General features: G+C 41.8%; 1 protein-coding gene across 2 annotated transcripts; it reads right to left on the bottom strand.

The window, feature by feature from the left end:
- Positions 1-8,025: 8,025 nt before the first annotated feature.
- On the bottom strand, positions 8,026-59,955 carry LOC139378781 (6-phosphofructo-2-kinase/fructose-2,6-bisphosphatase-like). 2 transcript variants are annotated; one of them, XM_071121277.1, is made up of 14 exons: positions 59,716-59,955; positions 59,180-59,305; positions 47,741-47,837; positions 47,509-47,575; positions 46,128-46,202; positions 25,815-25,871; positions 25,434-25,555; positions 25,019-25,226; positions 21,868-22,014; positions 21,649-21,753; positions 13,950-14,079; positions 13,672-13,734; positions 13,486-13,550; positions 8,026-13,168 (listed from the first exon to the last, which is right to left on the bottom strand). In XM_071121277.1, the coding sequence occupies exons 1-14, from the start codon at positions 59,804-59,806 to the stop codon at positions 13,109-13,111; spliced, it is 1,413 nt and encodes a 470-aa protein (XP_070977378.1). In that variant the 5' UTR covers positions 59,807-59,955; the 3' UTR covers positions 8,026-13,108. The 2 variants fall into 2 exon arrangements, with proteins under 2 accessions (XP_070977378.1, XP_070977379.1); XM_071121278.1 differs by lacking the exons at positions 59,180-59,305; positions 59,716-59,955 and adding an exon at positions 48,590-50,271.
- Between the last annotated feature and the right edge of the window lie 12,134 nt (positions 59,956-72,089).

A 72,089-nucleotide genomic window follows, 5' to 3' on the forward strand; every position in this document is an offset into this window, starting at 1 on the left:
TCCGTTATTCACTTTCTTGTCCTCTTTGTGTCCTCCATCCGCTTTCATTGGATTTCTCAAGATACTAAAGTGCCCCATTGTGACATCATCACTTCCAACTGACATTCTCTGTAAGTGAAATCAAGCTACCTTTGACACAAATCAGCTAATAACTCCACTTTGCAACCACTTAGACAAAACATTTCAAGTTCCCCAGCTTCGTCTACTTCTCTGCTACTCAAATCGGGAGTTTGGAGAAGAAATGATATTCACATCAAAAGTTACAGCAGTTTAAGTAAGAGCACCAAGATCATTTTCTGTAACATTTTGGCAAACAGTGTCCATTTTGACCAATAAGTCAACAAGTTAGACAAAAAGTCAGAGTGTATGGGATATTCGTCTACTTCTCTGCTATTCATAGCTGTGTGCAGAATCAAAATATTCCATACGGAACTTACGGTACAGCTGTTTTTGTAACTGCATTACCACGTGTTTTTCAAACTTCCACAAACAACGTTCGTTTTGACCACTTTCGGAACGTTTTTGAGGAAAAAAGTCCGGCAAGCTAAAATCTTCCCCTGCTTCTCTGCTCTTCAGAGACTAAGTCGGATTTCAAATCGGTGCAACCAATCTGTAACTATAGCCGTTTTCGGAACCCATCGCCTCTCTTTCAAGTGTCTGTAAATCATGTCAGCAGCAAGGCAATTCATTACTTTCCAAAACAACTATCGTTTTGACCACTAAACAAACAGTTTGACAAACATAGTTTGGCTTAAAATCTTACTCCACTTCTCTGCTTCTCAAAGGCGGAAACGCTTTTTAAATTGGGTCTACCGTTCTCGTGGGAGAGCGATTTAATTAACCCCTCACCTGCTCTTCACTAACAGCTCTCTGTGTAAATACTGATATTCCAAAACGATACCGTTGGCTAGGATACTCGCAGACGCTGCAGGTCCAAAATCATGAGGAGACACTCCTCCTACACCGTTAAGCTAGAAATGCCGTTCCAATATCAACAATTCCGCAACTGTCGCGATCGAGTTGTTTGCATAGAATTTTTGATATCTGTTATACTTGTTCCGTTATTCACTTTCTTGTCCTCTTTTTGTCCTCCATCCGCTTTCATTGGATTTCTCAAGATACTAAAGTGCCCCATTGTGACATCATCACTTCCAACTGACATTCTCTGTAAGTGAAATCAAGCTACCTTTGACACAAATCAGCTAATAACTCCACTTTGCAACCACTTAGAAAAAACATTTCAAGTTCCCCAGCTTCGTCTACTTCTCTGCTACTCAAATCGGGAGTTTGGAGAAGAAATGATATTCACATCAAAAGTTACAGCAGTTTAAGTAAGAGCACCAAGATCATTTTCTGTAACATTTTGGCAAACAGTGTCCATTTTGACCAATAAGTCAACAAGTTAGACAAAAAGTCAGAGTGTATGGGATATTCGTCTACTTCTCTGCTATTCATAGCTGTGTGCAGAATCAAAATATTCCATACGGAACTTACGGTACAGCTGTTTTTGTAACTGCATTACCACGTGTTTTTCAAACTTCCACAAACAACGTTCGTTTTGACCACTTTCGGAACGTTTTTGAGGAAAAAAGTCCGACAAGCTAAAATCTTCCCCTGCTTCTCTGCTCTTCAGAGACTAAGTCGGATTTCAAATCGGTGCAACCAATCTGTAACTATAGCCGTTTTCGTAACCCATCGCCTCTCTTTCAAGTGTCTGTAAATCATGTCAGCAGCAAGGCAATTCGTTACTTTCCAAAACAACTATCGTTTTGACCACTAAACAAACAGTTTGACAAACATAGTTTGGCTTAAAATCTTACTCCACTTCTCTGCTTCTCAAAGGCGGAAACGCTTTTAAATTGGGTCTACCGTTCTCGTGGGAGAGCGATTTAATTAACCCCTCACCTGCTCTTCACTAACAGCTCTCTGTGTAAATACTGATATTCCAAAACGATACCGTTGGCTAGGATACTCGCAGACGCTGCAGGTCCAAAATCATGAGGAGACACTCCTCCTACACCGTTAAGCTAGAAATGCCGTTCCAATATCAACAATTCCGCAACTGTCGCGATCGAGTTGTTTGCATAGAATTTTTGATATCTGTTATACTTGTTCCGTTATTCACTTTCTTGTCCTCTTTTTGTCCTCCATCCGCTTTCATTGGATTTCTCAAGATACTAAAGTGCCCCATTGTGACATCATCACTTCCAACTGACATTCTCTGTAAGTGAAATCAAGCTACCTTTGACACAAATCAGCTAATAACTCCACTTTGCAACCACTTAGAAAAAACATTTCAAGTTCCCCAGCTTCGTCTACTTCTCTGCTACTCAAATCGGGAGTTTGGAGAAGAAATGATATTCACATCAAAAGTTACAGCAGTTTAAGTAAGAGCACCAAGATCATTTTCTGTAACATTTTGGCAAACAGTGTCCATTTTGACCAATAAGTCAACAAGTTAGACAAAAAGTCAGAGTGTATGGGATATTCGTCTACTTCTCTGCTATTCATAGCTGTGTGCAGAATCAAAATATTCCATACGGAACTTACGGTACAGCTGTTTTTGTAACTGCATTACCACGTGTTTTTCAAACTTCCACAAACAACGTTCGTTTTGACCACTTTCGGAACGTTTTTGAGGAAAAAAGTCCGACAAGCTAAAATCTTCCCCTGCTTCTCTGCTCTTCAGAGACTAAGTCGGATTTCAAATCGGTGCAACCAATCTGTAACTATAGCCGTTTTCGTAACCCATCGCCTCTCTTTCAAGTGTCTGTAAATCATGTCAGCAGCAAGGCAATTCGTTACTTTCCAAAACAACTATCGTTTTGACCACTAAACAAACAGTTTGACAAACATAGTTTGGCTTAAAATCTTACTCCACTTCTCTGCTTCTCAAAGGCGGAAACGCTTTTTAAATTGGGTCTACCGTTCTCGTGGGAGAGCGATTTAATTAACCCCTCACCTGCTCTTCACTAACAGCTCTCTGTGTCAATACTGATATTCCAAAACGATACCGTTGGCTAGGATACTCGCAGACGCTGCAGGGCCAAAATCATGAGGAGACACTCCTCCTACACCGTTAAGCTAGAAATGCCGTTCCAATATCAACAATTCCGCAACTGTCGCGATCGAGTTGTTTGCATAGAATTTTTGATATCTGTTATACTTGTTCCGTTATTCACTTTCTTGTCCTCTTTGTGTCCTCCATCCGCTTTCATTGGATTTCTCAAGATACTAAAGTGCCCCATTGTGACATCATCACTTCCAACTGACATTCTCTGTAAGTGAAATCAAGCTACCTTTGACACAAATCAGCTAATAACTCCACTTTGCAACCACTTAGACAAAACATTTCAAGTTCCCCAGCTTCGTCTACTTCTCTGCTACTCAAATCGGGAGTTTGGAGAAGAAATGATATTCACATCAAAAGTTACAGCAGTTTAAGTAAGAGCACCAAGATCATTTTCTGTAACATTTTGGCAAACAGTGTCCATTTTGACCAATACGTCAACAAGTTAGACAAAAAGTCAGAGTGTATGGGATATTCGTCTACTTCTCTGCTATTCATAGCTGTGTGCAGAATCAAAATATTCCATACGGAACTTACGGTACAGCTGTTTTTGTAACTGCATTGCCACGTGTTTTTCAAACTTCCACAAACAACGTTCTTTTTGACCACTTTCGGAACGTTTTTGAGGAAAAAAGTCCGACAAGCTAAAATCTTCCCCTGCTTCTCTACTCTTCAGAGACTAAGTCGGATTTCAAATCGGTGCAACCAATCTGTAACTATAGCCGTTTTCGTAACCCATCGCCTCTCTTTCAAGTGTCTGTAAATCATGTCAGCAGCAAGGCAATTCGTTACTTTCCAAAACAACTATTGTTTTGACCACTAAACAAACAGTTTGACAAACATAGTTTGGCTTAAAATCTTACTCCACTTCTCTGCTTCTCAAAGGCGGGTCTACCGTTCTCGTGGGAGAGCGATTTAATTAACCCCTCACCTGCTCTTCACTAACAGCTCTCTGTGTCAATACTGATATTCCAAAACGATACCGTTGGCTAGGATACTCGCAGACGCTGCAGGGCCAAAATCATGAGGAGACACTCCTCCTACACCGTTAAGCTAGAAATGCTGTTCCAATATCAACAATTCCGCAACTGTCGCGATCGAGTTGTTTGCATAGAATTTTTGATATCTGATATCTACTTCTCTGCTACTCAAATCGGGAGTTTGGAGAAGAAATGATATTCACATCAAAAGTTACAGCAGTTTAAGTAAGAGCATCAAGATCATTTTCTGTAACATTTTGGCAAACAGTGTCCATTTTGACCAATACGTCAACAAGTTAGACAAAAAGTCAGAGTTTATGGGATATTCGTCTACTTCTCTGCTATTCATAGCTGTGTGCAGAATCAAAATATTCCATACGGAACTTACGGTACAGCTGTTTTTGTAACTGCATTACCACGTGTTTTTCAAACTTCCACAAACAACGTTCGTTTTGACCACTTTCGGAACGTTTTTGAGGAAAAAAGTCAGACAAGCTAAAATTTTCCACTGCTTCACTGCTCTTCAGAGACTAAGTCGGATTTCAAATCGGTGCAATCAATCTGTAACTATAGCCGTTTTCGTAACCCATCGCCTCTCTTTCAAGTGTCTGTAAATCATGTCAGCAGCAAGGCAATTCGTTACTTTCCAAAACAACTATCGTTTTGACCACTAAACAAACAGTTTGACAAACATAGTTTGGCTTAAAATCTTACTCCACTTCTCTGCTTCTCAAAGGCGGAAACGCTTTTTAAATTGGGTCTACCGTTCTCGTGGGAGAGCGATTTAATTAACCCCTCACCTGCTCTTCACTAACAGCTCTCTGTGTCAATACTGATATTCCAAAACAATACCGTTGGCTAGGATACTCGCAGACGCTGCAGGGCCAAAATCATGAGGAGACACTCCTCCTACACCGTTAAGCTAGAAATGCTGTTCCAATATCAACAATTCCGCAACTGTCGCGATCGAGTTGTTTGCATAGAATTTTTGATATCTGATATCTACTTCTCTGCTACTCAAATCAGGAGTTTGGAGAAGAAATGATATTCACATCAAAAGTTACAGCATTTTAAGTAAGAGCACCAAGATCATTTTCTGTAACATTTTGGCAAACAGTGTCCATTTTGACCAATACGTCAACAAGTTAGACAAAAAGTCAGAGTGTATGGGATATTCGTCTACTTCTCTGCTATTCATAGCTGTGTGCAGAATCAAAATATTCCATACGGAACTTACGGTACAGCTGTTTTTGTAACTGCATTACCACGTGTTTTTCAAACTTCCACAAACAACGTTCGTTTTGACCACTTTCGGAACGTTTTTGAGGAAAAAAGTCCGACAAGCTAAAATCTTCCCCTGCTTCTCTGCTCTTCAGAGACTAAGTCGGATTTCAAATCGGTGCAACCAATCTGTAACTATAGCCGTTTTCGTAACCCATCGCCTCTCTTTCAAGTGTCTGTAAATCATGTCAGCAGCAAGGCAATTCGTTACTTTCCAAAACAACTATCGTTTTGTCCACTAAACAAACAGTTTGACAAACATAGTTTGGCTTAAAATCTTACTCCACTTCTCTGCTTCTCAAAGGCGGAAACGCTTTTTAAATTGGGTCTACCGTTCTCGTGGGAGAGCGATTTAATTAACCCCTCACCTGCTCTTCACTAACAGCTCTCTGTGTCAATACTGATATTCTCAAACGATACCGTTGGCTAGGATACTCGCAGACGCTGCAGGGCCAAAATCATGAGGAGACACTCCTCCTACACCGTTAAGCTAGAAATGCTGTTCCAATATCAACAATTCCGCAACTGTCGCGATCGAGTTGTTTGCATAGAATTTTTGATATCTGTTATACTTGTTCCGTTATTCACTTTCTTGTCCTCTTTTTGTCCTCCATCCGCTTTCATTGGATTTCTCAAGATACTAAAGTGCCCCATTGTGACATCATCACTTCCAACTGACATTCTCTGTAAGTGAAATCAAGCTACCTTTGACACAAATCAGCTAATAACTCCACTTTACAACCACTTAGACAAAACATTTCAAGTTCCCCAGCTTCGTCTACTTCTCTGCTACTCAAATCGGGAGTTTGGAGAAGAAATGATATTCACATCAAAAGTTACAGCAGTTTAAGTAAGAGCACCAAGATCATTTTCTGTAACATTTTGGCAAACAGTGTCCATTTTGACCAATACGTCAACAAGTTAGACAAAAAGTCAGTGTATGGGATATTCGTCTACTTCTCTGCTATTCATAGCTGTGTGCAGAATCAAAATATTCCATACGGAACTTACGGTACAGCTGTTTTTGTAACTGCATTACCACGTGTTTTTCAAACTTCCACAAACAACGTTCGTTTTGACCACTTTCAGAACGTTTTTGAGGAAAAAAGTCCGACAAGCTAAAATCTTCCCCTGCTTCACTGCTCTTCAGAGACTAAGTCGGATTTCAAATCGGTGCAACCAATCTGTAACTATAGCCGTTTTCGTAACCCATCGCCTCTCTTTCAAGTGTCTGTAAATCATGTCAGCAGCAAGGCAATTCGTTACTTTCCAAAACAACTATCGTTTTGACCACTAAACAAACAGTTTGACAAACATAGTTTGGCTTAAAATCTTACTCCACTTCTCTGCTTCTCAAAGGCGGAAACGCTTTTTAAATTTAATTAACCCCTCACCTGCTCTTCACTAACAGCTCTCTGTGTCAATACTGATATTCCAAAACGATACCGTTGGCTAGGATACTCGCAGACGCTGCAGGGCCAAAATCATGAGGAGACACTCCTCCTACACCGTTAAGCTAGAAATGCTGTTCCAATATCAACAATTCCGCAACTGTCGCGATCGAGTTGTTTGCATAGAATTTTTGATATCTGATATCTACTTCTCTGCTACTCAAATCGGGAGTTTGGAGAAGAAATGATATTCACATCAAAAGTTACAGCAGTTTAAGTAAGAGCACCAAGATCATTTTCTGTAACATTTTGGCAAACAGTGTCCATTTTGACCAATACGTCAACAAGTTAGACAAAATGTCAGAGTGTATGGGATATTCGTCTGCTTCTCTGCTATTCATAGCTGTGTGCAGAATCAATTTTTTTTGTTTGATGCACTCTGGATGTCCAATTTTTGCTGTGCTGTCTATTTGAGAGGAGATGAACACTGTGGACAGTTTTCAGCAATTTGCAACATTGAAATACAGAAATAACCACTTTTCCATAAACAAGCTCTAAATCATGTTTGATGCACTCTGGATGTCCGATTTTTGCTGTGCTGTTTATTCCTGACGATATGAACAATGTGGACAATTTTCAGCAAGTTGCAACATACAGAAATAACCACTTTTCCATAAACAAGATCTAACTCATGTTTGATGCACTCTGGAATAGCCTGGTTCCTCTCTAGGTTTCTTCCTAGGTTTTGGCCTTTCTAGGGAGTTTTTCCTAGCCACCGTGCTTCTACACCTGCATTGCTTGCTGTTTGGGGTTTTAGGCTGGGTTTCTGTACAGCACTTTGAGATATCAGCTGATGTACGAAGGGCTATATAAATAAATTTGAGTCCAAGTCCAATTTTTGCTGTGCTGTCTATTTGAGAGGAAATTAACACTGTGGACAGTTTTCAGCAAGGTGCAACATTGAAATACAGAAATAACCACTTTTCCATAAACAATCTCTAAATGATGTTTGATGCACTCTGGATGTTACATTTTTGCTCTGCTATCTATTTGAGAGGAAATGAACACTGTGGACAGTTTTCATCAAGTTGCAACATTGAAATACAGAAATAACCACTTTTCCATAAACAAGCTCTAAATCATGTTTGATGCACTCTGGATGTCCAATTTTTGCTGCGCTGTCTATTTGAGAGGAAATTAACACTGTGGACAGTTTTCAGCAAGTTTGAACCTTGAAATACAGAAATAACCACTTTTCCATAAACAAGCTCTAAATCATGTTTGATGCACTCTGGATGTCCAATTTTTGTTGTGCTGTTTATTCCTGACGATATTGAACACCTGTGGACAATTTTCAGCAAGTTACAACATACAGAAATAACCACTTTTCCATAAACAAGCTCTAAATCATGTTTGATGCACTCTGGATGTCCAATTTTTGCTGTGCTGTCTATTTGAGAGGAAATGAACACTGTGGACAGTTTTCAGCAAGGTGCAACATTGAAATACAGAAATAACCACTTTTCCATAAACAAGCTCTAAATCATGTTTGATGCACTCTGGATGTCCAATTTTTGTTGTGCTGTCTATTTGAGAGGAAATTAACACAGTGGACAGTTTTCAGCAAGTTGCAACAATGAAATACAGAAATAACCACTTTTCCATAAACAAGCTCTAAATCATGTTTGATGCACTCTGGATGTTCAATTTTTGCTGCGCTGTCTATTTGAGAGGAAATTAACACTGTGGACAGTTTTCAGCAAGTTTGAACCTTGAAATACAGAAATAACCACTTTTCCATAAACAAGCTCTAAATCATGTTTGATGCACTCTGGATGTCCAATTTTTGTTGTGCTGTTTATTCTTGACGATATTGAACACCTGTGGACAATTTTCAGCAAGTTACAACATACAGAAATAACCACTTTTCCATAAACAAGCTCTAAATCATGTTTGATGCACTCTGGATGTCCAATTTTTGCTGTGCTGTCTATTTGAGAGGAAATGAACACTGTGGACAGTTTTCAGCAAAGTGCAACATTGAAATACAGAAATAACCACTTTTCCATAAACAAGCTCTAAATCATGTTTGATGCACTCTGGATGTCCAATTTTTGTTGTGCTGTCTATTTGAGAGGAAATTAACACAGTGGACAGTTTTCAGCAAGTTGCAACAATGAAATACAGAAATAACCACTTTTCCATAAACAAGCTCTAAATCATGTTTGATGCACTCTGGATGTTCAATTTTTGCTGTGTTGTCTATTTGAGAGGAAATTAACACAGTGGACAGTTTTCAGCAAGTTGCAACATTGAAATATAGAAATAACCACTTTTCCATAAACAAGCTCTAAATCATGTTTGATGCACTCTGGATGTCCAATTTTTGTTGTGCTGTTTATTCCTGACGATATGAACACTGTGGACAATTTTCAGCAAGTTGCAACACACAGAAATAACCACTTTTCCATAAACAAGCTTTAAATCATGTTTGATGCACTCTGGATGTCCAATTTTTGCTGTGCTGTCTATTTGAGAGGAAATGAACACTGTTGACAGTTTTCAGCAAGTTGCAACATTGAAATACAGAAATAACCACTTTTCCATGAACAAGCTCTAAATCATGTTTGATGCACTCTGTTATTTTTACTATCTTCTACAATGTAGAATAATTGTGAAGACATCACAACTTTGAAATAACACATATGGAATCATGTAGTAAACAAATCAAAATATATTTAATATTTTAGATTCTTCAACTTTTTATTTTAGATGACAACTTTGCACACTCTTGGCATTCTCTCAACCAGCTTCACCTGCTATGCTTTTCCAACAGTCTTGATGGAGTTCCCACATATGCTGAGTACTTGTTGGCTCTTTTTCCTTCACTCTGTGGTCCAGCTCATCCCGAGCCATCTCAATTGGGTTGAGGTCGGGTGATTGTGGAGGCCATTATTCTACAATTTACAACATAGTCAAAATAAATTAAAACCCTTGAATGGGTAGGTGTTCTAAAACTTTTGACCGTAACACATTTTAGGGAAGACCCAGATGCAGATAGTGTCGAAGTAACAAACGTTTATTAATAGAACAGGGGGCAGGCAAAACGACAGGTCAGGGCAGGCAGAATGGTCAAAACCAGAAAAACTAGAAAACAGGAACTAGAAACAGACACTGGGGATAATGGGGAAGATAGGTGACACCTGGAGGTGGATGGAGACAAGCACAAAGACAAGTGACACAGATCAGGGTGTGACAGACCGGTTGTGTATTTTGATTTGTTTAACACTTTTTTGGTTACCACTTGATTTCAAATGTGTCATTTCATAGTTTTGATGTCCTCACTGTTATTCTACAATGTAGAAAATAGTAAAAATAAAGAAAAACTATTGATTGAGTAGGTGTGTCCACACTTTTGACTGGTACTGTACAGTGGGGCAAAAAAGTATTTAGTCAGCCACCAATTATGCAAGTTCTCCCACTTAAAAAGATGAGAGAGGCCTGTAATTTTCATCATAGGTACACTTCAACAATGATAGACAAAATGAGAAAAAAAATCCTGAAAATCACATTGTAGGAATTTTAATGAATTTCTTTGCAAATTATGGTGGAAAATAAGTATTTGGTCAATAACAAAAGTTTATCTCAATACTTTGTTATATACCCTTTGTTGGCAATGACAGAGGTCAAACGTTTTCTGTAAGTCTTCACAAGGTTTCCACACACTGTTGCTGGTATTTTGGCTCATTCCTCCATGCAGATCTCATCTAGAGCAGTAATGTTTTGGGGCTGTTGCTGGGCAACACGGACTTTCAACTCCCTCCAAAGATTGTCTATGGGGTTGAGATCTGGAGACTGGCTAGGCCACTACAGGACCTTAAAATGCTTCTTACGAAGCCACTCCTTCGTTGCCCGGGCGATGTGTTTGGGATCATTGTCATGCTGAAAGACCCAGCCACATTTCATCTTCAATGCCCTTGCTGATGGAAAGAGGTTTTCACTCAAAATCTCACGATACATGGCCCCATTCATTCTTTCCTTTACACGGATCAGTCGTCCTGGACCCTTTGCAGAAAAACAGCCCCAAAGCATGATGTTTCCACCCCCATGCTTCACAGTAGGTATGGGGTTATTTGAATGCAACTCAGCGTTCTTTGTCCTCCAACCACGACGGGTTGAGTTTTTACCAAAAAGTTATATTTTGGTTTCATCTGACCATATGACATTCTCCCAATCTTCTTCTGGATCATCCAAATGCTCTCTAGCAAACTTTAGATGGGCCTGGACATGTACTGGCTTAAGCAGGGGGACACGTCTGGCACTGCAGGATTTGTGTCCCTGGCGTCGTAGTGTGTTACTGATGGTAGTCTTTGTTACTTTGGTCCCAGCTCTCTGCAGGTAATTCACTAGGTCCCCCCGTGTGGTTCTGGGATTTTTGCTCACCGTTCTTGTGATCATTTTGACCCCACGGGGTGAGATCTTGCGTGGAGCCCCAGATCAAGGGAGATTATCAGTGGTCTTGTATGTCTTCCATTTCCTAATACTTGCTCCAACAGTTGATTTCTTCAAACCAAGCTTGCTTACCTATTGCAGATTCAGTCTTCCCAGCCTGGTGCAGGTCTATCATTTTATTTCTGGTGTCTTTTGACAGCTCTTTGGTCTTGGCCATAGTGGAGTTTGGAGTGTGACTGTTTGAGGTTGTGGACAGGTGTCTTTTATACTGATAACAAGTTCAAACAGGTGCCATTAATACAGGTAACGAGTAAAGAAGAAGTTACAGGTCTGTGAGAGCCAGAAATATTGCCTGTTTGTAGGTGACCAAATACTTATTTTCCACCATAATTTGCAAATAAATTAATTTAAAATCCTACAACGTGATTTTCTGGATTTTTTTTTCTCATTTTGTCTGTCATAGTTGAAGTGTACCTATGATGAAAATTACAGGCCTCTCTCATATTTTTAAGTGGGAGAACTTGCACAATTGGTGGCTGACTAAATACTTTTTTGCCCCACTGTATATACAGTACACACACACTCCGGACTCCAACATTGCTCCTCCTAATATTTATAAATTCCCTTATTTTAGATTTGTGTGTGTTGTTGTGAATTGTTTGATATTACTGCACTGTTTGAGCTGGCAACACTACACCCAAGCATTTCACTACACCCACAATAAAATCAGCTAAATATGTGTATGTGACCAACAAAATTTGATTTGATGTGAAAATCCACATCATCACATGTGACACAATTTCACATATGCAATGTCACATGTGAGTTCATGTGTTTTTTCCGTAAGGGGAGTGCTGTCCACGATGCACCATTTTAAAGGCAATTTTGCACATCCCGCGGAAATCACATTGATGGTAAACACTGCAGATTTCTAAATTAAAGGTAATCAGAAATGACCTTTACATGTCAAGCGCTCTACAACGCACCTCAGAATGAATCCCAGCCTCAATCAGTCACACCTTTTACATGGCACACCACTTGCAAACAACACACACGGACACGCATGGAAATATGGACCAGACCAGAGCGCAGAATTAAACCAGTGTATGATGATGATGGTTAGACTAGATGATTCTAACACACATGCAGACTACACGATCCTAACACATAGACAGACTAGATTATCCTGATAGACTACATCAGCGTTTCCCAAATTTGATCCTCAGGACCCCAAGGGGTGCACATTTTGTTTTTTGCCCTAACACTGATTCAAATGATCAAAGCTTGATAATTAGTTGATTATTTGAATCCGCTGTTTAGGGCAAAAACCAAAATTTGCACCCCTTGGGGTCTTGAGGACCGAGTTTGTGAAATCCTGGACAACATGATCCTAACATATATTTATTTATTTTATTTAACTAGGCAAGTCAGTTAAGAACAAATTCATATTTTCAATGACGGCCTAGGAACAGTGGGTTAACTGCCGGGGGAACGACAGATTTGTACCTTGTCAGCTCGGGGGTTTGAACTTGCAACCTTCCGGTTACTAGTCCAATGCTCTAACCACTAGGCTACCCTGCCGGTAGACACATGATCCTAACAAACAGACAGACTACATGATCCTAACACACAGACAGACAAATTATTGAATTCACTTCATTCTACTGTCACTAACAGGGTTCCACTGTGAGAGATGTTGCATTGTTTTCTAGCACCGTTTAGACAGAGAATTATAGTGTAGGGTTCATGTAGTCTGGTCCTTTAAACTCCATTTCCCAGCAGTCTCTCTTATTGCTTCACTTAAGTCTCTACGGCAATGGTGTCTCTTCATTGGTTCTCCCTGTATTGTGTCGCAATATCGTAGCTCTCCTCTCCTCCTCCAGATGTCGTCTGGGACCATCAGTCGACCCTCTCTCATCCTCTCCTCTCCTCCTCTATATGTGGTCTGGGACTGTCAGTAGTGCCTCCTCTGGTTCTCTGTCCACGTCAACATTCTGAAGACAGACGGAGAGAAAGAGAAGGTGTGATGATGTGTGTGTGTGTTTGTGTGTGTGTACCTGCAAACTACGCTTGGTGAGGTTCTGCAGGATTTTGTTCGAGGTAGGGCTTGGTGTGGGGACGTCACTGCATTGGCTCTCCTGACAACCAGAGGGGCTTAAGTATGATCCACAAATGAGATTTTCTGACAGTTCAAGGCTTTTAAGCCAGGAGTAGGTTGCTGCTAGACGCTTTTAGTACATATGAGGCGGTACGAGGGTTGGATTTGGAAATGGGAACTTTATATGTAGTGTGTGCACGTGTGTTGGCTCACCACTGGTTTGTCTCTGTGTGTGTTGACTGCTTCAATGTTGAGGAAGATGGACTCAACCTTACAACCTGAGAAAAATAATAGAGACCCCAGGACTACAGCTGATTTAGTATATCAATTAACATTATCATTGTTAAATATTTCTACTTAAATATTCATAGGGAGAGAAAGAGAGAGAAAGAGACCGACCGTAAGCAACTGGGGTGAGTTTTAGCACCGTGTGGAGAGGACACTTCAAATATGGCAACTCCGCTGGAGGGAGAGAGAGATGGGAGAAGAGTGGAGAAAGTTAAGAGGGGAGTGGAGAAAGAGGAGAGAGAGATAAGATGGGGATACAGAACTCAAACATTTCTTCTGACTGACAGATGGATAATTTCAACATTGACAGAGTTCCAAAGGTTCCCAAGCTGTGTGATAGTGGTATATGGTATAGTAGAGGCTATGGGATTGTGGTTAGACCGTCTTACCTGCACTCTTATCAAGGAAGTAAGCTAGCAGACAGCGCATGACAGCCTGGTGGCACACCACCAGAACATTCTCCTGTCTCTCTAGTTCCATGATCACCGGCTCCAGACGTTGCACCAGGTCCTCATACGACTGACACACACACACACACACACACACACACACACACACACACACACATAATATATATGAACATTGCACACACGCGCACACGATACACACATTATACATACATTATACACTACATGGCCAAAAGTATGTGGACACCTGCTTGTCTAACATCTCATTTCAAAATCATGGGCATTAATATGGAGTTGGTCCACCCTTTGCTGCTATAACAGCCTCCACTCTTTTGGGAAGGCTTTTCACTAGATGTTGGAACATTGCTGTAGTGACTTGCTTCCATTTAGCCACAAGAACATTGGTGAGGTTGGGCACTGATATTGGGCGATTGCTTTGTGCACGTGGGCATTGTCATGCTGAAACAGGAAAGGGCAATTCCAAAACTGTTGCCACAAAGTTAAAATCAAATCAAATATTATTTGTCACATACACGTGTTTAGCAGATGTTATTGGAGGTGTAGCAAAATGCTTGTGTTTGTAGCTCCAACAGTGCAGTATAATCTAACAATTACACACAAATATAAAATAAAGGACTGGAATTAAGAATGTATAAATATTTGGACGAGCAATATCAGAGTGGTATAGACTAAGATACAGTAGAATAGGATAGATACAGTATACATACATATATATATATACAGTGCCTTGCGAAAGTATTCGGCCCCCTTGAACTTTGCGACCTTTTGCCACATTTCAGGCTTCAAACATAAAGATATAAAACTTTATTTTTTTGTGAAGAATCAACAACAAGTGGGACACAATCATGAAGTGGAACGACATTTATTGTATATTTCAAACTTTTTTAACAAATCAAAAACTGAAAAATTGGGCGTGCAAAATTATTCAGCCCCCTTAAGTTAATACTTTGTAGCGCCACCTTTTGCTGCGATTACAGCTGTAAGTCGCTTGGGGTATGTCTCTATCAGTTTTGCACATCGAGAGACTGACATTTTTTCCCATGCCTCCTTGCAAAACAGCTCGAGCTCAGTGAGGTTCTCGATTGGATTCAGGTCTGGACTTTGACTTGGCCATTCTAACACCTGGATATGTTTATTTTTGAACCATTCCATTGTAGACTTTGCTTTATGTTTTGGATCATTGTCTTGTTGGAAGACAAATCTCCGTCCCAGTCTCAGGTCTTTTGCAGACTCCATCAGGTTTTCTTCCAGAATGGTCCTGTATTTGGCTTCATCCATCTTCCCATCAATTTTAACCATCTTCCCTGTCCCTGCTGAAGAAAAGCAGGCCCAAACCATGATGCTGCCACCACCATGTTTGACAGTGGGGATGATGTGTTCAGCTGTGTTGCTTTTACGCCAAACATAACGTTTTGCATTGTTGCCAAAAAGTTCAATTTTGGTTTCATCTGACCAGAGCACCTTCTTCCACATGTTTGGTGTGTCTCCCAGGTGGCTTGTGGCAAACTTTAAACGACACTTTTTATGGATATCTTTAAGAAATGGCTTTCTTCTTGCCACTCTTCCATAAAGGCCAGATTTGTGCAATATACGACTGATTGTTGTCCTATGGACAGAGTCTCCCACCTCAGCTGTAGATCTCTGCAGTTCATCCAGAGTGATCATGGGCCTCTTGGCTGCATCTCTGATCAGTCTTCTCCTTGTATGAGCTGAAAGTTTAGAGGGACGGCCAGGTCTTAGTAGATTTGCAGTGGTCTGATACTCCTTCCATTTCAATATTATCTTGCACAGTGCTCCTTGGGATGTTTAAAGCTTGGGAAATCTTTTTGTATCCAAATCCGGCTTTAAACTTCTTCACAACAGTATCTCGGACCTGCCTGGTGTGTTCCTTGTTCTTCATGATGCTCTCTGCGCTTTTAACGGACCTCTGAGACTATCACAGTGCAGGTGCATTTATACGGAGACTTGATTACACACAGGTGGATTGTATTTATCATCATTAGTCATTTAGGTCAACATTGGATCATTCAGAGATCCTCACTGAACTTCTGGAGAGAGTTTGCTGCACTGAAAGTAAAGGGGCTGAATAATTTTGCACGCCCAATTTTTCAGTTTTTGATTTGTTAAAAAAGTTTGAAATATACAATAAATGTCGTTCCACTTCATGATTGTGTCCCACTTGTTGTTGATTCTTCACAAAAAAATAAAGTTTTATATCTTTATGTTTGAAGCCTGAAATGTGGCAAAAGGTCGCAAAGTTCAAGGGGGCCGAATACTTTCGCAAGGCACTGTATATATATATATATATATATATATATGAGATAAGTAATGTAAAATATGTAAACATTATTAAAAGTGGCCAGTGATTTCAAGTCTATAGGGCAGCAGCCTCTAATGTGCTAGTGATAGCTATTTCACAGTCTGATTGCCTTGAGATAGAGACTGCAAAAACAACTTCTCGGTCCCAGCTTTGATGCACCTGTACTGACCTCGCCTTCCGGATGATAGCGATGTGAACAGGCAGTGTGGCTCAGGTGGTTGTTGTCCTTGATGATCTTTTTGGCTTTCCTGTGACATCGGGTGCTGCAGGTGTCCAGGAGGGCAGGCAGTTTGACCCCGGTGATGCGTCGGGCAGATTGCACCACCCTCTGGATAGCCCTGTGGTTGCGGGCAGTGCAGTTGCCATACCAGGCGGTGATACAGCCCGACAGGATGCTCTCAATTGTGCATCTGTAAAAGTTTGTGAGGGTTTTAGGTGCCAAGCCAAAAGAGGCACTGTTGTGCCTTCTTCACCACACTGTCTGTGTGGGTGGACCATTTCAGTTTGTCAGTGATGTGTACGCTGAGGAACTTGAAGCTTTCTACCCTCTCCACTGTGGTGCTGTTGATGTGGATAGGGGGGTGCTCCTTCTGCTGTTTCCTGAAGTCCACGATCAGCTCCTTTGTTTAGTTGGCATTGGGTGAGAGGTTTTTTTCCTGGCACCACACTCCCAGGGCCCTCACACCTCCTCCCTGTAGACTGTCTCGTCATTGTTGGTAATTAGGCATACTATTTTTGTGTCATCTGAAAACTTGATGATTGAGTTGGAGGCGTGAGTGGCCACGCAATCATGGGTGAACAGGGAGTACAGAGGGGGCATCCTTGTGGGCCCCAGTGTTGAGGATCAGCAAGTGGAGGTGTTGTTTCCTACCTTCATCACCTGGGTGCGGCCCGTCAGGATGTCCAGGACCCCGTTGCATAGGGCAGGGTTCAGACCCAGGGCCTCGAGCTAAATGATGAGCTTGGAGGGTACTATGGTGTTGAATGCTGAGCTATAGTCAATTAACAGCATTCTTACATAGGTATAATTGTCTTGTCCAGATGGGATATGGCAGTGTGCAGTGAGCCCTAAATTGCACTAGATTGCATCGTCTGTGGATCTATTGGGGCGGAAAGCAAATTGTGGGTCTAGGGTGTCAGTTAAGGTAGAGGTGATATAATCCTTGACTAGTCTCTCAAAGCACTTCATGGTAACAGATGGTCATTTAGTTCAGTCACATTTTCTTTCATACATTTTTGTCCAATTCAGGGGGGGTATTCCCTTACTTGGGTACAGGAACAATGGTGGGCATCTTTATGCATGTGGGGATAGGGAGAGACTGGGATAGGGAGAGATTGAATATGTCTGGAAACACTCCAGCCACCTGGTCTGAGCATGCTCTGAAGATGCGGCTTAAGATGCCATCTGGGCCGGCAGTCTTGCGAGGGTAAACACGTTTAAATGTGTTACTCACATTGGCCATCGAGAAGGAGAACCCACTGTCCTTGGTAGCAGGCCACGTCGTGGCACTGTGTTGTCCTCAAAGGGGGCGAAGAAGGTTTTTAGCTTGTCTGGAAGCAAGAAGTCGGTGTCCGCGACTTGGCTGTTTTTCCCTTTGTAGTTCGTGATTGTCTGTAGACCCTGCCACATACGTCTCATGTCTGAGCCGTTGAATTGCGACTCCATTTTGCCTTATGGCGGGAATAACTACACTGTTTGCGATTCGGCCATATTCCCAGTCACCTAACATGGTTAACAGAGCCATGAACACCCTCATATGAATCCAGCTCCTCCTCTCCTCTCTCTCACATAACCGAAACCCACTCCAATGCCCATCCAGTCAGCAGAGAAATAACCATGGCAACCTTAGACCTGTCAGTGGTGGGGACTCCCATCTGGTGTGCAAAATAGAGGAAGCACTGGAGTAGGAAGCCACAGCATTTAGATGGGTTCCCATCATATTTTTCCGGGAGGGACAAATGGTCATTGCTGACCTGGGTGGACTGCTGAATGGACTGGTGTGCTGGCTTGCTAGATTGACTGGTGGTAGAGTATCCTCCGCTAGCCTCTCGGATATATTTGAAACGTTGAAGACTGCGAAGAACCTCTTCCATAGCCTTCCCCAGTTGCGCCAGCTGGTTATGGTGTTGATGAAGTAGGTATCCCTGTTCGTCGACCGTCCGATTAGATGTCCTGATTTCCTACTGCTTCCATTTGTTGAGGCAGTAATCTGTTACGTAGACGCTGGGAGTCGGTGCAGGTGGTGAGTTTAAAAATAAACAAAATATGGAATAATACAAGAAACAAGAGAATACTTCCTGGGAAATAAACCTAAGTGAGTGCCAGATATAGGTGAGGTAATGAGTCCAGATGTGGCTCATCATGAGGAGCAGGTGCGCATAATGAATGATGCCAGGTGCACGTAATAATATTTGCCAGGACCGGTGGACAGTAAATCGGCGACGTTGAACACCGGAGAGGGGGAGTGGGAGTAGACGTGACAATGACGCTACAAGCTTGGCACACCTGTATTTGGGGAATTTCTCCAATTCTTCTCTGCAGATCCTCTCAAGCTCTGTCAGATTGGATGGAGAGCGTTGCTGCACAGCTATTTTCAGGTCTCTCCAGGGATGTTCGATTGGGTTCAAGTCCGGGCTCTGGCTGTGCCAATCAAGGACATTCAAAGACTTGTCCCAAAACCACTCCTGCGTTGTCTTGGCTGTGTGCTTAGGGTCCTTGTCCTGTTGGAAGGTGAACCTTCGCCCCAGCTCTTGAGCAGGTTCTCATCAAGGATCGCTCTGTACTTTGCTCCTTTCATCTTTCCCTCGATCCTGACTAGTCTCCCAGTCCCTGCCGCTGAAAATCATCCCCGTGATACTGCCACCACTAAGCTTCACTGAAGGGATGATGCCAGGTTTCCTCCAGACGTGATGCTTGGCATTCAGGTAAAATAGTTCAATCTTGGTTTCATCAGACCAGAGAATTTTGTTTCTCATGGTCTGAGAGTCTTTAGGTTCCTTTTGGCAAACTCAAAGCGAGCTCTCGTGTACCTTTTACTGAGGAGTGGCTTCCATCTAGCCACTCTACTATAAAGGCCTGATTTGTGGAACGCTGCAGAGATGGTTGTCCTTCTCGAAAGATTTCCCATCTCCACAGAGGAACTCTAGAGCTCTGTCAGACTGACCTTTAGCTTCCTGGTCACCCTGACAAAGGCCCTTCTCCCCCGATTGCTCAGTTTGGCCCGGGCGGCCAGCTCTAGTAAAAGTCTTGGTGGTTTCAAACTTCTTACGTTTAAGAATGATGGAGGCCACTGTGTTCTTGGGGACCTTCAATGCTGCAGAAATATTTTGGTACCCTTCCTCAGATCTGTGCCTCGACACAATCCTGTCTCAGATCTCTACGGACAATTCTTTCGACCTCATGGCTTGGTTTTTGCGCTGACATGCACTATCAACTGTGGGACCTTATATAGACAGGTGTGTGCCTTTCATGTCAAATCAATTGAAATTACCACAGGTAGACTCCAATCAAGTTGTAGAAAAATAAAGGATGATCAATGGAAAAAGGATGCACTTGAGCTCAATTTCTCATAGCAAAGGGTCTGAATATTTCTGTAAGTAAGGTATTTCTGTTTTTATTTGTTTTACATTTGCACATTTTTTTTTTTAGAATACAGCTGTAATGTTCCAAAATGTGGAAAAAGTCAAGTGGTCTGATTATACAGACATTATATCTACACACAATACACCCTAACCCTATGGTCACTGGTTCCAAGCACTGCACCAAGTCCTCAAACACTGACACTACACAGCCAAGTATATCCGAACAAATTATGAAAGACAAGCATTGTAATTTTGAATTCCATAAAGTGAGTGTGGAAGAGGTAAAAAAAAGGATTGTTGTCTATCAACAATGACAAGCCACCGGGTTCCTACAACTTGGTTAGAATATTACTGAGGATGATATTGCCACTCCTATTTTCCATATCTTCAATTTAAGCCGACTAGAAACTGTGCACCCTCAGGGTTAGAAGGAAGCAAAAGTCATTCCCCTACGTAAGAATAGTTAAACCCCCTTTACTAGTTTCCAACCCTTGATCGTGTTTGACCATACAAAGCTATATTACAGTAAACAAATTGACAACAGACTTTTAGGACATTCAACAAGCACAGCATTTACACAAATGACTGATGATTGGCTGAGAGAAATTGATGATAGGGGGCTGTTTTGTTAGATTTCAGCGTGGCTTTTGAAATTATCGATCATAGTCTGCTGCTGGAAAAACGTACGTTTTATGGCTTTACACCCCCAGCTATATTGTGGATAAAGAGTTACCTGTCTAACACAACACAGAGGTGTTTAACCTTTTCATGCATGAGTTCCAAATATATCTAACTGTTGCCACAGCGTGAGTTTTTTTATGTGCATGATGTTAGAATCCACTCACAGTTCCAAAATGTGATTGTGACTCAACAGAACAGTTAACACGCGCTGGCCTCAAACATAGGCTGTTTCAACTTGTCAATTTAAAAAGATTTTCTAACAACAGTTTCAATTGAGGTGTGCTCCTCATTAATTCACATGAGAAAGTAGCCTATTTCACTGCTTTGGCAACAGCTATTGGGGGATCCATAGTAAATGCAAATAGGACTGAAAAACATACATTATATACACTGAGTCTACAAATCATTAAGAATATCTGCTCTTTCCATGACATAGACTGACCAGGTGAATCCAGGGGAAAACTTTGATCCCTTATTTATTAAATCCACTCAATTAAGGGGAGGAAACAGGTTAATAATGAAGGATTTTTAAGCTTGAGGCAATTGAGACATGGAATGTGTATGTGTGCCATTCAAAGGGTGAATGTGAAAAACAAAAAACATGTCTATGAATGGGGCAAGGTGGTAGGTGCCACCGTTTGCACAGGGCAAGCATCCAATGTGGAACACTTTCATAATTAGGGCACTTTGCTTTTATTTCCAGCATTATCCACTGGTGTTGCTGCAGGTAGAATATCTCAGGAAATGTTCTTTAATTGACATAAACTGTCTCCAATCAATCAATCAATGTCTGATTGTGAATGTGTATTTTGCTGGGGATATTATTTGTGGATCAGTGATTCTACACCTTACCTTGCTCAAGCTGATCCTTTTCAATGGACTCAGGAGTTAGAGCTAAAATGTTGTCAATTAGAGTCAGTATCAACGAAACCGACAATGGAAGTTTATTGTAGCATATTCTGGAGGTAGTCCCGACTGGGAGTCAAACCTGGATCCAGCTACTGTCAAGCCAACACTTTTAACATTACTATACACAGTATACACATAGCATACAAACATTATACTCTCACTCCTCACCTCTCCCTTGGGGTAGCGGTAACGGTACTTGTTTTGGTCTCTCAGTGCAAACTCTTCTGGGTAGTGGTCTTGGATCTCCTCATAGGTCATCTCCTCACACACACCCTGACATGCAGGACAGAGAGGTTACACATACACCCCACCCCCTCCTGACAAACAGGAAAGAAGAGAGGTACACACACACACACACACACACACTAAACACACGCACACACTTACTGCGTCTATCTCGTTGAGGGCCTTCCACTGTTCGTAGGGGACTCCCAGACCCTCAGCTGTCTGGATGGTTCTCTTCATGTGGCTGGTCCACACCTTCAAATCTCTGATACACTGGCTACGTATGTACCCTCCTAGAGCACTGGCAAACTACACACACGCACGCACACACACACACACACTTTAGATCTCTGATTCACTGGTTACGCGGGCCACCCCAGACATTTTTGTTTTAACCCTAAAAGGTGAAAAATCTGTCTAGATAAAAAATCTGTCGATCTGCCCTTGAGCAAGGCACTTATTAGCTCTAATTGCTCCAGAGTCGCCAACAATTGCTGATTCATACTGTGACCCCATTCTCTAAGGGTGTCTCAGGGTGAGTGGGATATTTAAAAAACACATTTCCAGTTCACACCACACACTTTTATATTTTACACATTTGTACATGTGTGAAACAGGACAAAAATAAGCATTTTTGATTCGACGTCCTCCGGATGTTGTCAGAATTATTGTGTAAGTCTATGGAAGGGGGTGAGAAACATGAGCTTCTTCAGTTTTGTATTGAAGTCAATGTACCCAGAGGAGGACAGAAACTAGCTGTCTTCTGGCTATACAATGGTGCTACCCAACAGAGTGCTGTTGAGGCTACTGTACAGTAGAACTTCATGGCAAAACTGTTTTTTTATCAATTATTTGGTGACATGTGAATATCTTTAGTGTAGCTTTATCTAAAAAGGATACACTTAAGTGTTAATAAAACAATTGTATGAAAAGGGGATGGTCCTCCCCTTCCTCCTCTGAGGAGCCTCCACTGCTGGTTACGTGTTTGACTAATTGAATCAAGTGTGCCAGTTTAGGGTTAAACAAAAATGTGGAATGTCTGGGGGAGCCAGAGGAAAGGGTTGGGAAATCCTGTCCTAGAGCACTAACAAACCCCACCCACCCACCCACCCACCCCCACGCCCACCCACCCACCCCCAAACACACACACACACACACACACACACACACACACACACACACACACACACACACACACACACACACACACCCCCTTTAGACTTTGATACACTGGCATGTACCCTCCTAGAGCACTGGCAAACTACACACACCCCAATCTCTTAAATTGTTTCCTCCTAGGGACAGACCAGTATCCTATTTTTAAAAAATCTTAGGAGGTAGATCAGCTTGTAATTGTCTGCATCATTTCCAATTTCCCATATTTTGGGGAGTAAATATATAAATATTATATATTTATTTATATATATAAACTTTAAAAATATATATATTTTTTCCTTAATTATTTTCCCTTAACCCTACCATCCCTCCCCTATTTGGAGTAAACTAATGGACAACAATACTTACAGGCTGACTACACCACTCGTGCGTGAGCATTGCAAAATCAATTTTGAAATCAATATTGATCAATTATTGCACCCACACTGCTCGAGCGCGCCAACGAATGTCTGCGTTGCCAAGGGCTAAACTAGAAGTCAGTTCTATTTCTGAAGCGGATCGCGCTGCAAGTCTTGCCTCTCCCATCTCCTCATTGATTTATAGAAGCAGGTAGCCAACATGCCATCTCCTTATTGGTTTTACCCACGTAGGTGACTGAAGATGAATGAGGTCCGTGGCAGAAATGCACCTCATTTATGAAAGTTGCCAATCGCAATTTAAAGTCAAGAGAAAAAAAAGCCTGGAGGGATGAGAGATGACTAGAAAAGATTCAGTTGACTGTTTTATGTGTGGATTAATTTGTGGAGTAGAGGACCTTGTGCATTTCAGGTAAAATAAGAACTCATGTTTATTTCCCAGGACAAATTAGCTAGCAACAGCAATCTAGCTAAATAGGACAAATTAGCAAGCAAGTGCACGCTAAATTGCCATCAATGTTTAATGCTTTTCAACCTGTCCCCAAATTAATAGAATTGGTCCAGAGTTTGTTTCAATATTTTAACCTGCGTGTCATGATGTGTCCCCCGTGGTATGCACGATTTCACACGATGGTGCTCAAGCCGGTTTGGTTCCGGGTTAGGCTTCTACTTCCAGCTTATACATACTATAAACATTTTACGGACACAGTATATATGTTACAATAGTTATCTTTTGCTTGATTTTAGTCCCATCCTTCAGCTCCTCTCGTCTCCCATCTATTTTTGAACACCATCCAGTTTTGATTTATATTTGCCATATATTTTTCAACTGTGCTGTTTCACAAAAGTTCTGAACCTTTCTAGTCTCAAAGATTCTACTGATTCTAAATAAAATATATATTTTTTAATTATATTATTGATCGAGTGACTATGATTTTTTAAATCTGCTGCGAAGAGACAGAATCTTTGCAGAATTCGCTCCAGGTAAATGTTACAACTCTTCAGCCATTCCTGAGCCTTCGACCAAAAACAAGCCACATATGGACAGTACCAAAACAAATGATCTAATAATTCTGTCTCTTCGCAGCAAAATGATGGTGGTATCCCCCTAAAATATAACATGCCATTGGTTAATTTAAATTGAAAAACTCTTTGAATCCAGCATTGTTTTGTGTATCGGGTTCATAAACCATGTACCATGTAATCGGTACATCGAAAATGTCTTCCCAGCTATATTGCAATCTATATGGCACAGCTGTCCATTTTTTGGAAGATAAATGAAACTGGTATACTTTTTTATTTATCACAAATTTCTTTAGCTAATTTTGATCTTCAATGCAGGGCCTACAGACAAGACCCTTACTTGTATCCTACCTTTTTCCCTCCTAGAGACAGACCACTGCCCTACCTTTTTCCTCAAGGGGACCAACCCCAGTCTCCTATCTTGCTTTCTCTATCTTGCTTTCTGTGGATAGACCAGTCTCCTGTCTTGTTTCCTCCTTGGGGACAGACCCGAGTCTCTGGCCTTGTTTCCTCCTGGGAACAGATCAGTCTCCTACCCGGTTTCATCCTAGGGGCCGACCCCAGACTCCCACCTTGTTTACAGACCAGCCTCTTACCTTGTTTCCTCCTGGGGACAGACCAGAGTATCCGGCCTTGTTTCCTACTGAGGACAGACCAGTTTCCTACCCGGTTCCTCCTAGGGACCGACATCAGACTCTACCTTGTTTACAGACCAGCCTCCTACCTGGGTTCCTTCTGGGGACAGACCAGTCTCCTACCTTGTTACCGCGTGGGGACAGGCCAGAGTCTCCTCCAATGCGTCCCACAAGGTTGAGTTCACTCTCTCCGTGGCGGGTCAGGTAGATGAACCGCGGCGCTACATGTATGTTCATCAGGTAATAAACAATACGACTCTGGATGTGGTCCTGCACACGGTTCACCAGATACCTGCTGCCAACATTAAAGATCTTTATATATGACAGACTCCTAGAAGAGGGGAGAGAGAATGGGAGGGGGAGGAGGGAGAAAAATAAATGGGGCAGGGGGGGAACAGGGAGAGAGATGTTAAATCCCTTTACCCAATCCACTAGATTCCTGCTGCCTATGTTGAAGATCTTAACATACGACAAACTCTTAGTGGGGAGGAGAGAAAGAGAAGTGTCAGAGTCCTGTGTGTGTATGTGTGTTTGTTACCTGTCCTTCTCATCGTTCAGGGATATGTATGTAACTTTGTAACACTCAATCCTCTTGAGGAAGTCAGCGACCGCCTCCTCTTTATCACAACCTGCGTAGTCTGGACTGCTCAGCTTCACTTGCTATATATATATATATATATATATATATATATATATATATATATATATATATATATATATATATACACACACACACACACACACACACACACACACACACACACACACACACACACACACACACACACACACACACACACACACACACACACACACACACACACACACACACACACACACACACACACACGAGAGATCAGTACAGACAGACACACACTCACAGGTGAGATTAGTACACTTAATAGAAACAGAAACATACTTTGATATTCTCAGCAATGATCTCTGGGTCGTCACACAACGACTCTATGAAGAAGACCTGTGGAAGGAGAGAGGGAGAAAAAATTTGATTGGAGAGATGGACAATGACACACATTTCCACACAGATTAAGCTATTGATTTACACACAGCTACAGACGTGATTTTGAGCTGCTCCTTGAAAAAGCATTTCACTGTTCCTGGTGCAAAAATACTGTGCTATCCCTGAGCTCGAGTGAATTACACTACTAAGCTGCTAATGAATGTTCCATGCCAGGCCATGGAAATCGATTCTAATTGTAGTCCATGTGGGTTTTAAAACACTATGAAGCGCAGCTCTGAACAGTTGAATCTGAGAGCTGATTGATTCTCTGCTAGACACTAATAAAAGGCCCATGATATCTGGCCCTGTTCCCTCTCTGAATCGTGGCACTGGACGCATTAGCAGGATTCTTTCTCTTCACAGCTGGCTACTTGAATATTGCAGCTTTTGTTGACAATTTCAATACCTTTTGGAAACAAAACACGTTATTTAAGGAGGATGGGATCCACCCAATTAATTTGGGTTCCTGGAGCCTTTCACATGTGGCAGCTCTGAAAAAGTGACTGTAAGCTCCAAGATAATCAGTAGCTACAAGAGGGAGACCTCTGTAATTAGCCCCTACAATACTATCAACAGGCTTGTAATCTAGCTATCGTACTGCATGTGCTCATAAGCATAGAGGTGTTGTACAGTACATTCGGAAAGTATTCAGACCCCTTGACTTTTTCCATATTTTGTTACGCCTAATTCTAAAATGTATTAAATTGATTTTCCCCCTCATTAATCTACACATAATACCCATAATGACAAAGCAAAAACAGGTTTCTAGACATTTTTAAAAATACCTTAAAAATAAAACCTGAAATATTACATTTATATAACTATTGAAACCCTTTACTCGGTACTTTGTTGAAACACCTTTGGCAGCGATTACAGCCTTGAGTCTTCTTGGGTATAAGGCTACAAGCTTGGCACACCTGTATTTGGGGAATTTCTCCCATTCTTCTCTGTAGATACTGCTGCACAACTATTTTCACGTCTCCAGAGATGTTCGATGGGGTTCAAGTCCAGGCTCTGGCTGGGCCAATCAAGGACAATCAGAGACTAACCACTCCTGCTTTGTCTTGGCTGTGTGCTTAGGGTCATTGTCCTGTTGGAAGGTGAACCTTCGCCCTAGTCTGAGATCCTGAGCGCTCTGGAGCAGTTTTTCATCAAGGATCTCTCTGTACTTTGCTCCATTCAGCTTTGCCTTGATCCTGAAAAACATCCCCACGGCATGATGCTGCCACTACCACACCTTTATTTAACCAGGTAGGCTAGTTGAGAACAAGTTCTCATTTACAACTGCGACCTGGCCAAGATAAATCAAAGCAGTGTAACACAAACAACAACACAGAGTTACACATGGAATAAACAAACATACAGTCAACAACACAATATAAAAAGCCTATATACAGTGTGTGCAAATGAGGTAGGATAACGGAGGTAAGGTTATATATAGGCCATAGTGCCGAAATAATTACAATATAGCAATTAAACATTGTTGTGATAGATGTGCAGAAGATGAGAGTAGAGGTAGTGGGGTGTAAAGGAGCTAAATCAATAAAATAGATAACAGTATGGGGATGAGGTAGTTGGATGGGCTAATTTCAGGTGGGCTATGTACAGGTGCAGTGATCTGTGAGCTGATCTGACAGCTGGTGCTTAAAGCTAGTGAGGGAGATATGAGTCTCCAGCTTCAGTGATTTATACAGTTCGTTCCATTCATTGGCAGCAGATAACTGGAAAGAAAGGTGGCCGAAGGAAGAATTGGCATAGGGGGTGACCAGTGAAATATACCTGCTGGAGAGCGTGTTACGGGTGAGTGCTAATATGGTGACCAGTGAGCTGAGAGTTATAGATGACCTGGAGCCAGTGGGTGTGGCGATGAATATGAAGCGAGGCCAGCCAAAGAGAGCATACAGGTCGCAATGGTGGGTAGTATATGGGGCTTTGGTGACAAAACGATAGACCGCATCCAATTTGCTGAATAGAGTGTTGGAGGCTATTTTGTAAATGACATTGCCAAAGTCAAGGATCGGTGGGATAGTCAGTCTTACGAGGGTATGTTTGGCAGCATGAGTGAAGGAAGCTGATTCTAGATTTAATTTTGGATTGGAGATGCTTAATGTGAATCTGGAAGGAGAGTTTACAGTCTAACCAGACACCTAGGTATTTTTATTAAGTCACATATTAAGTCAGAACCGTCCAGAGTAGTGATGCTTGGCAGGCGGGCAGGTGTGGGCAGCAATCGGTTGAAGAGCATGCATTTTGTTTTACTTGTATTGAAGAGCAGTTGGAGGCCACGGATGTAGAGTTGTATTGCATTGAAGCTCGGCTAGAGGTTAGTTAACCTGTTGAATCTAGGGGACACTATTTTCATTTTTGGAAAAATAACGTTCCCAAAGTAAACAGGTTATTTTGTCAGGACAAGATGCTAGAATATGCATATAATTGACAGCTTAGGATAGAAAACACTCTAAAGTTTCCAAAACTGTAAAAATATTGTCTGTGAGTATAACAGAACTGATATTGCAGGCGAAAGCCTGAGAAAAATCCAATCAGCAAGGGACTCTTATTTAGAAAGCTCTGCGTTCCTATGCGTCCCTATCAACCAGATTCCTTTTTCTATGGCTTCCCTAAATGTGTCTAGTGTCACAATACATCATTTCAGGCTTTTATTTTGAAAAATGAGCCTGAACGACGACATTGGTCAGCTGGAGGCTCTCAGAGTGATATGTGCGTAATAGACAAATGCGACCATTGTTTCTCTCTTTCCTACTAAGAAGCCACCTGTCCCGGTTGATATATTATCAATTAGATATCTGAAGAACACCTTGAGGATTGATTATAAACAACGTTTGCCATGTTTCTGTCGATATTATGGAGCTAATTTGGAATATTTTTCGCCGTTTTCGTGACTGCAATTTCCGGGCAATTTCTCAGCCAAACGTGAAGAACAAACGGAGCTATTTTGCCTACAAAAATAATATTTTGGGAAAAAATGAACTTTGGCTATCTACCTGGGAGTCTCGTGAGTGAAAACATTCAAAGTACATCAAAGGTAAACGATTTAATTTGATTGCTTCTCTGATTTTCGTGACAAGGTTGCCTGCTGCTAGCAATGCATAATGCTATGCTAGTCTATGATAAACTTACACAAATGCTTGTCTAGCTTTGGCTGTAAAGCATATTTTGAAAATCTGAGATGACAGGGTGATTAACAAAAGGCTAAGCTGTGTTCCAATATATGATGACTGGCTCTCGTTCAGGCAAATGAGAAATAAGTGCATTCAGGCTTTCCGGAAAGCCAAAGTTAGTTACTGTAAGGAGCAGTTCTATCTCTGTGGGTCTAACCCCAAGAAGTTCTGGAAAACAGTTAACTTCTTCGGGGTAGGGGGCAGTATTTGGAAGTTTGGAAGAATGAGGTGCCCCAAGTAAACTGCCTGTTACTCAGGCCCAGAAGCTAGGATATGCATATAATTGGTAGTATTGGATAGGAAACACTCTAAAGTTTCCAAAATGGTTAAGATAATGTCTGTGAGTATAACAGAACTGATATGGCAGGCAAAAACCTGCCAATCTATCAAGATTTTTTTTTTCTCCCTTGATTACTATGGCTGTCAGTGGGAATATAAAAGGAAGTCCTTCCAGATTGCAGTTCCTAGGGCTTCCACTAGATGTCAACAGTCTTTAGAAAGAGTTTCAGGCTTGTTTTTTTTAAATGAGCTAGAATTTGTAGTTTTAGTAAGTGGCTCCCCTTTTAGCTGTAGTGTTTGTTGCGCGTTCCGGTGTGTGTGCGTACTTCGTTATTCATCTCCGGTAATGGTCTCCTGTATTCTCAGTCTTAAATTTTATCGTTTATTTACATATTAGGGTACCTGAGGATTGATTAGATTGTTTGATATGTTTGGAAGAAGTTTATTGGTAACTTACGGGATTCATTTGTATGCATTTTGAATGAGGGAAACCGGTGTATAGCGCGCCAATGAAACATACTTTTTTGGGATATAAAGGACTTTATCGAACAAAAGGCCCATTTGTTATGTAGCTGGAACCTTTGTGATTGCAACCAGATGAAGATCTTCAAAGGTAAGTGATTTATTTTATCGTTATTTCTGACTTTTGTGACACCTCTGCTTCTAATGCTTTTGTGTGTGGGGCGCTGTCCTCAGATAATCGCATGGTGTGCTTTCTCCCTAAAAGCCTTTTTGAAATTTGACAACGCGGCTGAATTAACAAGAAGTTAACCTTTTAAATGATGTGTGACAGTTGTATTTTCATGAATGTTTAATATTACGATTTCTGTCATTTGAATTTCGCGCTCCGCAATTTCCCCGGATGTTGGCCAGTTGGGACGGTAGCATCCCAGTGATCCGTAAAAAGTTCAAGACCTGGAGAATAAACACTCCTCCTCACAGCTGCTCATGTACCTTAATAAAGTTGATGATGTGGTTGTTACTGACAAGAAGCACATGGCTGAGCTCTTTAATCACCACTTCATTAAGTCAGGATTCCTATTTGACTCAACCATGCCTCCTCGGCCATCCAATATTTCCTCATCTCCCACCCCTTCTAATGTGACTAGTCACGATTTTCCTCCCTCTTTTTCCCCTCCACTACAAAGTTTCTCCCTGTAGGTGGTCACTGAGTCCGAGGAACTAGAGGAGCTCCTTAAACTTGACCCTAAAATAACTTCTGGGTCAGATGGTTTAGACCCTTTCTTCTTTAAGGTTGCTGTCCCTATCATCGCCAAACCTATCTCTGACCTTTTCAACCTGTCTCGCCTCTCTGGGGAGGTTCCCATTGCTTGGAAGGCAGCCACGGTTCATCCATTATTTAACTTCTCTAGGATAGGGTGCAGCATTTGGAATTTTGGATGAAAAGCATGCCCAAATTCAACTGCCTGCTACTCATCCCCAGAAGATAGATATGCATATTATTAGTATATTTGGATAGATGACACAATGAATGTTCTAAAAAAAGTTTGAATCATATCTGTAAGTATAACAGAACTTACATAGCAGGCAAAACCCTGAGGACAAACCATTCAAATAAAAAAAATGTTTGAGGTCACCCTCTTTTCAATGGGATTTCATTGGGAATCCAGATTTCGAAGGGACTTGCTTGCAGTTCCAACCGCTTCCACTGGATGCCACCAGTCTTTAGAAACTGGTTGAGGTTAATCCTTTGTGTAATGAAGAAGTACGGCCATCTTGAACAAGGGTAATTTCATGTGTGCTGTTTGATAGAGGCGCATGACCAGAAAGCATGCTTCAGTTTGTTTTCTTCCTGTATTGAACACAGATCATCCCGTCTTCAATTTGATCGATTATTTACCTTTAAAAATACCAAAAGTTGTATTATAAAAGTAGTTTGAAATGTTTTGGCAAAGTTTACAGGTAACTTTTTAGATATTTTGTAGTCACATTGCGCAAGTTGGAACCGGTGTTTTTCTGGATCAAATGCGCCAAATAAATGGACATTTTTGATATATATGGATGGAATTAATCGAACAAAAGGACGATTTGTGATGTTTATGGGACATATTGGAGTGCCAACAGAAGAAGCTCGTCAAAGGTAAGGCAAGATTTATATTTTTATTTCTGCGTTTTGTGTCGCGCCTGCAGGGTTGAAATATGCTTTTCTCTCTTTTGTTTATGGAGGTGCTATCCTCAGATAATAGCATCGTTTGCTTTCGACCGAAAAGCCTTTTTGTAATTTGGCACTCTGCATTTTCTCTGGCTTTTGGCCAAGTGGGACGCTACCGTCCCATCTATGCCAGAAAACCTTGTTCTGAAAAGCTCCAAAACAAAGGTCATGTGGTTTGCTAAGAAAATTACCCCTCTCCCCACTCCCTTATTTTCCATAAGGTGTTTTTATAATCTGTTTTTTAAACCTAATTTTACTGCTTGCGTCAGTTACCTGATGTGGAATAGAGTTCCATGTAGTCATGGCTCTATGTAGTACTGTGTGTCTCCCATAGTCTGTTCTGAACTTGGGGACTGTGAAGAGACCTCTCATGGCATGTCTTGTGGGGTATGTCCGAGCTGTGTGCCAGTAGTTTAGACAGAAAGCTCGGTGCATTCAACATGTCAATACCTCTCATAAATAAAAGTAGTGATGAAATCAATCTCTCCTCCACTTTCTAACAGCAGAGACTGACATGCATATTATTAATATTAGCTCTCTGTGTACATCCAAGGACCCGCCGTGCTGCCATGTTCTGAGCCAATTGCAATTTTCCTAAGTCCTTTTTTGTGGCACCTGACCACACGACCGAACAGTAGTCAAGGTGCGACAAAACTAGGGCCTGTAGGTCCTGCCTTGTTGATAGTGTTGTTAAGAAGGCTGCGCATTGCTTTATTACAGACAGACTTCTCCCCATCTTAGCTACTACTGCATTAATATGTTTTGATCATGACAGTTTACAATCTAGGGTTACTCCAAGCAGTTTAGTCATCTCAACAGTTTAGTCATCTCAACACATGATTTATTACAGGATTTAGTTGAGGTTTAGGGTTTAGTGAGTTTTCTGTTCCAAATACAATACTTTTTGTTTTAGCTTATTCCTTGCCACCCACTCCGAAGCTAACTGCAGCTCTTTGCTGAGTGTTGCAGTCATTCCAGTTGCTGTCGTAGCTAACGTGTATAGTGTTGAGTCATCCGCATACATAGACACTCTGGCTTTTACTCAAAGTCAGTGAAATGTCATAAGTAAAAAAGCAAGAGGCCTTAACAGCTAGCCTGGGGATTTCCTGATTATAACTGGATTATAATTTAAACACATAACACATACGTTTTTCCATCAGCAGACTATGATCGATAATGTCAAAGCTGCACTGAAATTTAACTAGACAGCCCCCACAATAATTGTATCATCAATTTCTCTCAGCCAATCATCAGTCATTTGTGTAAGTGCTGTGCTTGTTGAGTGTCCATCCCTATAAGCATGCTGAAATTCTGTTGCCAATTTGTTTACTGTTTACTGTATCTGGTCAAACACAATGTTTTACAGACGTTTACTAAGGGTTGGTAACAGGCTGATTGGTTGGCTATTTGAGACAGTAAAGGGGGCTTTACTATTCCTGGGTAGCGGAATGGCTTTAGCTTCCCCCCAGGCCTGAGGGCACACGCTCTCAATTAGGCTTAAATTGAAGATGTGGCATATAAGGAGTTGCACCATGATACCTTAAGGGAACATTTTGACATTTGCCGTATGGTTAGTGAGAAAGTCCATATTGCAAATGTACAGGTCCCTTACTAGACGTCTGAAAACGTTTGTAAAATTCGCGGTCGGCGTCGGGCTGTGCGGCAGGGCCGGATCTACCGGGAAGTCATCAAACGAACTTTCTCTGACATTCGGTTTCCGTTTGATAAAATAATCAAATTTGGTCATTTTTCCGCTGTCCCGGAAAATCCCACAAGAGGGCATAAGCAATCATATTGCAATTGTACAAAACATTACGAATCACGACGTGGCCTTATCTCCAAAACGGAACATATTTCGAAGCCGAAACTTGGTGAGCGTAGGTTTGGCATAATGGGCAGTTGGCCCCGAACAAGATGGCATCTAGGCCTCAACGGTTTTTGAGTTATGGCCATTTCTCTGGGATTAAAAGTCCAAAATGAAAATAGAGAAATAATTTTTCAATGATTAATTGACATAAAATCGAAACAATTTCGAAAAACGGTCCAGAAAGCACTTTTTTACGAGGGTGATACGTTTTTTTTTTAAAAGTTCACATTTTCGACTTTTGACTTCCTATGAAATCATATTCCAAATGGAGAAAACATATGCCTTATGCACAAGTTTTAAAAAAATGATGATAATGAAATATGACTAAAGTATGTTGATACAGTTCTTATACATGTGTAATTGACACAAAAATCGAAAGGATTTTGAAAAACGGTCCAGAAAGCACTTTTTTGGGGGGTGATACGTTTTTGAAAAACAATTCACTTTTTCAAAATTTTGCTTTTGGATGTTGACTGGTGTTGCATTTCCAATATGAAAAACCAAGGTGGAGCGCACTCGCCACCTGTTGGATTTTTAAAGTGTTACAACTGGCATTTGCCATATGGCATTTGCAATCAACTTTACACAAATCAACTCCGAATTATATGGTGTATATGGTGTATATGGTTTGTCCAATGCCAATATGTTGCCATTCATTTTTGTCCATTTCAGGGGGGTATTCCCTTACATCTGTTATTATCCTCAGTATTTTCCATCCATATTGTCAGACCCCGGTGGCTTGTCATTGTTGATAGACAACAATAATTTTTTCACCTCTTTCACACTGATTTTACGGAATTCAAAAGTACAATTCTTGTCTTTCAAAATTTGGACCGAAATACTTGGAAGTGTAGTGTCAGTGTTTGTTGCTCGCATATGTCATCCCCAAGATTTCTTATCTTGCCAATGAAAAAGTAATTAAAGTAGTTTGTAATATCAGTATGCTTTGGGATGAATGCGCCATCTGATTCAATAAATGAAAGAGCCGAGTTAGCTTTTTTTCCCCAAAATGTAATTTAAAACTTGTTGAGGATAGGGGGCAGTACTTTCACATTGGATGAATTGCGTGCCCATAGTGAACTGCATCCTACTTTGTCCTAGATTGCTAATATATGCATATTATTATTACTATTGGATAGAAAACACTCTGAAGTTTCTAAAACTGTTTGAATTATGTCTGTATAACAGAACTCATAGGGCAGGCAATCTTCCAAACAAGAAGTGAAATTCTGAATGTGGGTCAACTTTGACGTCATCATCCCTTCCTTTCCCAACAAGATATGGATCTGTTAGCACTTCCTACGCCTTCCACTAGATGTCCTCATTCATAAGGGAATATTTATGATGTAATTTCGTATTTCTGTTGACTCCAACATGGCGGAGAAACACTTTTACGTCTGAGCGCTGTCTCAGATTATTGCATGGTAGGCTTTTTTCCGTACCTTTTAAAAACACAGCGGTTGCATTAAGAACTAGTGTATCTTTAATTATATGTAGAACATGTATCTTTAGTCAAAGTTTATGATGAGTATTTCTGTTATCTGGTGTAGCTTTCTATAATTCCTCCGGATATTTTGGAGGCATTTCTGAACATGGCGTCCATGTAAACCGAGATTTGTGGATATAAATATGCATATTATCGAACAAAACATAAATGTATTGTGTAACATGTCATATGAGTGTCATCTGATGAAGATTTTCAAAAGGTTAGTGATTCATTTTATCTCTAATCCTGCTTTTGTGACTATCTTTGGCTGGAAAAACGTTTTTCCTTTGAATTGGTGGTGGTCTAACATAAATATATGTTGTGTTTTCGCTGTAAAACATTTAAAAAATCGGACATGATGGGTAGATGAACAAGATGTTTATCTTTCATTTGAGGTATTGGACTTGTTAACTTCTTGGATATAGGGGGCGCTATGTTAATTTTTGGATGAAAAACGTTCCCGTTTTAAACAAGATATTTTGTCACGAAAAGATGCTCGACTATGCATATAATTGACAGCTTTGGAAAGAAAACACTCTGACATTTCCAAAACTGCAAAGAAGATATTGTCTGTGAGTGCCACAGAACTGATGTTAGAGGCGAAACCCAGATAAAAATCCAATCAGGAAGTGCCGCATTTTTTGAAACCGCTTCATGCCAATGACTCCTTATATGGCTGTGAATGGGCCACGAATGAGCTTAGGCTTTCTGTCGCTTCCCCAAGGTGTCGACAGCATTGTGACGTATTTGTAGGCATATCATTGGAAGGTTGACCATAAGAGACTACATCTACCAGGTGGTCGCTTGGTGTCCTCCGTTGCAATTATTGCGTAATCTCCAGCTGCAGTATTTTTCCGTTTGCTTCTGATGAGAAACCAACTGCCACGACGGACATGTTATCGAATAGATAGGTGAAAAACACCTTGAGGATTGATTCTTAACAACGTTTGCCAGGTTTCTGTCGATATTATGAAGCTAAAAAAGTTCGGCGTTGTAGTGACTGCATTTTCCGGTCTTTTTCTTAGCCAAACGTGATGAACAAAACGGAGCTATTTCGCCAACACAAATAATATTTTTGGAAAAAATTAACATTTGCTATCTAACTGAGAGTCTCGTCATTGAAATCATCCGAAGTTCTTCAAAGGTAAATTATTTTATTTGAATGCTTTTCTTGCTTTTGTGAAAATGTTGCCTGCTGAATGCTAGGACATCAATACTCTTACACAAATGCTTGTGTAGCTTTGGTTGAAAAGCATATTTTGAAAATCTGATATGACAGTGTTGTTAACAAAAGGCTACGCTTGTGTTTGAATATATTTATTTCATTTCATAAACTTGCTCAGTAGGGTAAATAAATAATTTACCTTTGAAGAACTTCAGATGCTTTCACTCAGGAGACTCCCAGTTAGATAGCAAATGTTCCTTTTTTTTTGGTAGGCGAAAAACGTCACGTTTGTTCATCCTGCTTGGCTGAGAAATCGACAGAAAAATACTTCAACTATAATGCATTAGCACAAGCAACTTTTTCTATTCATGAACATTTTTATATCATTTTATTTGAATTTGCCTCGCTGCATTTTCCCTAGCTTTTGGCCAAGTGGGACACAAGCGTCCCCTATACCATTAAGAAGTTAATGGGTGCATGCTTATTAGTAAGTAGTTTCATAAATGCGTCAAGTGCAGCGTCTGGTTGCTCTTCATTACACACCACAGACCAGCAAATATTATTTACATCATCAACATATGAATCACAACAAAACGTATTGTTTGACTTCTTATACACTATACTAGGCCCAGCCTTTGGAACTTTGGTTTTCCTAGATATGGCTATTATTTTGTGATCACAACTTCCTATTCATTTGGATACTGCTTCCAGGCAAATATCTGCAGTGTTAGTAAAAATGAGGTCAATACATTGATCAATACGTTGATGATTTAATTCCTGTGCTCTTTGTAACTACCCTGGTAGGTTGACTGACAACCTGATCCAGGTTGCAGGCACTGCTTATAGTTTGTAGTTTTTTTCCTGAGTGGGCAGCACAGTATTTAACATTAGATCGTCTTTAAGCTTTACAGGAATGTGGTTCTGAATATAGACAGCAACACCGCCTCCGTTGGCATTTCTGTCTTTTCGGTAGATGTTATAACCATGTATTGCTACAACTGTCATCAAAGGTATTATCTAGGTGAGTTTCAGAGATAGTCAGAATATGAATATCATCTGTTACAAGCAAGTTATTGACTTCATTGGACCTTGTTTCTTAGGCTAGATATGTTAATATGGGCTATTTTGTAGCACTTTTCTGGGTTATCTGATAGTTTTTAATACTTTACTGGGAAGCTTATGAGAGGTCGACTTACTCATGTTATTTACATTGGAGCTGAGAGTGCAGGGTGAGCTGCATAAAGTGGTCTTCCTACTATTGCACACCGCCTCAGTGCTGTCATGACGTTGGCCTGGGGGATAGGTTTATGACAGTCATAAATACCTCTTCCCCCCTTTTTCCTCTCTCTACCCTACTGAGGTTACATTTGCAAAACCCTTGGTTAACTTCATATGGCTGCAGGGGCAGTATTGAGTAGCTTGGATGAAAAGATGCCCGTTGTAAACGGCCAGCTCTACAGTCTCAGTTGCTAATATATGTATATTATAATTAGTACTGGATAGAAAACACTCTAAAGTTTCCAAAACTGTCAAAATATGGTCTGTGAGTATAACAGAACTGACATTGCAGGCGAAACCCTGAGGAAAATCAAAACAGGAAGTGGCTTCTATTTTGAGAACTCCATGTTCCATAGCCTCCCTTTGCTGGATTTAAAGGGATATGAACCAGATTCCTTTTCCTATCGCTTCCTCAAGGTGTCAACAGTCTTCAGACATAGTTTTAGGCTTTTATTTAGAAAAATGAGCCAGAACGAAAACATCACGTCAAGTGGTCACATGAGTTTGGCTTGCGCAACAGAATTTGGACAGCCATTGTTTTCCCCTCTCCTACTGTGAAAGACATTTGCAGTTGATATATTATCAATTCTATATTTTAAAAACAACCTGAGGATTGATTATAAAAAACGTTTGACGTTTCACAAACGCTTTGATTGCTTTCGCTGTAAAGCATCATTTCAAAATCTGACACGACAGGTGGATTAACAAAAGGCTAAACTGTGTTTTCCTATATTGCACTTGTGATTTCATTAATATAAATATTTATAGTAATATATAGTAATATATTTATTGTATGTAGCGCCATGCTATTCAGCGGTTGTTGATGACACTTATCACGATAGGGGGATTGCAGCCATAACAAGTTAACAGAGATTCTGGGAACATCAGTAGGTGGGGGGGTATTGAACTATAGTCTGGTAACCTGAACAATTGAACATATGCGCTGGTACTTAATGAATATGATGTCAGTTCGGTTGTCATCTGAGACATTCTCATCAATGATAAGATGACATAAACTCTACAGTGGAAAGTCTACACATCAGAGTTATCGGATTCACATGGAAATGTTTCTCAATTTAAATGTTTGAATATGAAATTATTCATGATGGGCTGAATTGTGATTTTAGCTTCTAAAATGTGAACTCAGAACCCCCTGTTGGTCACATGTTTGTCTTGATTTTTTTTCTAGATTTTTTTCCCCTCTTCCCAGCATAAGGCGCTAGTCGATTCAGGTGCAGCTGGGAACTTTATGGATCGCGGACTCGCCATCAAGCTGGGTGTTCCGCTTGTGCCGATAGATTCTCCCTTTCCCGTGCACTCCCTAGATAGCCGGCCATTAGGGTCAGGGTTGGTCAGGGAGGCCACGGTTCCACTGGACATGGTGACGCAAGGGAATCATAGGGAGCATATAAGTATCTTTATTATCGATTCGCCTGCGTTTCCACTGGTGCTGGGGATTCCCTGGCTGGCTCGGCACAATCCTAAGATTTCGTGGAGACAGGGGGTTCTCCAGGGGTGGTCAGAGGAGTGTTCTGGAAGGTGTCTGGGAGTTTCCATCGGTGCCACGTCAGTGGAAAGTCCAGACCAGGGTTCAACGGTGCGCATCCCCCCCGAATATGCCGATTTGGCAATCGCTTTCAGTAAAAAAGAAAGCGACTAAATTACCACCTCATCGACCGGGAAGGGAATTGTGCGATAGATCTCCAGGTAAACGCTGCGCTTCTCAAGAGTCACGTGTACCCATTGTCTCAGGAGGAGACGTTGGCTATGGAGATATATGTCACGGAGTCTCTGGGACAGGGGTACATTCGGCCCTCAATCTCACCCGTCTTCGAGTTTCTTTTTTGTGAAGAAAAAGGAGGGAGGTTTGCGTCCGTGCATTGATTATAGTGGTCTAAATCCATCACAGTGGGGTTTAGTTACCTACTACCTCTCATCGCTACAGCGGTGGAATCATTTCACGGAGCACAGTTCTTCACAAAACTGGATCTCAGGAGCGCGTATAGTCTGGTGCGTATTCGGGATGGAGACGAGTGGAAAACCGCATTTAGTACCACATCGGGCTACTATGAGTACCTCGTCATGCCGTATGGGTTAAAGAATGCTTCTCAGGGACCTGCATGGGCAGGGCGTGGTTGTTTATATCGATGACATTCTGATCTATTCCGCCACGCATGTGTCTCTGGTACGCAAGGTGCTTGGTAGACTGCTGGAGCATGACCTATACTTCAAGGCTAAGAAGTGTGTGTTCTCCAAACGAGACGTCTCCTTCCTGGGTTATCGCATTTCCACCTCGGGAGTGGTTATGGAGTGTGACCGCATTAAGGCTGTGCGTAATTGGCTGACTCCAACCACGGTAAAGGAGGTGCAGCGGTTTTTGGGTTTTTCCAATTACTACCGGAGGTTTATCCGGGGTTTTGGCCAGGTAGCGGCTCCCATTACCTCACTGCCGAAGGGGGGGCCGGTGCATTTGCGGTGGTCAGCAGAGGCGGACAGAGCCTTCAGTAGGTTGAAAGTGCAGTTCACGGATGCACCCGTTGGTGCACCCGGACCCCTCTCTAGCCTTAATAGTGGAGGTGGACACGTCCGAGGCTGGGGTGGGTGCAGTGCTATCACAGCGCTCGGGTACGCCACCAAAACTCCGCCCCTGCGCTTTATTTTCGAGGAAGCTTAGTCCAGCGGAGCTATGATGTGGGGGACCGGGAGTTGTTAGCGGTAGTCAGGGCTCTGAAGGTGTGGAGAAACTGGCTTGAGGGGGCTAAGCACCCCTTTCTCATCTGGACCGACCACCAAAATCTGGAGTATATTCGGGCAGCTAGGAGACTGAACCCACGTCAGGCAAGGTGGGCCATTTCTTCATCCGATTCCGGTTTACTCTGTCATATAGACCGGGCTCCCAGAACGTAAAGGCTGACGCACTGTCCCGCCTTTATGACACGGAGGATCGGTCCACCGAGTCTACTCCCATCCTTCCCGCCTCGAGGCTGATGGCACCAGTGGTATGGGAGGTGAACTTGGACATCGAGCGGGCGTTACGGGCTGAGCCCGTGCCTCCTCAGTGGGTGGGTGGAAGTACGTGCTGCTTGGTATCCGGAACCAACTGATTCAGTGGGCTCACACCCTCCCGTAGATTTCCTGACCGATCTCCCCCCGTCTCAGGGGAACCCTACGGTTTTGGGTATTGTGGATCGGTTCTCTAAGTCCTGCCGTCTCCTCCCGTTGCCCGGTCTCCCTACAGCCCTACAGACTGAGGAGGCATTATTCACCCACGTCTTCTGGCACTACGGGGTGCCGGAGGACATCGTCTCTGATCGGGGTCCCCAGTTCACATCCCGGGTATGGAGGGCGATCATGGAGCGTCTGGGGGTCTCGGTCAGCCTGACCTTCGGTTATCACCCCGAGAGTAATGGGCAGGTGGAGAGAGTGAACCAGGAAACCAGGTAGGTTTCTGCGGTCGCATTGTTAGGACCGGCCAGGGGATTGGGCGAGATACATCCCTTGGGCTGAAATGGCCCAGAACTCACTACGCCACTCCTCTACCAACATGTCACCATTTCAGTGCGTGTTGGGGTACCAGCCGGTCCTGGCACCGTGGCATCCGAGTCAGACCGAGGCGGTGGAGGAGTGGGTGCAGCGCTCCAGGAGACCTGGAGGGCCGCCCAGGAATCCCTCCAACAAGCCAGTGGACTGCAGAAGAGGAGTGCTTACCGCCACCGCAGTGAGGCCCCCATGTTTGCACCGGGGGACAGGGTCTAGCTCTCGACCCGAAACCTACCCCTCCACTTGTCCTGCCGGAAACTGGGGTTGCAGTGTGCAGGGCCCTTCAAAGTCCTGAGGAGAATAAGCGAGGTGTGTTATCGATTGCAGCTCCCTTCCTATTATCGTATTAACCCCTTGTTTCATGTGTCTCTCCTCAGGCCGGTGTGAGCTGATCCCTGCAGGATGGTGAGGTGCCGGAGGTCCCTCCTCCCCCTCTGGACATCGAGGGGTCCCCGGCGTACACGATACGGGCCATTCTGTACTCGAGATGCCTGGTGAGGGGCCTGCAGTACCTCGTGGACTGGGAGGGGTACGGTCCGGAGGAGAGGAGCTGGGTATCGGTGGGGGACATTTTAGATCCGTCAATGTTGAGGGATTTCCATCGCCTCCATCCGGATCACCCTGCGCCTCGCCCTCCGGGACGCCCTCGAGGCCAGTGTCGACGCGCTGTGGGAGCCGCGCATCGGGGGGGGGGGGGGGGTACTGTCACGACTCCTACCGAACGTGGCTCCCCTTCCCGTTCGGGTGGCGCTCGTCGTCACCGGCCTACTAGCTGCCACTGATCTTTTCCTCCCCCTCCTTGTCTGTTTATTAGTTACACCTGTTGTTAATTAGGCATATTAGCTAGGCTTTATTAGCCAGCCGCCCGCCTGCTGGGTGTGTGGGCTTGTTTTATGTGTACTCTTTGTACACTCATGTATGTCACGGTTGTTCGTGTACGTGAGCTGTTTTTTGGGACTGTTTAGTTCCCCTGTGTTTTGGTGCATTTGTTTTGAGTGGCGTCTGTTTTCACCTGGTCGGTGTATAAAGAAGTAGCCTACTCTGAACTCTCTGTCTCCTGCGTCTGACTCCTTCCTCCACTACACCCCGGGCATTACAATAACAGTCATGGGAGTTTACCGTCCACCCTCTGCTAAGAAATGTGTGCTAATAGAGCTCACAGACTTAATAGCCTCCTTTTCAGCCTCTGAAGTGTTAATCATTGGGGACTTTAACATTGACTGTGGAAACCATGACTATGAATGTTTAAAAGATTTGTGTGTTAATTTAAATCTTACCCAGTTAATTCATTAACCCATGCGTCCAACTCTGAAGGACCCTACAAAATCAGCCTTGATTGAACGTACAGTACCAGTCAAAAGTTTGAACACATCTACTCATTCAAGGGTTTTTCTTTATTTTATTCTATTTTCTACGTTGTAGAATAACTGTGAAGACATCCAAACTACGAAATAACACATATGGAATCATGTAGTAACCAAAGATTTTAGATTTGCACACTCTTGGCATTCTCTCAACCAGCTTCATGAGGTAGTCACCTGGAATGCATTTCAATTAACAGGTGTGCCTTGTTAAAAGTTAATTTGTGGAATTTCTTGCATTTTAAATGCATTTGAGCCAATCAGTTACGTTGTGACAAGGTAAGGGGGGTAATACAGAAGTCCATATTATGACAAGAACACCTCAAATAAGCAAAGAGAAACGATAGTCCATCATTACTTTAAAACATGGCCAGTCAACCCGGAAAATGTTATGAAATTTTAAAGTTTCTTCAAGTGCAGTCGCAAAAACCATCAAGCTCTATGATGAAACTGGCTCTCATGAGGACCGCCACAGGAAAGGAAGACCCAGAGTTACCGCTGCTGCAGAGGATAAGTTAATTTGATTTACCAGCCCACATCTCAACATCAATCAGGCCTTCATGGTAAAATTGCTGCAAAGAAACCACTACTAAAGGACACCAATAATATGAAGAGACTTGCTTGGGCCAAGAAACCTGAGCAATGAACATTAGACCAGAGTTAAAAATAGGTCTAACCCTTGGTGTACACTGGAGCTAACCAAAGTTATATGCAATAGAAATGCTGTTTGGGCCAGAACTGGATTTACAGACTCAAACCCTGATTAGCAATAGTTTAGGAGATTGCGAAATCTGTGTGTGAAACTAGTTAGAAAAGCAAAATCTGATTTATTTTATTACCTATCTGATTATGCAGGGAATTCGGCCAAATTCGGGAAAAGTGTTAAATCTCTGAAGGGTTGTACCTATTCTTCTCTTCCTCATCAAATGAATCTTGTCTTTGGCACCATTACTGATAAAATGTATATAATTAAAGCATTTGATCACAAATCTATTTCCGCGGGCTCTATATTTGTCTCAGTTTCTAAGCCAACTCACCTTAAGTGTAGTCTGGATATTAACCTTTTATAACTAGGGGGCAGAATTTTCATTTTTGGATGAAAAATGTTCCCGTTTTAAACGGGATATTTTGTCTCGACAAGATGCTCTAGTAAGCATATAATTGACAGCTTTGGATAGAAAACACTCTGACGTTTCCAAAACTGCAAAGATATTGTCTGTGAGTGCAACAGAACTCATGTTATAGGCGAAACCCAGATAAAAATCCAACCAGGAAGTGCCCCATTTTTTGAAAGCCCTGCTTGCCAATGACTCCTTATATGGCTGTGAATGAGCTACGAATGAGCTTACACTTTCTACATATTCCCCAAGGTGTCTAACAGCATTGTGACGTCTTTTTACGCATTTATGTTGAAGAATAGCCGTAAGGGACCACTTTTAGCAAGTGGTCACATGACGGCTCCCGCAGAAAATCTTGCGTAAAGTACACAAGTAGCCATTTTTCCAATCGCTTCTTATGAGAAACCAATTGTCCCGACGGATATTTTATCAAATAGATATGTGGAAAACACCTTGAGGATTGATTCTAAACAACGTTTGTCATGTTTCTGTCGATATTATGGAGCTAATTTGGAAAAAAGTTTGTCATTGTAGTGACTGCATTTTCCGGTCGATTTCTCAGCCAAACGTGAAGAACAAACGGAGCTATTTCGCCTACAAAAATAATATTTTTGGAAAAAAGAAACATTTGCTATCTAACTGGGAGTCTCCTGAGTGAAAACATCCGAAGTTATTCAAAGGTAAATTATTTAATTTGATTGCTTTTCTTATTTTCGTGAAAATGTTGCCTGCTGGTAGCAGAGCCAAAGCATTATGCCATGATAAACTTACACAAATGCTTGTCTAGCGTTAGCTGTGAAGCATATTTTGAAAATCTGAGATGACAGTGTGATTAACAAAAGGCTAAGCTGTGTCTCAATATATTTAATTTGTGATTTTCATGAATAGGAAGATTTTCTAGGAAGATTTATGCTAATTAGTTTGAGGCTACGTTACGCTCCCGCATGCGGGTTTGAGAGTCATGGGAAGTTAATGGAGGTAATTTGCTGAAAGACGCTGAAATTTGTTGAAAATGTTGTTCTGGTATTTTCTTTCAGGCAATTCCATGTTTGATTTTCTCTCCCCAATTGCGTGGTATCCAATTGGTAGTTACAGTCTTGTCCCATCGCTGCAACTCCCGTAAGGACTCGGGAGAGGTGAAGGTCGAGAGCCGGCCAAGCTGCACTGCTTCTTTACACAATTGCTGCCTCAGTAACTCACATTTTAAATTTGACATTGTCTTCAGGAATTATTCCCAAAGCATGGAAATATGCATATGTGTTTACACTCTTTGACAATTACCGACCAATTTCTAAGCTTCCTTGTCCAGCTAAGATTCTTGAGTCATCGGTAAATGTGCAGATTTGTTATTTTTTGACTGATAAATGTATTTTCATTTTCAAACCAATCAGGATTTAGACCAGGGCATAGCACTATTACAGCCACCACATTAGTTGTGAATGACCTTGTCAATGCTTTGTATGCTAAAATTAGTTGTGCTGCTTTGTTTATAGACCTGTCTAAGGCCTTTGATACTGTTGATCATTATATTTTGTTGAAGAAACTGTCATCGATAGGCCTTGGCTCTATCGCATGTTCTTGGCTTCGTGACTATCTTAGAGACAGAACTATTGTGTTGAGTTAAGTCAAATTTAGAGTTAAGTCAGATTTTCTTCAAGTACATAAAGGTGTTCCACAGGGATCAGTATTTGAACCTGTTCTTTTTACGATTTACATAAATGCGAATGGTCAAAAATTGTGATCTTCATTTGTATGCGGATGACACTATTACCTATACAATTGCTCAGACTGCTGATTTAGCTGTGTCAAGATTACAGTCTGATTTTGCAGCTGTTCAGGAAGCCTTTACGGATGTAAAGCTTGTACTTAATACAGGCAAAACTAAATACATTCTGTTTTCAAAGTCTTGTAAAAGTATCCGTTAGGTTGCATCTTCACTCAAATCAATTCAAATGTTATTGGTCACATACACGTGTTTAGCAGATGTTATTGCAGGTGTAGCGAAATGCTTGTGCTTCTAGCTCTGACAGTGCAGTAATATCTAACAAGTAATATCTAACAGTTTCACAACATATACCCAAAATGCATGTAAATCTAAGTAAGGAATGGATAAAAAATATATATACATGTATGTCAGAGCGGCATTGGACTAAGATACAGTGGCATAGTAGTACAGTATATATACATATGAGATGGGTGATGCAATATTTACAAACAATTAAAGTGACTAAGAATCCGTAGAATAGCACTGTACTCTATACTGTACATATGAAATGGGTGATGCAATATGTAAACACAATTTAAAAGTGACTAAGATCTGTTTTGCCACCAAGTACTAAGTCATGTTTTGCAGAGGGGTCAAATACTTATTTCCCTCATTAAAATGCAAATCAATTTATAACATTTTTGACATGCGTTTTTCTGGATTTTTTTGTTGTTATTCTGTCTCTCACTGTTCAAATAAACCTACCATTAAAATTATAGACGGATAATTTCTTTGTCAGTGGGCAAATGTACAAAATCAGCAGGGGATCAAGTACTTTTTCCGCTCACTGTATTTGTGTGTGTGCTGATGTGACTGTTGTTCCCAGGGCATGTTTGTGAAAGAGACCTAGGTCTCAATGTGTCGCCCTGGTTAAACAAAAGTTAAATATATATATATATATATATTTTAATTCACAGCTACACAAACACAGCTACTCACATAGCCTCACAGAAAGCGACGCACACACAGCTAAATACACACACAGCTACACACTCCATCTGACCTTGTATCCGTTCTCCTTGGCGAAGCTGAGAATGACTTCTCTACGTTCTATAGTGGTGTTGGTGGCATCAAACACCTGAGGGCATGTACATCATACTGCTTCATACTAGTTCATCTAAATTCAAACTGGTTCAAATAGATCACAGGTGTTAAACTCGTTCCTTTAAGCCCTCCATGGAATGAGTTTGGCACCCCTGATATACACCATACTGGTTCATAGAGTATAATGTAGGTTCATATACATCATAGTGCTTAATATATATCAGTGATGGGCAACTGGCATTTGTAGGCCTGCTGATAATCCCCCCGATCACAATTATTTTTTACCCAGTCGAGGTCTCAACTTACTGTTGAGCATTAGAATAGGTGCAATTTCCAAATTTGTTTGTGCATCAGCATTTTTTCTCAATGACTGACTCAATGAGTCACTCAATTAGTAAGCAATTTTTTTTTAGATTGGTAAGTTAGTCTAGCCAGCTATCTTGAAGTAATCATGGTAGAATTACTGAATGTAAAATAAAAAACGGAAAACATTTCTCTCCAAGCCTAGGGCAAAATGTGTAGAATCACAGGAAATTTGCTGTAAAACTGCTAATTTTTCTCTTTGCCCAATGTAAAAATAAGTAGAATTGCATGAAATGTTATATAAAATTGCTAAATCTTATCTCCGCTGTCAAGAGGGGGGCCGCTAAAATGTTTTGCTTGCATTGCAAGGTGGGGTGGGACCCCCAACAAAATTTCACTTAGGATCCACACAAGCAATGTACACACTGCATGTGTGGGTATGGATGTCGGTACGCAGACCACAGCGACCCCTTATGATGAGTTCACAGTTTTTGTGACCCCCACCCCGTTCAAAGTTGCCCATCCCTGATATAGGTTAATATTGCTTTATACTAGTTCATACAGTATGTATTCGTATAGGTTCATATACATTGGAGTTTGGAATGATTGAAACCCTTGTTAAAGATGAGCAAAAATTACTGTATCAAATCGAATAATGTTGGTCTCCCCTAAGATCTCCCCTAATGTGTTCTCCATTCTCATAAAACATTTTAGAAAAAGGCTCAGTGCCATTATCCTCAAAAGGTCAGTTATTAAAAGGTATTGAACACAGGGGTTCCAATCATTTTGACCCCTACCTTTTTGTAAAAATATACATTACTTGTTAAACCATATCTCTGTCTCTGAGGAATTGTATTAGCATAAAACAATATAGTTTCCCCATTTTGTTGTGCATACAATATAGCTCAGTATTTTAATAATATATTTTATACAGTAATTTTTGTTCGTGCTTATCAAGGATGTCAATAATTTTTGACCACATTGTAGTTTCATGAAGATCCCATATTGCTTCATAGGATTCCATGGTGGTTACTCACTGCCACCTGTCCTTGTTCCTGCATGAAGTAGGCACACACATCCTTCAGAGCCGCAATGGCACAGGCCCTACACACCCGCACGCACGAGCACAGACACAAACACACAGTGAGCCTGCATCATACTCTTAGGACAGACTAATTCATATTCAAACAGGCTGTCTGGTCGGTTCATACTCATAACAGGCTCTCATTGGTTTATACTCTAATAACAGGCTTTGTGATTGGTTCATACTTGCGTATCTTCATGGCCTCTTGGTTGTCAGGTCTAAAGAACTCATAGCTCTTATAGGACTGGGTCGCATCCCGCCGGTATTGACCTACATTAAAGACTGGAGAGGACAGGACACACACACACACACACACACACACACACACACACACACACACACACACACACACACACACACATTTTATGTTGTGTTTTTTTTAACCATTATTTTAATCAGGTAGGTTGACTGAGAACACATTCTCATTTTCAGCAATGACTTGGAGAATACTTACAGGGGAGAAGTGGGGGGATGAATGAGCCAATTGGAAGCTGGGGATGATTAGGTGGTTATGATGGTATAAGGCTAGATTGGGAATTTAGCCAGGACACCAGGGTTAACACCCTATGATATGTGCCATGGGATCTTTAGTGATCAGAGTCAAGACACCCGTTTAACATCCCATCTGAAAGACTGCACCCTACACATGGTAATGTCCCCACTCACTGCCCTGGGGCATTGGAATATTTTTGGGGGACCAGAGGAAAGAGAAGCTCCTACTGGCCCTCCAAACAACTTCCATCCAGGGACTGACCAACCCTGCTTAGCGACAGAGGCAAGTGGGATGCAGGGTGGTGTTCTGCTGGTATGCTGCTGTGGTGGTTTGTTGTGATGTGTTGTGGTAACTTTAGATGGAACTCCTATACAGTTTAGGTATTTAGTTAACGTGTTGTGTTGTCCTGTGTTGTGGTGTTTTGTCTTGTGGTGTGTGGTCTTGTGTTGTGTTGTGTTGTCTTGTCTGGTGTTGGGTTGTAATTGTGTTGTGTGGTATTGTGTTGTTTTGTCTTGTGTGATATTTTGATGTGTTATCGTACCTTCAGTTGGAACTCTTATCCATTTGAGATATCTGGTCAACATCTTGTGTTGTGCTTCTGCTGTGTTGGGTTGTTTTGTGTTGTGTTGTCTTTTCAAATCAAATCGTATTTGCCACATGCTCCGAATACAATAGGTGTGGACCTTAAAGGGAAATGGTTACTTACAAGTCCTTAACCAACAATGCAGTTTGAAGAAAAATAAATGTTTAAGTAAAAAATAGATAAGTAAAAAATAGAGTGCAGCAGTTAAAAATTAAAGAGCAGCAGTTAAGTAACAGTAGCGAGGCTATATACAGGGGGTACCGGTACAGAGTCAATGTGCCTGGGCACAGGTTAGTCGAGGTAATTGAGGTAATATGTACATGTAGGTGGAGTTAAAGTGTCTATGCATAGATGATGAACAGAGAGTAGTAGCAGCGTCAAAGAGGGGGGGCAATGCAAATAGTCTGAGTAGCCATTTGATTAGCTGTTCAGGAGTCTTATGGCTTGGGGGTAGAAGCTGTTAAGAAGCCTTTTGGACCTAAACTTGGCACTTCTGTTGTGTTGTCTTGTGTTGAATTGTGTTGTGTGGTATTTTGTTCTTGTGTGGTATTGTGTTGTCTTGTTTTGTCTTGTGTTGTGTAGTGTTGTTTTGTCTTGTATTGTGTTGTTGTACCTTCAGTTGGAACTCCTATATAGTTGAGGTATCTGGTTAAATGTTTGTGTTGTCTTCTGTTTTGTTGTGTTGTCTTGTATTATATTGTGTTGTGGTGTGTTGTCTAGTCTTGTGGTGTGTTGCCTTGTGGTGTGTTGTGGTACCTTTAGTTGGAACTCCTAATCAATTGAGGTATTTGGTTAACGTGTTGTGTGACATTGTATTGTGTTGTGTAGTATTGGGGTGTGTGGTGTTGCGGTACCATTAGTTGGAATTTATTTTCAGTGGAGGTAGCTGTTTTTATTTAATTGGTTGCTATAGAGTCCCAGTCAAATGTTTGGACACACCTAATCATTCAAGGGTTTTTCTAAACATATGGAATCATGTAGTAATCAAAAAAGTGTTAAACAAATAAAAATATATTTTATATTTGAATTCTTCAAAGTAGCTACCCTTTGCCTTGATGACAGCTTTGCACACTCTTAGCACTCTCTCAACCAGCTTCATGAGGAATGCTTCTCCTATAGTCTTGAAGGAGTTCCCAGATGCGCTGAGCACTTGTTGGCTGCTTTTCCTTCACGCTGCGGTTCAACTCATCCCAAACCATCTCAATTGGCTCCAGGTCGGGTTGATTGTAGAGGCCAGGTCATCTAATGCAGCACTCCATCAATCATCTTCTTGGTCAAATAGCCCTTTCACAGCCTGGAGGTGCGTTGGGTCATTGTACTGTTGAAAAACAAATGATAGTCCCACTAAGTGCAAACCAGATGGGATGGCATATCACTGAAGAATACTGTGGTAGACAAGCTGGCTAAGTGTGCCTTGAATTCAGTGTCACCAGAAAAGCACCCCCACACCATCACACCTCCTCCTCCATGCTTCAAGGTGGGAACCACACATGCGGAGATCATCCATTCACCTACTCTGCGTCTCACAAAGACTCACAAATACACATTCCTTTCCTGTGGCAGACCTCATGAGATCCAGTTTCATCATAGCGCTTGATGGTTTTTGCAACTACACTTGAAGAAACTTTTAAAGTTCTTGTAATTTTTTGGATTAACTGACCTTCGTGTCTTGATGGACTGTTGTTCCTCTTTGTTTATATGAGCTGTTCTTGCCATAATATGGACTTGGTCTTTTTCCAAATAAGCTTGAAGCTGGTTGAGAGAATGCCAAGAGTGTGTAAAGTTGTCATCAAGGCAAAGGGTGGCTAATTTGTTTTGTTTAACACTTTTTTTGGTTACTACATGATTCCGTATGTGTTATTTCATCAATTTGAGGTCTTCACTATTATTCTAAAATGTAAAAATAAAGAAAAACCCTTGAATGACCGGCAGGCCACCCGTCCTCTCGGATCCCTGTTCTGCCCGAGAACAAAAGCATGTCCAATGCTCTCACCTCTATTTTCTTTATATATAGCTATTAAAAACGATATGTATTAAAAAATATTGTGTATCTTCATTTCCATTATTAACAATTAATATAATTCATAATAATGTTGACAGTTCATGCAAAGTATTGTTATCTATAACCAGGAGATTGTCATTGCATTACATTTTTTAAATTATTTTAGAAAACAATTATTGTGATTCATCCTGTATTGTTCCTAACATCCTTACCCCCTAGCAACAGATGTGGGAGACACCCACCCACCCACACCACACACACACACACACATACACACACACACACACCATGGTTCCACCTGTGACCGGAGGGCAGCAGAGACCGTCTTAGAGGCATTAACGACACTCAGGCGTGTTCAATTTACTCATTATTATTATATCCTTGTTAAGAGGTGTGTTTTCTGTTGTCCATTGCATAAGCTTGAATTGTTTACAGTGTGCTTTCGTTTCCAGAGTGAGTTTGAGACTTTGTTGTTTTTTCAAGTGTACTCTGGTCCTACGGCTACCGTTTTTCAGTAAAGTATTATGTTTATCCTTAACTTCTTTGGGATAGGGGGCGGTATTTTGACATCCGGATGAAAAGCGTGCCCAAAGTAAACGCCTGCTACTCAGGCCCAGAAGCTAGGATATGCATATATTTGGTAGATTTGAATAGAAAACACTGTTAAAATCTGTTAAACTGTTAAAATCATGTCTGTGTATAACAGAACCAAAATGGCAGGCGAAACCCAGAGGACAAACCATAAAAATAAAAATAAATCAGCATACCACTGATTTCAATGTATGGCACTATTATAATAGGGCAAAATGGTCCCCGATTGCAGTTCCTAGGGCTTCCACCAGATGTCATCCGTCTTTAGAAAGAGTTTCAGGCTGGTTGTTGGAAAAATGAGGGAGAAGTTGTAGTTTGCGGCTCCCATTTTGGCTGTAGTGTTTCCAAGTGCATGGCCGAGAGAGTGCAGTCTTTTTATCTCCGGTAAAGACAATAATGATTCTCCATCTAAAATTGTATTGTTTATTTGCGTTTTAGGGTACCTAAGGATTGATTATAAAAATCGATTGACTTGTTTGGATAAATGTATTGGTAACGTTTGGGATTCATTTTGTATGCGTTTTGAAGGAGGGAAACTGAGTGGATTATTAACTGAAGCGCGCCAGCTAAACTGAGTTTTTATTGATATAAAGAAGGAATTTATCAAACAAAAAGACCCTTTATAATGTAACTGGGACATTTTGGAGTGCCAACAGAAGAAGATCTTCAAAGGTAAGGCATATATTATAGCGCTATTTCTGACTTTCGTGTTGCAACTCCCTGGTTGAAAATGATTTGTTATGCATTTGTGTGCTGGACGCTGTCCTCAGATAATCGCATGGTTTGCTTTCACCGTAATGCCTTTTTGAAATCTGACACCTGGCTGGATTAACTTCTCTAGGGTAGGGGGCAGTATTTTGACATCCGGATGAAAAGCGTGCCCAAAGTAAACTGCCTGTTATTCGGGCCCAGAGGCTAAGATATGCCTATAATTGGTAGATTTGGATAGACACCACTCTAAAGTTTCCAAAACTGTTAAAATAATGCCTGAGTATAACAGAACTGATATGGCAGAAAACCTGAGAGAAATCAATCCAGGAAGTGGGATTTTTGTTATGTTTGTAATTTTCCATAGACTGCCAATACAGATTCCAATGAATTAGGACTCAAATTGCACTTCCTATGGCTTCCACTAGATGTCAACAGTCTTTAGAAATTGTTTCAGGTTGTACTCTGAAAAATGAGGGAGTAAGACCAATCTGAATGAGTGGACACTGCAGTGACCGAGAGCACACATTTCTTGTTTTCCTTTTATATTGACAAAGCTTTGTCCGGTTGAAATGTTATTGATTATTATGACTAAAAACAACCTGAGGGTTGATTATAAATATCATTTGAAATGTTTCTACGAACTTTACTGATACTTTTCAGATTTTTTTGTCTGTCTGTTGTGACTGCGTTTGAGCCTGTGGATTACGAAAGAAAACGCGTAAACAAAACGGAGGTTTTTGGATATAAAGAGGGATTTTATCAAACATAAATTGAGTAAATGGGAGTCTTGCGAGTGCAACCATATCAAGATCATCAAAGGTTAGTGATTCATTTTATCTCTATTTCTGACTTTTGTGACAACTACTACTTGGCTGGTAACTGTTGGTAATGATTTGTCCGCTGGGTGCTGTCCTCAAATAATCACATGTTCACATGTTCACATAATCACATGTTTTTAATCTTGAACTTCTTGGTGACAGGGGGCAGTATTTTCACGTCCGTATGATATGCATGCCCAAATTCAACTGTCTGCTACTCTTCCCCAGAAGATAAGATATGCATATTATTAGTAGATTTGGATAGAAAATACTTTGAAGTTTCTAAAACTGTTTGAATCATGTCTGTGTATAACAGAACCTATTTAGCAGGCGAAACCCAGAGGACAAACCATTCAAATAAAAAAAATTGAGGTCACTCTCTTATCAATGAGATTTCATTGGGAATCTAGATTTCTAAGGGACCTTCTTGCAGTTCCTATCGCTTCCAATGGATGTCAACAGTCTTTAGAAATTGGTTGAGGTTTTTCCTTTGTGTAATGAAGAAGTACGGCCCTCTTTAACAAGGGTCACTTGAAGTGTACTGTTAGATAGAGGCGTGTGACCAGAAAGCTAGCTACAGTTCGTTTTACTCCTGTATTGAACACAGATCATCCCGTCTTCAATTTGATCAATTATTTATGTCAAAAAATACCTAAAGTTGTATTCCAAAAGTAGTTTGAAATGTTTTGGCAAAGTTGGAACCGGTGATTTTCTGGATCAAACGCGCCAAATAAATGGACATTTTGGATATGTATCGACAGAATTAATCAAACAAAAGGACCATTTGTGATGTTTATGGGACATATTGGAGTGCCAACAAAAGAAGATCACCAAAGGTAAGGCATGAATTATATTTTTATTTCTGCGTTTGTGTTGCACCTGCAGTGTTGAAATATGCTTTTCTCTCCTGGTTTACGGAGATGCTATCCTCAGATAATAGCATCGTTTGCTTATGCCGAAAAGCCTTTTTGAAATCTGACATGTTAGCCAACAGGTGTAGCTTTAATTTGCTGTCTTGCATGTGTGATTTAATGAAAGTTTGATTCTTATAGTAATTTATTTGAATTTCCCAATAGGAATACATTGCCTGCTCCCCTAAGTTCAGCCTGAAGCCTATGTGGGTTATGAATGTCTTATGAAACTGTCTTCGATGACAATCCATCAGGCCACTATGAGGTCTACCTGTGTTGATTCTATGCTTCCTGGAGCAACTGGAAGTGGTGAAAATCACCCTAAAAGTTTTTTTCCATAACAAACCAGCAGTTTGTGATAAATAGTGCATTTAACCCTGTTTAAATAAGTCAGTTCTTAACGTAAACACTTAAAACTCAGGATTCTGTAAAGGCAAGATATGTCTTTACTTATAGCTTATCCTGTGCCAACCGGAAGTGCCTTAAATGGTGTCATAGGGGCTGTTTCGAAGGGTTAAGTCAGATCTTATCATAACTTCATATGTGTGATTAAGCAACCCCCATGAACTGTAAATCAGTCATGTCTCCCATAAAATCTCCAAGAAAAACTCACACACACACAGCTAGGACAGAGGGACACAGTGTGGTGCGTAGAGACAGAGAGTGCCTGCAATAGTTAACTAGGTTCGAACTAAAAAATAATCGTCAGACCTAGAGTTCTGAAACGTTAGAAACCTGTTCTTGACCTCAGGTTGATAGTGCGTGGTGAGTTGCGTGGCTCTAGAAGGTTCTCGTACCGAGAAACAGCCTCGCACATTTGCAACATCTTCAATTAATTTTGACCATTACGAAAATTATGACATTTTGAAATGTCCCAGAGTCGCAAGACTAAGTGCACTGAAACCGGCTCGGCCCATAGAGACGGGCCCTAACGTTTCTGTCCGATAGCTCATTCAAGGACCCCGTAGCATGGAATGGAAAAAAGTGGATTTTCAGCACCATTATGGTCTTGCTCGGGCACCAAATGACCTATCAAGCCGAAACTCGGGATTCGGGGTCGCCTCACATTGGCCTACACATAATGTCAGAACTGGACCCGCAGCTAGAACGTAATTATGTGTTTCACGTTTTTATTATGTAACGTCGCTGTGAATTATGGGCCTGCTCTGAAATATGTGATAGTTGGCTTCTAAACGAGTTGGAAAAAGTGGGTGTGGTGTCAGTTTGTATCAGTTTGGTGTCAGAATGACATCTAATTGACTGATGGACGGTGACTTGCTGGCTGACTTTTGTCCATTTGCAATATGTTTAAACAGTGAGGTACCATCACCAAAATGACATTCTGAAATCAACACCAACGAGCGATGGAGAGGAACCAGAAACACTGCCCGGCCATCCCGAGTTCATCGTACCAGTCAATTTCGCATTTTTGAGCATGACAAATTCGTGATGGTAAATGCCAATCGAAACATATCGCAAATGCACAGTGCATTTGCAATATGATTCAACAGTGAAAAAGCATCATCAAATGGACATGATGAAATCAACACAACGAGCGATGGAGAGGAACCACTATCACTGCCCGGCCATCCCGAGTTCATCAGGCCAGTCAATTTTGCATTTCTGCAGGATTTTTGAGCATGACAAATTTGTGATGGTAAATGCATATTGAAACATATTGCAAATGCACAGCCGTGCACCTGGTGATTGGAACGGGTTACCAGGGGCACATTTTTTAAATGTTTTTTTAATGCCATTACGGGGTAGCAAGGGGTCCACGGTTGGGTAGGGAGCACCCCCCCACCCGTGCCCATCCAATAGGGGGCACCCCTAATCATTTTGGACATTTTCAAAAAATCGTTAAAAAACAACAGTCCCACTTCTCCCTCATCATACATGACAAATATACCATCTAGGTTGATTCATGGCTTAACATAGTGCTATATACCATTTTGGCAGTATAAATGCCTTTTGGACATGGTTCACTGACTTTTGGGTTTGTAAACCGACTTCCATTGATCGTACATGGCAAATGGACATAACATCCTGTGATTTACCATCACCAAATGGACAGGCTGAAATCAACACTCAAAGTGTTGGCAAATGGCATCACCATAGTCTCTAGGTTGTGCCAAGTTCAACAAGGTGCCCCACTTGAACGTAGCTCACTCGGTCTGACCGCAGCGACCGTGCAAAAAGTAGGCCTGGAATGACGCCTGACTATTATTATTTAGACATGCTTTTGACATATTAGGGCCTCTGGGTCACACAGATACACACCATTTTTGAATGGGATCATCGGGAGGAGGTTGGGGTAGATAAGCCACAGAGTTATTCTAGCTGCGCTCGCCGGTTCATATAGTTGGACACATGCATGTGTCAAAATATATGAGGATAACAAGGATAACATGGGTTTACAGGTTATGCTCTAACTCTGCTTCTGTGCAGGCAATTTTCAAAATGTATTTTCCACGTGTTCAGGGTCACATGTACCTCTACAGATCAACATGAAAAGATTGAATGGTCCCCTTCATATCCTAAAGAGGAAATATGAACTTTACCATCAAATAAGGATGAAATCAACAAATGGGCAGGCTAAAATCATCACTGAAAGGGAAACAAATGACATCACCATAGGCCCTAGGCCGTGCCGAGTTCAACGAGGTGCCCCACTTGACCATAGCTCATGGTCAGACCTAAATTTGAGGTGCTTTTGGGTGACAGAGGTAGAACCGTTGAGGTTAGACACACAATTCAACCTTAGGAACATTCCTAAGACTACCCCTGACCATGTGGAATTAACCCATAACAGTGAAAACAAGGAGTATTTATTCTAACAGTTGACATTGACATCTCTCCCAATAGGAATACATTGCCTGCTGCCCTAACTTCAACCTGATGACTATGTGGGTTAAGGTTGCCATATCAATCTGTCTTCAATTACAATCCATCAAGCCACTAAGGATTACATGTGTTGATTTGAAACTTCCTGGAGTAAACGGCAGTTGTTAAATTTACCCAATCAAAATATATTTAACAACAGTTAGTGAAAACACTGCATTCAACTCTCTGTAAATCAGTAAAGACTTGAAACTCAGGATTCTGTACAAGGGTGTCCCAAGGAGGATATGTATTTACTCTTAAATTCGGGTCTTAGGGGCAGTGTCTATTTCCAAAAAGTTTAAACAGTTTAAACAGGGATTTACCATCACCAAATGGACAGGCTGAAATCAACACCAACACCATGGTAAATGCCCATAGTAAAGTATTGCTAATGGACAGTGTACATTTCCAAAACATTTAATTAGGAAATTAGGTGATGACCTAATGGGCAGGCTGAAATCAACACAAACGAGCTATGGAGAGGAACCACTATCACTGCTAGGCCATCCTGAGTTCAACGAGCAATTGGGCATTTCAGAAATATATTAGAGCATGTCTAATTTGTGACGGTAAATTCCCATTGTAATGTATTGCTAATGGACAGTGTCCAATACACATAATACATTACCAGTCTTAACATGTTATACTGCAGGTGGAGTGTCCATTGCCAATATATTGGACAGTATCCGTTACACATATGCTATATTGTCAGTGTGAACATGCTCTTCTGCAAGTCGACAGTATCTATTGACAACGTACGTATATCGATAAGGACTTCCTATTATGAAATGGACATGCGGAATCAGCACCAACAAGAAATTCTGACTTCCTATGACTTCCTGTGAACAAACATAACAAATAAACCTTCTAGGTTAAGTCAGGGTTTAACATAGTGATATATACATAATTTGGTGAGTATATAGGCCTTCTCGACATTATAAATGCCATTTGCACATGGTTCACTGACTTTTGCGTTCGGAAGCCGACTTCCTATGGTCATACATGGCAAATGGACATAACATTCTGATTAAGTACTTTCAATATTTATATTTCCTTTGCAATTTGGATATTGTTCTGTTACTATGGTGTTTGGAACCTTACTTCCTATGATAGGTAAATGGACAAAACATAGGCCTTATGGACAAACTCGCATAAAATAAAACAAATCTATGTCCATACGGTTTCTACATATGCATAATTGATCCATAGCGCATTTTTTTACGAGGTTTTTAAATTTTGTAAAATATTGAAGATTTTACCCTTGAGACCTAACTTTCAGACCATTTCACATATGACATCCTACTGTGGAGCGCGCTCGCCACCTTTTGGATTTTTGGTTTATAACACGTGGCATTTGACATGTTCCACTTGCAATATGTTTGACCAACTGCCACCCAATTGAGTGGTATTTGCAATTGTGTATACGGTTGGCTCAATGCCAATAAGATGCCGTTCATTTTTGTCGCACAGTATTGGAAAACCTTCTGCTCCCTGTTGGGGGCATAGGTGATTCTCTCCTCGGGATTCCACCCACAGTAGAATGGGTAAACGGAGCGGGCCAACCAGGAGCTGGAAAAGTTCCTCCGCTGTTTCGTCTCCAGCCAGGCCAGCAACTGGAGAAAGTTCCTCGTCTGGGTGGAGTATGCTCACAACACACTGCGGAACTCATCCACTGGACTGTCACCATTCAAATGAGAGTTTGGGTTTGGCCCCCCCCCGTTTCCATAACAAGAGGCTGAAACTGGGGTGCCATCAGCCGAGGCGTTCATTTGACGAGGTCGCAACACCTGGATCAGTGCGCAATCCTCCTTGCTCCGCTCCTCTGCCCGACACCAACACCAGGAAAACCAGCACCGAAGGCCTCTTCGGCTCCTCCGACCGGGTCAATGGGTGTGGCTGTCCACCCATGATATTCCCTTAAAGGTGGACTTGCAGAAGCTCGCACCACGCTACATAGGATCATTCAAGATCCTGAGTCACATCAACCCGGTCCACTATTGTCTCAAGCTTCCCAGGTCTATGAGGGTCTGTCCATCCTTCCATGTCTCCCGTCTCAAGTTAGTATTGACCAGCCTACACTGTCCATCGTCTGTTGGATGCCCGTTGGGTCTGAGGTACCCTGCGATGAATGTGGACTGTGAGGGCAAGGCACAGAGGAGCGGGCGTGGGAGGCTGCCCAGAACCTCCTGGATCCAGGACTCTTTTGGGACTTCAACCAACTGCTTGGTGGTCGCCCTGGCTCCGCGGCTGGGTCCGCTCCTAGAAGGGGTGCTGTCATGGTTCCACCTGTGACCAGAGGGCGGCAGAGGCCGTCCTAGAGACATTAACGGCACTCAGGTGTGTCCAATTTACTCAAGATTTTTTGGTTAAAAGAAGTGTGTTTTCTGTTGTCCTTTGCAGAAGCTTGAATAGTTTACCTTGTGCGTTTGTTTCCTGCGTGAGTTTGAGACTTAGTGATTTGTTGTGTGACGTATTGTCTTATGGTACATTTAGTTGGAACGCCTATCCAGTTGTGGTATCTGGTTAACATGTTGTGTGGTATTGTGTTGTGTTAAATTGTGTTGTGTAGCGGTACCTTTTGTTGGAAATCCTATCCAGTTGAAGTATCTGGTTAATGTTGTGTATGTGGTACCTTTAGTGGGAACTCCTATCCAGTTGAGGTATCTGGTCAACTTTTTGGAGATGTAGGTCTTCCCTCTAGCAGGCAGCCCCACCATCACAATCATGGTAGGAGAGTTAGTGAACTGAGGGACGGACGCTGAAAAACACACACACACACACAGATGGATTAAAAACTGACATGGCACACACATACACATGTATTGGAGTAATACAAAGATCAAAGAACACACACACACATCAGTTTTAGACAAATGGATAGACCACGTAACACACACGCACAGACGTACGCACACAACAACACACATAGACATGGCCTTGGTCTTAGGGGTGAACGGCCCTTAGGTCTCTCTCAGAGAGGTACAGTGTTCCATACTGCAAGTCATACCCTGGCCCCAACACACACACACACACAATTTGAAACAATATCAAATTTCTGTTTGTTACGAGCACCAACCTGTCCTGTACAGGTAATGAACCACACAGAGACCGACCAGTATGTGTGTCTGTTGTTTCCATGTGTATATTTGTGTGTATGTGTGTACTTACACCCTCTACGTCGGTACAGCTTGCTACTCATGGAGGGAATCCAAATCTTCTCTAAAGGGTTCTGAGTTAGCTTGGTCTGCCTCTGAGACATGATTTACAAAACAGTGTCCGTATGTAAGCGAGAGAGAGACGGGGGAGAGCAAGATGGAGAGAGAGAGTAGCCTGGAGAGAAACAAGGTGTATGACACAGTTTGAGAAACTGTCTGTGTGGGTCACCTCATGATGGGAGCGGCTTAACTGTGTGTGTGTGTGTGTGTGTGTGTGTGTGTGTGTGTGTGTGTGTGTGTGTGTGTGTGTGTGTGTGTGTGTGTGTGTGTGTGTGTGTGTGTGTGTGTGCGCGCGCGTGCGTGCGTGCGTGCGTGCGTGCGTGTGTGTGTGTGTGGTATCGATACTTGCTCCTCCTCTCCAAGTGGGGTTATACAGATGGGTGGGCTACTTCCCGAGTGGGAGGAGCTAGAGTACCAGGGCTTTATAGCACTGGGAGGAGTAGAACATATATTCACCAAACACTCTGAGCTACCCAACCACAACCACTATAACAGTCACTAAATGTTGTGGGAATGTCAGGTCTACTCATGATACTAATTATCTGATTATGTAATTGTCTGATTCTCTAATTCTCCAATTCTTTAATTCTCTATTTGCCTCTTTCCACAAAATGAAGTGACATTCTCCACATTTTCACCATCATATTTGCATGTTTCCAATTCATGATACATTTCTGTTGTATGTGTTTGCCATTAATCCTCTGTCAAGTGTGTGTTCCCCCTCTACAGGCCAATGGAGAACACAGTTAAAAGGCATACATGCTCCAAGGCTTACTGGGAGTGACTGGAATGGCAGCACACAGTCTTTTGACCATACCAGACCATGTTTACCATGCTGTTTGTTTCTTTAGTTTAATGATCAGAATTATTTTTGGTAGAAATCTATACATTTCTGTATCCAAAAGAGCGACAAATAAATGTATTATTATTTTTCAAGTTGAATCAAACTCTGGACATTGGATTTGTATGTGTCAAGACTAACATTTCACCACTCTCCATGGTGCCTAAAGCACTAGAATGGAAATTGTATTGGGACAATTATATTGGACAATTTAGCCACTACACTTAGTCAAAAGACTCCGCTGGAAAATACTAAGTTGGAATTGAAAAACAGGATTGTGTGAAAGACTATGATTGATAATGTCCAAAGCTACACTGTCACGTCAACTCCTGCTCCCTCCTGCCAGCGCTCGACGTTGCCGGTCTACTGGCAACCTTCATCACCTCCCTGATTACTCCTCCTTTATCTAGCACCCCGTTATTGTCACTCATCAGGCAGTATTGTTTCTGTTTTATGTTCAGACGCTACGCTTGTGCATGTATGCGTTCTGTTTGTTCTTATTAAACTCACCGACTGCACCTGCTTCCTCACTCCCTGCATGTTCATTACAGAATACTGCCTCAGAGAATGGAAGCATAAGCCAACCGAGACATCTCCACTTCGCCAACACCACGACCAGCTGGCTCACCTGGGGACGGTTATGGATGAGGTCCTCCGTGATCTTCAATGTCTAGATCTTCCTCAAAGGGTGTCACTCCCAAAGAGCGGGGGAACTTCTACCATGAGTCAACCCAGAGAGCCAGCACCCCAGCCATTTCAGCAGTCTGCCCAGATCAGCGATGCCAGTTTGTCCTGTTGGGAATTTTCCAGTACATATGTGGCAATTATTTATTTCAGAAGGAGCCAGCAAAACTAGTGCACTCTATTTGTGCTCTGGGTCATTAGACACCATTAGACATGCACCTGTCTGGGGTTGGACACGACTGATTATTCCTGTAAATGTGTTATGGCCTACTATGTACTGTTGTTATGGTATTTTCCAGAACATGGGTGTCCATTTAGCAGTTAGCAGGATGACATGTATGGTAACATCATACCCGCTCTCCTCTCCATTTTCAGTTCAAGCACTGGACCACTGGGATCTGGGACAATCACACACATCAATCACACACATCACAGCACAACTCACCATCACTGTGGGACCCCTGCACCAAGAAAACCTCCCCTTCCTCATCATCCAGGCACCTGTACACAAAGTTGGCCTCCCGTGGCTCCAACGCCATGACCCCACCATCTCCTGGTCGAGGATGGAGATCACACCCGGATATTGGAAGACCTGCTTTCCCTTACCCTGTGGTTCCATGTCGGTTGAAAGTTCTGTGGTTTTCTCCAAGACCCGCGCCACCTGTCTTGCTCCTCATCATCCCTGGGACTGTGCCATCGACCTGCTAACAGACTCTACCCCCTGTTGGTGGCTGTAGCCAAGGCTATAGAGGAGTACATCCAGGAGGCTCTCCAAGATTCAATCATATTTATTTATAAAGCCCTTTTTACATCAGCAGATGTCACAAAGTACCATACAGAAACCCAGCCTAAAATCCCAAACAGCAAGCAACGCAGATGTAGAAGTACAGTGGCTAGGAAAAACTCCCTACAAAGGCAGGAACCTAGGAAGAAGCCTAGAGAGGAACCAGGCTCTGAGGAGTGCCAGTCCTCTTCTGGCTGTGCCGGGTGGAGAGTATGGCCAAGATGTTCAAACGTTCATAGATGACAGGGTTTCATCCTACCAGCCGCCTCCCCTACGTCAGCAGGTTTCTTCTTCATGGCCGAGAAGGGGGGGGTCTTTATCCATTTATTGACTACAGAGGTCTCAATACCATCACCACCAAGTACCGCTACCCTTTCTCATTTGTGCCAGCCTACATTGAACAGTGCCTGTTTTTTTTTTTTATTATAAGAAGCTGGACCTGAAGACTGCCTACAATCGCATCCGGGAGGCCTTCAGCATAATGTCTGGGCACTACAATGTCTGGGCACTATGCCTTATGGATTAGCCAATGTCTTAAGTAGGATTATTTATTCCAGAACTGATGGAAGTCCACTACAGTATGTACTGTAAATTAAGGGAGCTCTCAAATTAAATAAGGCCGGGCCAATTTAGTTTGTTTTTACCCAACATTATGAATATTTTTTAGTGGTTTTTCACAGTTGAGAGAGGATGTACCTTAAATGGCACACAAATATAATTTTCTGAAGTTTTTATTTTATGAGCTTTGATTAAAACTATTTTGATAAACTTAATGTAAACCTTGTACACAAGATATATGAAATGTTTTAAATGTTTTTAAATAATTAGTCTGAGGTAAAGGGAAAGGAAATGGAGAGAAATGCTCACGCGAAGAGGTTGAATGGCCTCTGACCTCTGTTCTGACTTTCTGGTGAGGCCTGATCACCTTCACTAGAGAGCCTAGAAACATTGGTTAAGATGTATATAAACACTCATAATTACAACAAAGTGTATAGTTAATATGTGTGATTCGGACCACGAGAAGGATAGACATGTCTTTAGTCTATTTTTCTATTCCTTGAACTAATTTATGAGATACAATTATTTCTTTATGGATTTATTAAGAGTAGTATTTCGATTTGGTATTTGTTTTATTTAACCAACTGTGTTTTTTTACACATTAATCATGTTGTGAGTCATGTAAAATTAGGGACTTTTTTATTGAACTTTTACACTTGTATATCACTGAAGGTGTGTATAAAGTGATATATGAGGGAGTGTATTAATGTGTTAGTTCTGTTTCCGTTTTGTTTCGATACAAATATCACCAGATTGCATTTGCTGGATGATTGGGATTTCTCCCTAAGGATTAGCTGTCAAACTCCCTGACCCTGTGACTCTGTGATGAGGTCGACAGTGTGATAGGACAGTATAAACCAATTTGAAAAAATGGTTTCAACAGAATGTGTTGTTTTCTTTGACATTTGTCTTAGAAACGTTGGTGATCGGGAGCTCCTGGCGGTGAAGTTGGCATTAGAGAAGTGAAGACACTGGCTGGAAGGCACCACGGACCCGTTTCTCATCCTCACCAACCATCGGAACCTGGAGTGCATACGGATATCGGGGCAGCTGAACCTGCGCCAAGCAAGGTGCGCCCTTTTCTTTACTGGATTAAACTTCACCCTGTTAATCTCTCCAAGTTCAAAGAACATCAAAGCTGTCTCCATGATTCGGGAAAGGTTTTTTCCTGAATGCGCCGATCATACCATTATTGCCCCCATGCTATGGGACATAGACGTGAACAAACGCCAGGCGCTGGAGAAGAAACCTGCGCCTGCTACCTGTCCTCCGGATCACACATACTCCCCCACGGAGGTAAGGGATCGGCTATTGACCTGGGCGCACACATCCCTTGCCGCTGGACACCCAGGTATCACCCCACCACTCAATCTATCTCTGTTAAGTACTGGTGGCCCACCTTGGCGCAGGACGTTGCCCGCTACGTAAACTCCTGTTCTGTATGTGCTCAAACCAAGTCTCCTCGGCACGCTCCAGCAGGAAACTCCTTCCCCTCTTCGTGCCTCAGTGGCCTTTGTCTCATCTGTCTATAGAGTTTGTTACTGAGTTTCACCTGTTTGATGGTTTCACCGCTGTTATGGTTGTTGTGGACAAATTCTCAAAATCTTGCCATTTTATCCCTCTCTCTGGTCTCCCTAACACTCTCCAGGTTGCTGAGGCATTGTTCCAGCAGGACTTCCAGCACTATGGCCTTCTGGAGGACATAATCTCCGACTGTGGTCCCCAATTGACGTTGAGTCTATGGAAAGCCGCACAAGCTGCGGGTAACGGTCAGCCTCACATCCGGGTACCGGCCTTAGTCCAACGGGCAGGTAGAGAGGACAAGCCAGGAGCTGGGGAGGTTCCTGAGCAGTCACTGTCAGGACCGGCATAGGGAGTGGGCCCGGTTTCTTCCCTGGGCGGAATAAGCCCAGAACTCACTCCTCCACCGGCTTGTCTCCCTTCCAGTGTGTCCTGAGGTACCAGCCGGCCCTGACACCATGGACCCCAAGCCAGACCGAAGCCCCTGCTGGCACGCAAATTAGGTTTGGGACGCTGCTCACGTGAGGATCCAACCGCCATCAGGAGGAGCAGGCGGACCACCACCGCAGTGAGGCAACATTTTCCATCCTGGTGATCGTGTCTGTCTCCCGCTCCTCCTGCCCTCCCGGAAGCTTACCGATTCCAGCTTCCCACTAACTACCGGATGTCACCCTCTTTTCACTTTTCCCTCCTCAGGTTGGTGGTTCCTAGTCTCCTTGCTGATGCCGTCCCCGACGACACCCCTCTGCCTCGCCTGTAAATTCAGGGATGTCGCCGGTCTACTAACCACCGGTCCCTGAAACCTTCATTACGCACACCTGCACCTCATCATTAGGGTTAATAACAGAGCTTGAGAAAGCTGTAAAGGAAGATTTTTTTTAATTTTTTAATTTTTATTCAGGAAAAACCCATTCAGACCATGGTCTCATTCTCAAGGGTGTGCTGATCAGAACAATACAACAACCAATACAATGTAAAAGAAAATAACAATCGATACAAAATGCAACATTTATGAAAAACTCTTACATTCCTCAGCGACTAGATCCACAATCAACACCTTAAACTGCCCGAGTGACACCAGAACATCTAAATGTAATGAGTTCTGCAAATTGTTCCAGCAGTGTTAACATTAAAACTAAAAGTGGATTTACCTAATTCGGTGGAGACCCGAAGAACCTTAAGATTTAACGGGAGCGATTTGACAACAACCAATGAAAGTACAGGGCGCCATATTCAAAAGAACAGAAATCTCATAATTAAAATTCCTCAAACATACATGTATCTTATATCGTTTTCAAGGTAGTCTTGTTGTTAATCCTACCACAGTGTCTGATTTCAAATAGGATTTACGGGGAAAGCACCACAAACGATTATGTTAGGTCACCACCAACTCACAGAAATACACAGCTAATTTTACCAGCCAAAGAGAGAGAGAAAAAGCACAAATAGAGATAAAATTCATCACTAACCTTTGATAATCTTCATCAGATGACACTCATTTGACTTCATGTTACACAATACATGCATGTTTTGTTTGATAAAGTTCATATTTATATCAGAAAATCTGAGTTTACATTGGCGCTTTACATTCACTAGTTCCAAAAACATCCAGTGATTTTGCATAGCCACATCGATTCAACAGAAATACTCATCATAAATACTCATCATAAATGTAGATAATAATACACGTGTCACATTCTGACCATAGTTCTTTTGTGTTTTCCTTGTTTTAGTGTTGGTCAGGACGTGAGCTGGGTGGGCATTCTATGTTGGATGTCTAGTTTGTCTGTTTCTGTGTTTTGCCTGATATGGTTCTCAATCAGAGGCAGGTGTTAGTCGTTGTCTCTGATTGGGAACCATATTTAGGTAGCCTGTTTTGTCATTGTGGTTTGTGGGTGATTGTCTATGTGATTGTCTACGAAATGCTTCAGTCTGGTTTTAGACCCCATCATAGCACTAAGACGGCACTTGTGAAGGTGGTAAATTACATTTGAATGGCATCGGACCGAGGCTCTGCATCTGTCCTTGTGCTCCTAGACCTTAGTGCTGCTTTTGATACCATCGATCACCACATTCTTTTGGAGAGATTGGAAACCCAAATTGGTCTACACGGACAAGTTCTGGCCTGGTTTAGATCTTATCTGTCGGAAAGATATCAGTTTGACTCTGTGAATGGTTTGTCCTCTGACAAATCAACTGTACATTTCGGTGTTCCTCAAGGTTCCGTTTTAGGACCACTATTGTTTTACCTCTTGGGGATGTTATTCGAAAACATAATGTTAACTTTCACTGCTATGCGGATGACATACAGCTGTACATTTCAATGAAACATGGTGAAGCCCCAAAATTGCCCTTGCTAGAAGCATGTGTTTCAGACATAAGGAAGTGGATGGCTGCAAACTTTCTACTTTTAAACTCGGACAAAACAGAGATGCTTGTTCTAGGTCCCAAGAAACAAAGAGATCTTCTGTTGAATCTGACAATTAATCTTAATGGTTGTACAGTCGTCTCAAATACAACTGTGAAGGACCTATGCATTACTCTGGACCCTGATCTCTCTTTTGAAGAACATATCAAGACCATTTCAAGGACAGCTTTTTTCCATCTACGTAACATTGCAAAAATCAGAAACTTTCTGTCCAAAAATTATGCAGAAAAATTGGTCCATGTTTTTGTCACTTCTAGGTTGGACTACTGCAATGCTCTACTTTCCGGCTACCCGGATAAAGCACTAAATAAGCTTCAGTTAGTGCTAAATACGGCTGCTAGAATCCTGACTAGAACCAAAAAAATTGATCATATTACTCCAGTGCTAGCCTCTCTACACTGGCTTCCTGTCAAAACAAGGGCTGATTTCAAGGTTTTACTGCTAACCTACAAAGCATTACATGGGCTTGCTCCTACCTACAGTGCCTTGCGAAAGTATTCGGCCCCCTTGAACTTTGCGACCTTTTGCCACATTTCAGGCTTCAAACATAAAGATATAAAACTGTATTTTTTTGTGAAGAATCAACAACAAGTGGGACACAATCATGAAGTGGAACGACATTTTTGGATATTTCAAACTTTTTTAACAAATCAAAAACTGAAAAATTGGGTGTGCAAAATTATTCAGCCCCTTTACTTTCAGTGCAGCAAACTCTCTCCAGAAGTTCAGTGAGGATCTCTGAATGATCCAATGTTGACCTAAATGACTAATGATGATAAATACAATCCACCTGTGTGTAATCAAGTCTCCGTATAAATGCACCTGCACTGTGATAGTCTCAGAGGTCCGTTAAAAGCGCAGAGAGCATCATGAAGAACAAGGAACACACCAGGCAGGTCCGAGATACTGTTGTGAAGAAGTTTAAAGCCCGGATTTGGATACAAAAAGATTTCCCAAGCTTTAAACATCCCAAGGAGCACTGTGCAAGCGATAATATTGAAATGGAAATAGTATCAGACCACTGCAAATCTACCAAGACCTGGCCGTCCCTCTAAACTTTCAGCTCATACAAGGTGAAGACTGATCAGAGATGCAGCCAAGAGGCCCATGATCACTCTGGATGAACTGCAGAGATCTACAGCTGAGGTGGGAGACTCTGTATATAGGACAACAATCAGTCGTATATTGCACAAATCTGGCCTATATGGAAGAGTGGCAAGAAGAAAGCCATTTCTTAAAGATATCCATAAAAACTGTAGTTTAAAGTTTGCCACAAGCCACCTGGGAGACACACCAAACATGTGGAAGAAGGTGCTCTGGTCAGATGAAACCAAAATTGAACTTTTTGGCAACAATGCAAAACGTTATGTTTGGCGTAAAAGCAACACCCTGAACACACCATCCCCACTGTCAAACATGGTGGTGGCAGCATCATGGTTTGGGCCTGCTTTTCTTCAGCAGGGACAGGGAAGATGGTTAAAATTGATGGGAAGATGGATGGAGCCAAATACAGGACCATTCTGGAAGCTGATGGAGTCTGCAAAAGACCTGAGACTGGGACGGAGATTTGTCTTCCAACAAGACAATGATCCAAAACATAAAGCAAAATCTACAATGGAATGGTTCAAAAATAAACATATCCAGGTGTTAGAATGGCCAAGTCAAAGTCCAGACCTGAATCCAATCGAGAATCTGTGGAAAGAACTGAAAACTGCTGTTCACAAATGCTCTCCATCCAACCTCACTGAGCTCGAGCTGTTTTGCAAGGAGGAATGGGAAAACATTTCAGTCTCTTGATGTGCAAAACTGATAGAGACATACCCCAAGCGACTTACAGCTGTAATCGCAGCAAAAGGTGGCGCTACAAAGTATTAACTTAAGGGGGCTGAATAATTTTGCACGCCCAATTTTTCAGTTTCTGATTTGTTAAAAAAGTTTGAAATATCCAATAAATGTCGTTCCACTTCATGATTGTGTCCCACTTGTTGTTGATTCTTCACAAAAAAAATACAGTTTTATATCTTTATGTTTGAAGCCTGAAATGTGGCAAAAGGTCGCAAAGTTCAAGGGGACCGAATACTTTCGCAAAAGGCACTGTATCTCTCTGATTTGGTCCTGCCTTACATACCTACACGTACACTACGGTCACAAGACGCAGGCCTCCTAATTGTCCCTAGAATTTCTAGGCAAACAGCTGGAGGAAGGGCTTTCTCCTATAGAGCTCCATTTTTATGGAACGGTCTGCCTACCCATGTCAGAGACGCAAACTCGGTCTCAACCTTTAAGTCTTTACTGAAAACTCATCTCTTCAGTGGGTCATATGATTGAGTGTAGTCTGGCCCAGGAGTGGGAAGGTGAAGGGAAAGGCTCTGGAGCAACGAACCGCCCTTGCTGTCTCTGCCTGGCCGGTTCCCCTCTTTCCACTGGGATTCTCTGCCTCTAACCCTATTACAGGTGCTGAGTCACTGGCTTACTGGGGCTCTCTCATGCCGTCCCTGGAGGGGGTGCGTCACCTGAGTGGGTTGATTCACTGATGTGGTCATCCTGTCTGGGTTGCCCCCCCCTCCCCTCCCCTCCCCTCCCCTCCCCTCCCCTCCCCTTGGGTTGTGCCGTGGCGGAGGTCTTTGTGGGCTATACTCAGCCTTGTCTCAGGATGGTAAGTTGGTGGTTGAAGATATCCCTCTAGTGGTGTGGGGGCTGTGCTTTGGCAAAGTGGGTGGGGTTATATCCTTCCTGTTTGGCCCTGTCCGGGGGTGTCCTCGGATGGGGCCACAGTGTCTCCTGACCCCTCCTGTCTCAGCCTCCAGTATTTATGCTGCAGTAGTTTATGTGTCGGGGGGCTAGGGTCAGTTTGTTATATCTGGAGTACTTCTCCTGTTCTATTCGGTGTCCTGTGTGAATCTAAGTGTGCGTTCTCTAATTCTCTCCTTCTCTCTTTCTTTCTCTCTCTCGGAGGACCTGAGCCCTAGGACCATGCCCCAGGACTACCTGACATGATGACTCCTTGCTGTCCCCAGTCCACCTGGCCGTGCTGCTGCTCCAGTTTCAACTGTTCTGCCTTATTATTATTCGACCATGCTGGTCATTTATGAACATTTGAACATCCTGGCCATGTTCTGTTATAATCTCCACCCGGCACAGCCAGAAGAGGACTGGCCACCCCACATATGCTCTCTCTAATTCTCTCTTTCTTTCTCTCTCTCGGAGGACCTGAGCCCTAGGACCATGCCCCAGGAATACCTGACATGATGACTCCTTGCTGTCCCCTGTCCACCTGACCGTGCTGCTGCTCCAGTTTCAACTGTTCTGCTTTATTATTATTCGACCATGCTGGTCATTTTTGAACATTTGAACATTTTGGCCATGTTCTGTTATAATCTCCACCCGGCACAGCCAGAAGAGGACTGGCCACCCCACATAGCCTGGTTCCTCTCTAGGTTTCTTCCTAGGTTTTGGCCTTTCTAGGGAGTTTTTCCTAGCCACCGTGCTTCTACACCTGCATTGCTTGCTGTTTGGGGTTTTTAGGCTGGGTTTCTGTACAGCACTTTGAGATATCAGCTGATGTACGAAGGGCTATATAAAATAAATTTGATTTGGTATGTTAGTTGCTTGTGTCAGCACAGTTCTTCTGATAGCTTCACGGTCGTTATTTGTTTATTGTTTTTTTACAGTTTACTTCGTGTTTTTGTCATCTATTAAATGATGCATTCACACCATGCTGCGCTTTGGTCCGCTTCTTACGACGATCGTGACAACATGGAATTATAGATATACCTCTCCTTAATGCAACCGCTGTATCAGTTTTCCACGGAAAAATAAACCCATGCAATAATCTGAGACGGCGCTCAGATGTAAAAATCACCACAGCCGCAACAATGGCGTCAACATAAACAAGAAATGACATGATAAATATTTCCTTACCTTTGATGATCTACATCAGAAAGCACTCCATGAATCCCAGGTCCACAATAAATGTTTGTTTTGTTCGATAATATCCGTTATTTATGTCCAAATACCTTCTTTTGTTAGCGCGTTTGGTATACATATCCAAACTCTCATTCTGGTCAGCGTTACATTGGACAAAAACTTCAAAAAGTTATATTACAAGTCGAAGAAACATTTCAAACGAAGTACAGAATCAATCATTAGGATGTTTTTAACATATAGCTTCAATAAAGTTCCAACCGGAGTATTCTTGTCTTCATGGGCAATGGAACGCAAGTGCGTACCATGAGGTATAAATAAGCATGATCAGAAAATGGCTGCTTGATGGACACTTGATACATTCTGCTATCATTCACTCCCACAACACCATAGAAGTCTCATTACAATTTCTATTGATGGTTGATATCTAGTGGAACCTCTAGACAGTGCAACATCATAAATATCTCAAGGGGATTTCATTGGGGACTCTGGTGAATACATACAAAGCTCAGATTTCTCACAGATTTTGCCTGCCATATGAGTTCTGTTATAGTCACAGACATCATTCAAACAGTTTTAGAAACTTTAGAGTGTTTTCCATCCAATACTAACAATAATATGCATATATTAGCAAATGAGACTGAGGAGCATGGCCGTTTACTTTAGGCACCTTATTCATCCAAGCCCCTGCAGCCATAAGAAGTTTTAAGTAGCTATTGGGGGTATCTGTGCTTTATTTTACTTCTATTCTTTACTTTATTTCTATTTTTTACTACTTTTACTCCACTACATTCCTAAAGAAAATATGTAATTTTTACTCCCATACATTTTCCTTGACACCAAAAAGTACTTACATTTAGAATGCTCAGGCAGGATAGAATTATGGTCAAATTCACACACCTATCAATATAAGGTGTTGTCATCTCCACTGCCTCTTATCTGACAGACTCACTAAACACAAATACTAAGTTTGTATGTCTGAGTGTTGGAGTGTGCCCCTGTCTGTCCTTATTTCACACCGTCTGGTTTGCTTAATATATAGAATGTAGTTCTACTTTTAAGTATGACAATTGAGTACTTTACCACCACTGTACTGTGGCTGTACATTTAAAAACAGATACTTTTAGACTTTCACTCAAGTATTATTCTACTGGTTAACTTTTACTCTTACTTAGTCATTTTCTATTAAGGTATGGTTGGCTGGTTGAAGTCTCGTAGATCACTTCATTACTCCCTTTTTATTTACAAATCTATACTACACAGTCTTCCAACTTACCTAACTTCGTTGCTAAAGTATAAAAGTATGAGAGAACATATAACTCCTGAGGTGAATCCTCCTTTAGTTTTAGAGTCCCCCCATTGTTGGAATAAACTGCAAAATTCCTTGCATCCTGATTCCCTGGTGCCCCAAGGGGATTGCAGTTGTTTTGATTGATTGTAATGGTTAATTTGTTGAAATTGTAGTATTGTAATTGTACCTTGTAGTAGTTTTTAAAATGATTATTCTTGTTTTATTTGAAATTGTCATTTTCTTCGTTGTTTGCACTCAGTGCACCATTGTAAATGATACCTTGGTCTCAATTGAGC

This window comes from Oncorhynchus clarkii, chromosome 21 (assembly GCF_045791955.1).
Source record: "Oncorhynchus clarkii lewisi isolate Uvic-CL-2024 chromosome 21, UVic_Ocla_1.0, whole genome shotgun sequence".
NCBI classification, from domain to species: Eukaryota; Metazoa; Chordata; class Actinopteri; order Salmoniformes; family Salmonidae; genus Oncorhynchus; species Oncorhynchus clarkii.

Coding starts and splice junctions, on each gene's coding strand:
- LOC139378781 (XM_071121277.1), bottom strand. CDS start 59,806: ATGTCTCAGAGGCAGACCAAGCTAACTCAGAACCCTTTAGAGAAGATT. Junction 25,227..25,433: donor CTGAACGATGAGAAGGACAG/GTAACAAACACA, acceptor CCCCTCTTCTAG/GAGTCTGTCATATATAAAGA. Junction 13,551..13,671: donor ACTCACCCCAGTTGCTTACG/GTCGGTCTCTTT, acceptor TATTTTTCTCAG/GTTGTAAGGTTGAGTCCATC.